Source organism: Kryptolebias marmoratus, linkage group LG4, assembly GCF_001649575.2.
Source record: "Kryptolebias marmoratus isolate JLee-2015 linkage group LG4, ASM164957v2, whole genome shotgun sequence".
NCBI lineage: Eukaryota > Metazoa > Chordata > Actinopteri > Cyprinodontiformes > Rivulidae > Kryptolebias > Kryptolebias marmoratus.
In genome coordinates this window covers 21,537,929-21,610,017 of record NC_051433.1, presented here as the reverse complement: position 1 = coordinate 21,610,017, position 72,089 = coordinate 21,537,929, and the positions used below count along the sequence as shown (strand labels likewise).

Here is a 72,089-nt window from a genome sequence, read left to right as displayed (position 1 = left end):
CTCTACTATCGGATGTTTGTGTTTGGAGAGCGATTCTGTGAGCCAGGCCAAAAAAGAAGGAGGGAGGCAAAAAGACAGACAGGCTGACTGTTTTTTTGTTCAACACAAACCTAAAAATACCCTGGGCTGCTTTTCAGGAAACCTGTGGAGTGCGTAGGAGGGAGGTGATGGAGTATGAAGTTCTTTTATAACAGTGGCTTTCTCCATCCCAGACCAGAAATCCCCAACTGTGCTACACCCACACAGAGACTCCCATTTCACGTAACCAGTCAGGAGATATCCCAGGGATTTCTCTGCCACCGTGATTATCACGGGCTGGTTTCCCTGTCCGAGTGACAAAGCTGGCAGCTAATTTTGCGAGCCAGTGCTGCTCTTCTTCTTCTTCGCGAACAAGTGAAGTGAAAAAATAATGTATTTCTTTGGAAAACATTAACAACACAAATAACTTCTATTTGTGAGGAAACAAGCTGCCACTGGAGGACAATTTGCTGCTGAAAAATGCATTTCAATCCGCGATGATTCCACATTTTCCTTTATTTCGATCCTCAGGCAACTCAAACTCCTCAAGAAAAATGATGTAAATATAGCAACACACATACATTGTGCATGTTTATGCAACCTAAAATACAAGCAAAATCCTAAATATTTTGCATCTCTTTGTACAAATGTTAAAAACATTAACTAATCAACAGAAACTGTTATAGCCCTCAGATCACATAGCCACACCTAACGTCAGCTGACCAGCGCAACGTGAAACATAAAACCAGCATGCTGACGTTTATTTACGGGGCAGCTGGTTCAGAGGATATCAGCTCCACAATCTGCCCTCAGACAAACACCAATGAGCTTGCTAAACTGTGGTTGTGAATTGCAAAAACAGGAGAAATGGACGCTGCTCTCAGGAGGCATTTCTGCCAGTAGAGGGCGATATTCAACAACACAGAGGGAGTCCATGTGCAACTGAGGCGAAAATAAGAAGGCGACTGGGCTACAGTGACCAGCTGCAGCAGTGAGAGACTATCTCCTTTCATGCACAGCACAGCTCCCTGGTGGTCTAGTGGTTAGGATTCGGCGCTCTCACCGCCGCGGCCCGGGTTCGATTCCCGGTCAGGGAATAAACTTTGTTTTTGTCTGGTAACACATATTATTTTTTAAATTAAACTGTTTGGCAGAACCCCCCTTTTTCTTTAATGACCCAATAAGCCAAAAGTAGAACCATTTAGAGTATTTCACAAAACAAATGAGCCTTTTTGTTGTTTGAATGAGGACATGTCCAGGTGGTAAAACCTGTGCAGTTAATGAGTTGTCTTTGATTTCATATTACTCCACATGTATTATTTATGTGTGACTGTGTGTGAGGTAATAACTGGTTGCATTAACGGTCTCAACTCTGTTAGCTTCAGGTTTAGAGTTTATCATATGTGTCATTACCTTTTTCAATTGCGTCACCGTTCTCCAGGTACAACTGCATATTGACTAGAATTTTCCCTGAAGGATGAAGATCCATCCAGAACTCAGAAGGGCCATGGCTTTTAGTCTTCTTGCAGCGCTCTGCGAGATCCAACACATCCAGAGTGACTTTGGCCAGCGGCTCCTCTGTGTTTTTCATAATGATCACTTCTATAACACGTCCCTCGTAGATGTGAGCATCAAAATGGGTCTTCCAAGGTGGATACATGGTGGGCTTCCTCTGGACCAGGGTTTTTCCTCGCTCTGTCAAATAAACAGGCCAATAAACTCTGATTATCTGGCTTCCTCATTAACTTTACTACTGCTTCATTGATCCAAAACTACAATTGCATGCATATACATTTGTACAAACCTGTGTTGACAGACTCCTTCATCCTGACGGCACAGGTGGGAACCGCTGTCATTTGCGGCAGAGTGCCCATTTCAAAACTGTTCAGGGAAATACGAAGAAAAGGCGCCATGGTGACCACTCACCTAGTCCTAGAAAAAAAAACCAACAGTCAGGACGTCGTCTTGTATTTGCATTACTCAAGTTCTGCACTTAAAACAAAGGGTAGGAGCTTCGGATGGCTCCCTCGGACCTACGGGGGAAGTTTCCAACTCAGCACACGAGTTTGGAAACTACCTGCTGCCACGAAGTGAAGAAGACTGAGCACAGATGACAGGATGACTGAAGAGAGAAATAAAATTACAAAGACCTCAACAGAAAAGTCATTTTTAAACACACAATTTGACATAGCCTTGCTCAGTTTTGTTCAGTATACTTTTGCACATGTTTTGCACCTTTGTAAATAACGCCTGAGGAGTTTGGTTTTTCCACTGTCACTCTTGTTCTGACAACAAACTGCAATCAGGTTCTTTTTAAAGACCTGAGAACAACAATGTCTACAATGCAGCTTCCATATAAATGTTCATGACTTTTCTCCATTCCAAAGATGTTATTGTAAATGCTTTTCATTTGTTTAATTTATTACAGGTGCTGCTGCTTGGAGGCAGATAACACCGCTGCTTCACAGAGCCTGCACAGGCATTTTTATCTTGAATCCTATCACGTTATGCTTTAAAAAACCTAATTTGTAAGAGTAAAATGTCTTCCCTAAAAAACAACAACAAAAAAAGCAGCAGCAGCGAGTTAACCATCATGTAAAAAATCTGTTCTAATGCTCAACAAATGTGGGGTGTTAACAGGGCTGTCACACAGTTGTTTTGCACACGAGCTTACATCCTAAATCCAAAGGCAGCAACTAAACCAAACAAAATTCCTCCAAGAATTTGTGAAAAATACTTTGTGTGCCCTTATTAAACCCATTCATTCTAAGGCTATGAAAGAATAAATGAATCTAAAAGCTGCAAAAACTTCAAACTGATCAGCAAAACCTTTTATTTCTCAGAATCTGGAAACCAAACAAACACCACTGGAGACGTTCAACCTTTGGCTGCTGTTGTTAAAGATTAGCCCATGCCCTCACGTTTCTAAATGTTTAAAAATGGCAATGAGTTTTAAAAGAATAAAGCACACATGTTAGAGTTGGTACACACTGTTTAAATCCGCTCAGAAGTCTCACGAGAGCATCAAACCATTGACTCGCATAATGATTAACACTTTGGCTTCACAGTAACGTCAAAGCGATAACCTTCCTGTGTTTTGGCCTTCTTTCTTATAAAGCCATCATAAATAAAAGGGTAGATTTTCTTTGTGCTTGTAGTAGTTTTACCATGCTGACCGTCATGCACCATGAGGCTCCAAGTGACTGAACCAGTGTGTGTACACACGCCACTCTGCAGACATGCAGGGTACCCAAATCATATTTTAAGCTCCAGTTGGAGGTAGTTTTAGTTTTAGTTGAACATTCTCTTATGGCATTTGAATATTTTTAAGGGGGCCTGAAAACTTCTTCCTCAACAGGTTCAACTATTAACTAAGACTGGAGTGTTAGGGGTGACAATGCAGCTACTGTCTGATTCCAGCACGCATCAACGTTCTTCTCTAAAGCCCAGTAATTTGGGACTTATTTTTGTAATAATCTAAGGTGGCAAGATGCCAACATTTCAATTTGCAAGAAGTGCAAAAAGAACAAAAATCAAAAGAAATGTTAAAGTGGCTCATGAGGGTCACCATGGTAACTATATGCCTGTGTCTGTTACTCCCTGACAGCTCTCCTCATGAGACAGGCAGACAGAAACAGTAGAAACTCAGCCATATTGAAATGATTTCTGAACCGTAACTGGCAGAAACATCTGGTCGCCACACACATCAGTTTTTATGTGCTTACCATGTTTCACGTAGGAGATATGAGAAGTAAAACAGGGCTTTCACTTCCAGTGTTGAAGAGAAAATTCTGAGCTCAGTGGAAGTCGGTGAGAGTTTGGATGTGCACACTCTGCACTGCAGAGAATTTGAGAGAAGACTGCAACAGAGCAGTGAGACATACACTGGGTAAGAGGAGACGACATGTCCTCCGTTTGATGTCTAAACTGAAAGAAGTGTAAAAACTATAAATAAGAAGACTTTTTTTTTTTTGCAAATGTTTTGGAAAGTCTAGGCAGCTCAAAGATTACTGTGTAACATAATTATGCTCTAAATTACAAATACTATTTAGACAGTAAACTCCAATTTTTCTTTTTAAATGTGACAAAAACAAAAGTTCAACATCAAACAGAAATAGGGGTGCTTTGATGCTTATGTACTGGCAACTATCAGAAGAAGAAGAAAAACCTTTAACCACATTGAACACATATTATGTCAAATAGGTGAAATTGCATGTGTTGCCCAAATAAACTGAGTTATTTAAGTAATTTGAAGCTTGTCTACTAAATAAGTAGACTTGTGAAATAGAAGTGAATAATAGTGATATGTTGTCTCCAAGGTGTTCCTTAACCCTAAGCTGCTTTAACTGTCAGCTTTATTCAGTAAACAACATGTTCGTTACTGCACAGATGTGTTAGACACCTTTAGATTTTTATTCATCATTTGATATTACCATAAAGACATTGATCTATAGGCTTCTAAACAAGTGTTGTTTTGTTTCTGACTACTCTAAAAAAACAATTCAAGTGGGCAATTATTGAGAAGTTACTGTAAAGTAAATTAGTGAGAAATTATTTCAGCTTTCCTAATACCTCCCATATGTGCACACATGCTGAAATCACCCATAAACAGCAATAAAGTCCAGGAAACAGCATGCACATTGTTAGAATTAATTTGGAGTTTCTGACATTTCATGCCTGCATACTCGTAGGTTCTTGAGTACACAATCGTGGAGTTCAGGTAGAAAAGAGAACCTTGTTTCCCCAGAGAAAGTGGAAAAAATGAGCACAAGTAATCAGGAAAAAGAGGTGGGCAGTGGAAAAGAGAGGAAAAAGGAAAAAAAAAAAATCAACTCCTACCCACTGGAGGGCAGGCCCGAGGACGCGGAGGGGGTCAGATTTACCTTCAATAAATTGAGCAACCATGAAATCAACTACCAGCAGGACAGAACGAGTTTATGTGCACATTTACTGAAAATTGCCTGTAAATGTGCAACAAATGGGGTCTTTTGTCTGTGCTGAAACTATCAAATCATACAGTACACTTTATATAATAAAAGGAGCCATAGTATGTGGAAAAACTGACATCATCTTTATAACCAGGGTATGCCAGTAAAACCAGCTTGCCTGGAGATAGAGAAAATCTTATCTGCCATGTGAGCAAAGGAGGTGTTTAAGGAGTGCCTGTTGCACTGGCAGTGGTCTGTGAACAATTCATCAGCCGTTTAATTAGTAAAAAAAAAAACTTCCCTGAAGTCACTGAACCTGTGATAAACAATGCTGTAAAATCCAACGTGTTAGTTAATAAATAATCTAGAAATCATTATTTCCATTTTACTATTACATTTGAAAATGCATGAAATGGACATGATCAACCTGGGACTTTCTTTTTTTTAAAAAAAAACAAAACAAACAGAATCTGTTTAAGTTTTATTTAAATAAAAAAATGAATAAAGGTTCAATCAATACAGGACAGTTTTTGTACATAGGAAACCTGTATTGAACTGTAGCTTTAGTAGGAAAATCAGTCAGTTTACATTAAGAACAGACAATTTTGCAACCAACCAGTCTTATTAAAATTTCTAGAAACTATAATTGATGAACAGTTTGTACCAGCATTCTTGGATGCAAGTTAAAACATTACTATGCAAAAAAAAAAAAAGAAGTGTAACACAACAACAAACAGCCTCTGAATGTGTTTGGACACAACCGTTTAGGATTCTTTATCTCAAAAATTACTCATATATTATTAAAACTAACAACACTGCTCAGTGTTACCATTTGGTGAGCTGAATGTTAAATAACTTGCAGATCCATGCTTTTTAGTTTTAAGTAGTTTCACTTTCCTTTTTGTTTTCTCGACTGGCAATGTACTTTTCCACGACAACAGCACTTTGATTAAAGATAATTGAAGAGTACAGCATGAAAGTTGTGATCACTGATGTACCAGAAATAAGTGACATTGTTTGTAGGCACTGATCTAGTTCCTTACAGGCAGAGGTGACCCAGCAGGTCTGGCAGGCTGGAGAGTTTCTATGAGTCAGAGTGTTACCTGCAGGTCAGCAGGGTGACGTATCGTTAAAGACAGGAGGGATTTAAGATGTTAAAGACAATACTCTTTGAGAGGGGGTTATTTAAAATCTGATATACGTTGTCAGACATCCTTGATAGTTATTGGTACTTAAATGTAAATTTAAGCTGTAATAAGTCATTTTTTTAGCTGTTCCTGTGTTTGATGCTTGGTATGAAAACGACTCATCTCTGGTAAACTCTGTGAGCCAGACAACTGCTGCCAGGAGTCTTTATTCATGTTCTTGTTGCACTTGTCTTACTGGAACAAAAATTCTTAAGGGTGAGCAGCATCCTGATTATTTTTGACAGCCCGTGAGTTTCCATGAGTCAGCATGAGCTAAATTAACACCTGAAAACTATCTCAGTTTAAAATAGACCGGGCATTCTCACGATTATCAGTTTCACCTGAGCTCTTTATTTAGTTACAAACAAAAAATGTGAGCAGACCCGGCATGGTCCAGTTTGTGGTTTCAACTCAATGATGTTAAAACGTCCCTGTATCAAAATCATACTACTCCTGCAGTTTAAACTATTAAAACGTTTAAGTGTTTTCTTTAGTCGACTTGCTGCTGCTGTGTGCTGTCAGTCAGCTGAGTATGATGGCTGAAAGAGATAAAATCCTTTAAATGTTTCCTCTTGTTTATAAAGGATTGGCGTTTGAAATGATTTTAGGTAGCAAAAACAAACAATAAAAGCTTGTCTACCAGAGGAGCAACACCCATCTCTCTTTTAAGATAATGCTGTTATAAAACAAAGATTTGCAACAAGCTACAAGAGTTAGCATGTGAAATGTACCGTAGGCTAATTACTTGCTAACTAACTGGCTAACATCAGATTATTCAGCGCTAAAAACAAAAAAAAGAAGTGATATTCTGTGTAATTAGCACATTTAGTTTAAAACAATAATTAAATTTAGCCGGTGTTTATTCTATTATTTTGTTTATGTCTTCCACTTTAAGTACATCTTTAAAAAAATAAAAAAATAGCATCATCATCTGCAAATGGCCTTGTGGCTTTCTGACATTTTAACCACCTTATTCTTAATAACTGTGGCTAGGGTTAGGGTTAGGGTTGAGGGTGCGGTAGATGGGTGGTCAGCGCTGCAGTCTTGTAATCCTGAGGCTGAGGGTTCGAGCCCAGGTTGCGTCAAACAATTGCCAAATCTTTCATGCGAGTTCACTCCCTGTGGCAACCCCGGCACAAGGGAGCAGCCAAAAAAACAACAACTTGTAACTAAATCTAGATTTGAACCATCATCTTCAAAGTGCTGACAGCTGATCAAGTCTAAATTAGAGCCACGAGTAAATACAATAACAGGCACTAGTTTGAAACAGAGTGACTGTTAACACTTGTGTTTTCTCACTCACCCTTTGATATGTGCATAAAAATGTAGCAATATGACATTATTTAATCAGTAGAATGGATATTTGCATATTTGCTTTCAAATTATAGTAATTAAATTAAACACAAAAGGACTCAACAATCAAAGAATGGTATTGTTGCTCAAGGTCATCATACCATCTGTATGTTACATAAGCCCATGCCTACTGCAGACAAAAGGTTCGTTTGGGTTCATCTCCAGATTTCATTCCTGTTGACTCAACACTAAGACACTTGAACATTTTGCAAATGGATAGAGAAAAAGAATAAAAGGTGTCCGAATGCAGTCTTAAATGCTTTCCTGTCAGGCCTTTGACGCTGCGATGGCTGGCCGATTGTGGTAGTTCATGTGTAACTCAAATAGGACAGAGCTGCAATTAACACGATTACCGACAAGGGCACATTTCCAAAATCAACGAGCTAAAAATATCTGTTGCGGAAAAAGCATGCGCATAGCTCATTAGCTCCACTTTGATAAGGACTGGTGACAAGTGCCTTTAAGATAAGCAGCTTTAGTGTTCTTTGAAGTAATTGCTCTGACATCTTTCAGCATCTTTCCAGCATAAGTAGGTTTGAGTATCTTTTGTCTAATAATGGGTAAGCTGTGGCTTTGACAGGGCGACATGCAACAGGACAACTTGAGCAACAAAACACAGCTTAACAGTGAGAACCAACCAAGATTTTGGCACTGGCTAAAAGTCTAACAAGTTTTTCAGCCATTTTTTTTTAAAAACGCCAATATTATGGTTAGAACATCAATGTGTCAAAAACACAACCACTTTGTTGAGAGATAAAATAAAAGAAGCAATACTGGCTACTTCAAACACATATCTATGCATTTATAATTTACTGGCTGATCTAAACAGTGCATTAAAAGTAGTGATCCTTCAACATTCATTCATTTCAAACTGCACCCTGGACTGCAGCTCACACGGTTTGTGAAAGTTCTTGTATTGTGGAAGTGTCGTGATGTCTGTGGGGACCGGTTGGTTCAGGAGGAAGTGAGAAGCTCCTGCAATGAAGAACGATCACTTCAAGCTCCCACAGAGGCACTTTTATTTCTGCTTGCCAATCTCACCTAAATGGAGACATGTATTTGATGAGTAAACTTGGTTTTAGATACCTACAACATTTTTTACAACAAATTTAGCCTGGATGTCCATGAAAGATTTAGAGCTGGTTTAGAAATCATTTTAACTTAAAATTGCTCAATGGGTTTGCACAAACTTATCTAAAGGTGGCCTTCTGAATTCTGAAAGGTACACCAAATCCACTTAAAAACTAATGAGACATTACTTAAGCACACTAAAATCCAATGGTTGGGTAATAACTGAACTATAATTTGGAACAGGTTTTACAGATGGCTGATTAATGCTTCATGGTAAAGAAGGACTTGATTCAAAAGGCAGAACTCTCGATTTACTGGTCTGTCTACGTTCCAACTCTCACCTATGGTCATGAGGTATGGGCTGCGACAAAGAACGAGATCTTAGATACAAGCACCTAAATCGAGCTTCCTTTATCGGGCAGCCAGGATCAGCCTTACAGATGAGGTAAGGAGTTCCATCATCTAGTGGAAGCTCGGAGTAGAGCCGATGCTCCTTCTCATCGAAAGGAGTCAGTTGAGGTGGGTTTGGGCATCTGGTTAGGATGCCTCCCTTTGGAGGTTTTCTGGGAAGTGGGGAGAGACCATTGGGCAGACCCAAAACTTGCTGGAGGGGATATCCTCTCTGGTCTGGGAACGCCTCGGGACCCTCCAGAAGGAGGTGGAAAGTGTCGCTGAATTATTTTCATAATTACACTTCCGGCAAACTTTTTCTTTTAAAAATGTGCTCAGTCTAATAAAACTTTAGGACACTGGGTCGTCAATAAACAAATACTGACAACGAAGGAGTCAGAATGAGTCGATAAATAAAACCAGAAGCCCAGGCAGAATTAGAACAGCATGGTTCAAGGAAATTGGGTCAGGTGGTTGCATCCGAAATTAAAACTGAACAAGACGTCTCACACATGTAATTTAAAGCTGAACAAATATGGTCCGACTCAGTTTAAAAGTTAACAATCTTGGCATGTGTGGTATTGGTGTGAAAACCTCTGTGGCATCATAAATCTATTTAAAAAGAGCTTGAAAATCTAAAAGAAACGAAGACCTCAAAAATTACAGCACATTTACTTGATTATCAAACGTCTGTGCGCATCAAAACACAAGAGGCTTTTTTTTTGTGTGTGTCAAGTGGAGGAAAAGTGAAAGCAGCGTGGGTGAACATTTGGACATGTGCAGATATATTGAGGAAGAGGAAGACCATGGATGTAGCGAAGGAGGATCTGCAGAGGGTTGGTGTGACAGAGGATGATAACAGGGGAAGGACCAGATGGAGGCAGATGACCAGCTGTGACAACCCCTAAAGGGGGCAGCCGAGAGAAGGGAAAAAGTTTTGGCTGAACATAAAAATAAATTCAATATACTGAGCTTAAAAACACACAGGTGACTGATACGAAGTTATTCTTTTTTCTTTTTTTTTAATTTACTTTACTAGATCAACTTATAAACCAAAAAACTAAAGCTAGTAATAGTGGCTGTACTAAAACAATACTGTAAATTTAAAACAAACTTTGAATAACAAAGACTGTTTATTAATAGTTAAAGCTGCATTTTGGTGTCTAACTGAACTGAACTTGGAGAACTGGTTAAAATGTTTCAATATGACCATTATTGAAAAACAAGTGGTTTTAGCAAATATGAACTTACAAAATCAAGTTTTATTTAAAGGTAATGACGGGAGATGGGGAAAGCTCTCTGTGAACCAATCACTCTTTTTTTCCCCCTTTCCCTCTCTGCTTTCTGTTTTGACAACTTTCCTCACATCAAACTAGTTCTTTTTTCTCCCTGAACTTCCCTAGTCAGGAAATCTTTGACCGTTTTTGCTGCATTGCCGCCGTCTTGAAAGCACATAGGTGTACTTCTGTGTGCACACACTAAAAACCTCGAACAAAGGAGTCTTTAATGAATTTCAGTGGGGACTGGCGTGAAGGAATTAAAGCCTGCCTTTTCTTTCACTGACCAAGGTTAATATCTAAACAGCACCAGCCCAAATGTTCCCTCACACACACACGGTGATCGGGTTATATTGGGATGCAGAAGGAAAGTGAGAAAGAGAGCAAGAGATGTGCTACTAGAAGGTCAGAGAAGTCACTGCTGAGATACATTTACACCAACAACACACACTCTGAACAGCCTGGAAATAAATGAATCAAATCAGCACAAGCTCCTCAGACTGACAGCACATTTAACTTCAGTGTGACCAATCATCTGAACAGTCTCTTGCTTCTTTCTGGGTGACACCGTGTTGTTTTTTTTGGCATGACGTCAAACCTGCTACACCAACATGGAAAGACACCTGCCTGTGTGCCTGTGTGTGTGTGTGTGTGTGCTTTCTCTGCATGCATTAAAAGCGGTGTCCATTTCTGCTACACTTACAGTTCACCGAGGCTTAGTTAAGCCAGACAGAAGAGCATCCGAGCAAGGACAGCCAAGGAGAAAAACAGGTTGAGAGGAGACAGAAAGATGAGCAGTGACAAGAGAACAAAGAAACGCGATGAGCCAAACCATCATCACCCCAAGCTGATTTTGCAAAGCCCTGCCAAACGCCTGTGTTGGAGCGCACGCGCATGGTTTGCCTTTGCGTGTAGTTTTGAGAAAGTGCTTTGCTAGGATGACTCGTGTCTAAAGCGTCAAGCACAAAAGGGATGCGCTTTACAGAACACTTTTTGGATAATAAAATGAGTCAAATTAAAATAACTTACAATTAAAGTCTCTCACCTAAAATTCTAAAACTTTACTAATTAAAAAGAGACAATGAAGGAGTTAAAAATAATCTGTGATAATTATCTAAAATCAACGCAGTTTTTCATGATAGACCGTCTTGATCATAGGCTGTACAGAGCATTTACTATGATATCACTGTGGCTCCATGTCCCTTTATACCCAACCTGGTACCCCAGAATTACTAATTTGTACCCATGCACTTACTATTTTGGTACATCTCCACTACCCATTTCCTTACCTAGTAATTAGCTCTAACACTAACCAGGATACAAACCTTATTAACTTTAAAATAAATGGTTTGCTATAACTTTGGATCCTCCATTGTCTACATCCTAAATTTTACTTGCCATTAAATTTAATTGTTCCTAACCAGTGATCCTAGCCCTATCCAAATTCTAACCAGACAAGTAGATAAATATACGTGAGTTTAAATCCTAGGCTGTCAAGCTGAATATAAGAAACCCATGACTGGTGGGTCCATTTTGTAGCCACAAAGGTTTGGATTGAAGCGATCAAACCTGCAAACATACAAAGTAACCAGCACCTATTATATTATTGCACTGTGGAGCCTATTTCTTGTGTCACTTTAATTTCTGTCCTTCTGCAGCATTAAATAAGCAAAACAGAACATGCTGGCTTAAACCTATAGGATGTAATATCTTATGGCATAAAGTTACACACATAAATTAAAAACTAGCTGTAACTTGTAGCAATCTATTTCATTTTCATTAAACCCATCTACATACACATCATTTGATTGCTCCTAAATTAGTTCAAACAAATGTTTTGGTTTTTTTTCTAATTTCACATAAATTATGAACGAGCCACTAGTGCCAACACAGTCCAGTACCAGTGTAAACACTAATAAAAAGGAGGCCGTATTGCGTGTGAGTGAATATTTCAGTATCTAAGGATCGGGACTGAATGGGCAGCTCTTCACTGAGCAGATGTCTCTGCTGCACCCTCCAAGCAAACCCTGACGCCACATACCAATATTGACACACCAGTAAACTGCAGGCAGATGGAAGATATATGCGGATGAGGTTACCTGTGCTCACAAACCTGCGCTGACTCCACAAAAAACAGACTCCCGGCACACCCGAGCGCAGAGGACCGTGGGAGTGTGTGTCACAATCCTCCTGACAGCAAGGGAAGGAGCGTTTCAAAAGCAAAGCGACGAGGCTGGCCTAACCTAACAGGTCAGCTGTGGTTTCAAAAGGGCCAAGGAAGCGCAGTGCAAGGAAACTCCCACATTTCCTTAAAGCAACGCACAACCATGGCGAGCTCCCTCATCGTCTTTCCCTTGCTTAGATATGGTTTGAGAAATATCACACGGCGTAAATGGAATGTAAAACACAAATGCTGCATGTGTGACAACAGAAGAAAGTTACACGATGACTGAATGCAGCTCCTGAGGCTAAAACCTGAGAAAAGGATCTTCAGTCTTTCACTCTTATGGACTTTGACCTCAGCTGGGAACAACAAAAAGCTGACCCCAGTCGAAGCTGAACCACAATGAGTTCTTTTGCTCATCTGTGGAACCTTGTGCTTTGGTCCTAGACAGTAAAATTACAGAACTAAAAATAATTTCATATCACAATTCATGGTTGCACATTTACATTAGACTGATTTGCAGTGCATAAGAAATATATTTGTTTGAAAGAAATATTTGCACAACGTGCTGACTGCCGGCCACACAACCTGCAGAACTTGTCCAGGCTGTTTAATGCACACTTTTTGATTCTGCTTATTTACCAAGAAACTACTGGGAGGGGGTGGGTGGGGGGTACAACACTGTTTACCTATTATAGACAACAAATAAATAAAATAAAAAAAATATATAAAGAATGTGAGTAATTTTGCTCTGTTTGTGTATCTTTTTACAGTGAATAAAACAACCTAAATCTGCCCATTTTAAAGTATTCAGTATTTATAGGCTGTTACCAGTAATGTAGTCTAGTTTTGAACCCAAGCAGTCCTGTTAAAAAATCGGCTTGCTTGACTACAGGGACGAAAATGATTCCGCCAGATTTGTCAGGTTAACTAGCACAGGACTTGTTCCACAGTTTAACTTGACTGAAAGAAGAAAATAAAAAAAGCAACAAAGAACGGGAAACTTTTCCCACCCACCTGACTCCCAGCAACTCATTGTCTCGAGTGCCAAAAAACAGCGAGCTCGAGTTTTTTTTTGTTTTTTCTTTAAAGCGACATATTGTAGTCTTTTTGCTCTAAAGCGTGACTCACCTCTTCGGTCTGAGCTGCAGAGACGTCTCCTCCGTCGGAGTTCGGAGCTGAAAGCACGGGTTTGCTCGACTTTGAAGTCCTAATTGTTTTGTTTTTTCTCTTTTTAAATCGAGGAAGTAAGTGCTGAAGCGACGCCGTTCATTCGGGCTCCTTCTGTTTCTGGCTGCCAGGTTGTGCCGCGCGGCGCTAAGAGCAGGCGGCGCGTGAACGCGTGACGTCAGACAGGTGAATTCCCAAGACATGGAAAGACATGATTAGATAGAAAAACATGGCGCTTTGTAGTGGAAAAATGAAGGTGTTTCTCTGTAACATTATTGTGTTCCCCGTGTCACACCTGAACCTGAACCTGAATCAGCAAACATATAAGTGTTGAAAGCTAAATAAAAACCAACTCCATCACCAGCCCGGAGTTCAAGAGTGAGCATTAAAGTCATATTCAGCCCTTTTGAAGTGAGGTTTTGAACCGTTACAGCTTACCTGTTACAGATGTCTCTTTCTTCAACCCGAGTTGAAGAGAAAAAGTTTAATTCTGACAGAACTGACAAGCTAAAGGTCTGTGAAATCTTTCAGATTAGAGGTGTTTTAAAATGGCAGCAGTCCACTTTGGTTTTGAATAGGCTGTTCAAAAAGCTAACAACAAAAAGTAAAATATTAAATGAATAGTCTAGTCACTTTTGAAGATGTTCTATCAAATAAATATCTATAGGACAAAGACTTTTGCCTCTTTTCTCCATACTACACACTCTATGACTGCTGTCACGGCTGATAAGGAACTAACTACTGATAACTATTTGACAGAACATAACTTCAGAAATGACCAAATTACCCCTTTAATTTAACTCATAACCTTTCCACAGAACCCTACTTCAGATTAGCCAAAATATCTCTTAAAGCACATAAAAGACTGGTTAAGATACAAATCAATTAAGATGTGGTTTCTTTTAATGAATCACTCCTGTGTTTTCCACGTTTCCATGTCACACCTTTACCCGAACACCATTTATGAGACAATAAATCAGTTCTGAAAGCAAAGCAAGAATCAGTGCGGCAGTTTCAGGCAGAGTATTTGTACCTTATTTTTATGCCTCAGGTGAAGAGGTTTATGGACCAGGCTAGAAATCAAAAACCAGGAAATGCACAGAAGTATACGTCTCAAATGAGGCATGTGTTTCCTTATTAGCCCAACACAAAGCACACTGATCATGTGGTGCTAAGTCATCAGACCCTGCACAACAGAGGGATGGTCAACCGGCAGCTTCTCTGTCAAGCCTCTAAAGAGCTATTTATAGTTTCAAAACAAGGGTAACGAATGACATACCGATGTGGTAATGATGGCTGAATGCTGACAGAGATTACTGAACAAAACCAAGGTGTTAGTCACCATATCATTACCGTGACAAACGTCAGATGCAAAGGAATAATGGAAAAAAAGGGCATTCCCATGCAATACACGCCTAAACAAAACTTTATTCATTTTATAACTAATTATGACAAAAAAAACTGCAGCTAAACACAAAATGAGTTAGAGCTTCTTTCAGTCGCAGCTTAAAATGAATCACACAAAGTTCCTGTGTCGGCCCAAAGCGCAAATTTGACTGAATTCTCTGTCAGTAAGAGGAACAAAAGCTGAAGTCCTTCAACAGGAAGTGCTGCTTTCATTTCTTTAAAAATGCTCATCTTAACCAATGACTTCATGCTGCACCAGTCACCATAAAAAGAAAGTTTCCACCCTATTAAAGTTTAAATTCAGATCATGATCATGATCAGTCATTCCTGTCCAACATCCCCCCCTTCCTGAGAGAACTTTGTACTTTGAAGAGGCTCCTCCCTGTGTTTTGTCACACTCTACATTCTGGTTTAACAGGATCTACACTGCTTAAGGTGGCAGGATTTATTTTTCTTTTCTTGACTCTCTTCATTACCTTCTGAAGGAGGAAGAAGTACAGGTTGTGCCCTGACATGTAATGGGGATCTTTGTTGCAATTGCCTGGGCTTACGGTAAAGAGAAATTACACCTTGCAGCTCTAGAGTTTAAACCAGAAACACTAATGCTGGCTGTAAAAATTCCACCTCGAAGTTTTACCGCTTTGTTGAAGAGGGATAAAAAGTATTTGGTGACAGCTGCGTGTCATGTAACTCCTCACTAGATGCTGAACACACAGACACAAGCAAAAATGAAACTGTCTTCACTTGGGGCGGAGGGTGATATTGAGAGAAGAAAAAAACCCAACATTTTTTATCAAGGGACTGCCGCAGAGTAAATTTGTCACTTTCTGTCCTCACTTCCTTCTTTTTTACGCTCCTAAGTCTTTGTCAATTGTCTAATCAGTCTCTTTCCTTTTTTTCATGTGCAGAAACTGTGAAGTCAGAGTCTCGTTTTGTAACGAACGTGGCAAAACAAAGTTGGTGAAACTCCCCTTTCAGAGCAAAGCAGTATTCGTTTCCTTTTTTTTTTTTAAAAAAAACAACTCATTGCCAAAATGACAGCACTACAATATAAACACACCAGCAAGCGTTTGTTCGTTTGATATGTATTCGTCTCCAAAACGCAGCTTCTGCAAAAGCACATCTTCTGTACATTGTGAGAGAAAGAGAGTGCTCAGCTGCTTATTCCATGCTCTCATTCATATTTGCCCTCTATTGTGTAATCAGTTCAGGCCTTTCTCGAGCGTGTGAGCATTAGACATGAGCAAAACTCACTTCCTCTTCAGAAATTCCTCAAACTTTTCTTTTCTGTCTGCAGCGTCGCATTCAAGCGAGATTTCGGGATAAGGGCGAGAAATGAACAAGGGATTTTAAAGCAAAGCATCTATAAATAGCTGTAGTGTTTCCCCTGCCTGATTCTGAATCATACTTAAGTCCTTGGTAAGTTTTTATGACTTTCTCCTTTTGCCTTTAACACTTTTCTCAGTTTGAGTTTAAAAACATTTACCTGTTTAAAACATTGAAGAATAAAACATCCCCTCATTCACATTTCAGACCCGTCATTGGCCTTGTTGATGAGGACCGGAAATTTCTGAATGTATAAAAAGATAAGGTCTTTTCCTGTTTTTAAAGGTCCTTTTTGGCAACGCGCTGAGAGAATGAAGTTGAAGGCTGCTGATCTCCTGCTTTTCTCAGTGCCTGTCAGAAATCGCAGGACCAAGTTGGAGCCTCAAGTGTGAAACAAGGTTTCTAAGAGCTTGAAGGAAATAAGTGGGGTTCCCTGCTGTCCGTGGTGTTCTCACTTCTGTCTTTCTTTTGTTACTTCAAGTATTGGGCCATTGAGACTCCTGGGATCATATATCCAGAGCAATTCCCATCTGCCTGTTTTCCCTTCTGCCTGCTTTCTAACAATGACTCAATTTGTCTTGGATGATCTGAAAAGAAATTATCTTTTGCTCTAACTCTAACTCTGTATGCAGCAACAGTATCAAAAGGAAATATTCTTCTGCTCAATTGTTTTCTTTCTATTTGCTGGGAGGGTCTTTAGGATTTAGTGATGAGCCACTTAGATGGCTGTTTTTACTCATAGGGCCTCTGCCGGGTGATAAAATGGATCGTTTTTGTTGTAAGTTTTACATCAGACCTCATCGGTTGTCATTAATTTTTGCGAATGTTGTAGAGCAGATAAGTAAAAATGTTATTGTGCTGTTTTCCTGTCTTTAAATATTCATGCTGCTTTCCTGCGGCCTGTGCTGCCGTCTGACTTCGAACTGTTGCAGTCGTGACTAATTAGCATTTCTGATCTGATACGGCTCGTGCTGCCCAGCAGCCCGAGTGAAGCTTGAGAAGAAAAAAAAAAACGAGTTCAAAAAAGAAGAAGAAGCTTGTTATCTCTACAGGCAGTCAGGTAGCCTTTCCACTTTTGGCCAAGTTACATCTGCGTCAAAGCAACAATTTTACACAAGTGGTGTGTATTTCCTACATCCTATAAAAGAAATGACACAATTTTTTGCCCCCAAATTTGCATTTATCTGTAAGGTTAATTAATCTGGCAATAAATTAAAGAGCATATGAAGTGAAGCCATTTTCTTTCATCCAATTTATGACACCCCCCCCCCCCCCCCCCCCCAAAAAAAAAAAAAAAAAAAAAAGATAGCACAGTTTGACAGATATTAAATTGTATTTAGGACCAACAACATGATTCACAGCTGAAAACTTGACATATAGTAGATGATTAATTAAAAGACAATGAATCTCTCAGGTCCGGTGTTAGGTTTTTGATGGATTTGTTGCTATTCCTTTTTTGTTTTGTAGACCTGACACATTTTATTCCCTCCAATTGCTCACTTTATTTTTTTTGGCACACTGCACAATAGAAATCAGTCGAAGTTCCGAGAAAAAACTTTGAGAGCTCCTCAGAAGGTTTTCTGAACTTTTAATGAAGAGATTTCAACAATGTCTGTGTACTTGGAATCAATTTATTTTGAAATTAGAGGTGGTTTAAAACGTTTACACAGTTCTTGCATTAAATTTGCTTTAAATCAATGGTTCTCAAAATACAGCACAGGTGCCACAAGTGCTTCCTTTAATGGTACACACAATAAAATATTGAAATCATTTTCCAAACAACATGGTTTCAGTGTTCTTTTTTGAAAAATTTACACCCAGAAAGCTGAATATTTTCTAATAATAAAAAAAAAAACCTCCTGTGTTAAGTCTTCAATTCAATATTTATTTACACAGCAAATAACCAAAACTCAGTCCCCCAGGTCCTTAAAAGGTAAAAGTAACAAGACTTTAATACAAAAACAACAAAAATAAAAATGTATGTGTGCTTAAGAGGCTCATTAAAAATCTTTTACAAAAAGCCAGAGGTTACCTGATAACACGCTTCATACATAAAAAATTACTCTGCTGTTTGTTAGTTTACTTCAAGTATAAAAGCTTGTCCTCATGCAAAAGTTTTTTTTTTTCTAACTGTGGCATAAAGCGCAGTACCCTTTTTTCTTTTAACTCAAGTTAACTCTATTTTCTACATCGACTGTGGAGGAGGACCTTCAGTTTATGGTTGGTGTGAAAAGTTCATCTTAAATGTGGATGAAGCGACGTCCTGCTGCGCCCTGCTGGATGAAGACTTACCTAACCTGTGGTTGCCAATTCCAGACAAGATAAAAAACAAAGACGTAGCGTGTGTTCATATCTGCCTCCGTCTGGTTTTTATCACCACAGGAAAAATTATTGCTGATTCTGCAAGAGAGCCGTGGCCTTTTTTGCATTGCTGTCATATCAGAGAGCATATTTTAACCATCCTAATCTGTGCTGCAGTAAAAATACAGGTACTTTATGTGTCCATTATCAGGATAATGGTGATAATGGTTTTGCCTGTGTCTCTGTGTGTTTGTCTGTTACCAAAATATCTCATCAACTATGGGACAAACTTTAATGAAGCAGTCTAAAACTCTGGCATGAAAAGCAGCGGGTGATATGCATTCCTTCAAGGAATATTAGGCCTTTAATTAATACAGCTTCTCATAAATAAAACATTTTTATGTAAGAACAAATCTGCAATACAGCTGTAAATCGTTAATGCCTGTTATGTAAACTTTTAAAGGGTCTTCATGTTTTAATATGCTTCTGTATACAAAGACATTTACAATGCACCGTGGGATAGAAATGCAATCCATTATTAATAACACTGTAGGTGTGAGGACACAGACAAACTGAACAGACTTTTCTGAAAACGTGTGCTTTAATGCTGCATGATGGGTGAAGGAATATGTGAAAAACAGCTGCATTCAGAGTGAAACAGATAATGCCTTTAGGTGTGTTTTTTCAGGAAAAAAAACAAAATGAGCATTTCTGCTAGAACAGTAAATGTAATAAATTCCAGTGTTTTTCCTTCAGCTGAAGACACAAGCGGGTCAAATCTCTCCATCAATATTTTATCCAGCAGCTTACATAGAATATAATGTTAGAAAATCCTTTTTATAAAAATGTCACAACACTATATTCTTATGTTTCTGGATAGTGACTAAGCTGTTCAAAAATAATGGAAGGGTTCAGCATGTAAAAAGGAATAATAATAATAAAAAACCTCACAAGATATGTCCATACAGTACTGTGATAGTATAAAGGAGGAGGAGTAGAGTTTAATTTCAGGCACATTCATCATCAAATGCAAATCAGACTGCATTCAACTGCAAGAAAGCAATTTGGCACTTCAGAACTGTGTGACAAAAAACATGTAAAAACCCACAGATGATAAGTTTTTTTTCTTTTCTTTGATAATGTTCATTGCTGAGCAAATGCCATGCTGAGGAGGGTGGATTTTGGACAATGAAATCAAGAGTAACACTGTATGAAAACTCCACGGGTAGCATAATGTTCACATACAGCAAAGCTTAAAATGAACCCTTACTCAGATTATTATATAACACCATTTTTTTAATACAAATAGATCAAATGTTTCACTTCAATATCTGCAGTGTATACTTCACAATATATATCTATATAAAAAAAAACAGATATTTGTAAAATGACGGTACACATTTCGCCTTTTACAAAGATATGCATATCGATGAGGAGCTGCTTTAAATGTTGCTGCGAAGTGACGCTACAACGAGCGACAGTTCTACGCCTCACTTGAAGGCATGATTCAGTGTGTTAAAAACCAGAGGTGTTTAGTCTCCAAATGTCACAAACGTCTCGATAAAATCAGCAAATGAAAAATAGGAAGACCAGTGTTTGCTATAATTCTTGTTGGCTGTGTATGGCAGAGTAGAGTTAGTGAAATGACCTCGCAGGAAGAAGATCCTGGGTTCAAATCTCAGATGGGGCCTTTTTGAGTGGATTTTCTCTGGGTACTTCTGTTTCCTTCCACAGTCCAAAAAAATGCATGTTAATTGACCGGGTGTCTGTGTGTGTGCATGCATGATTATTTGTGTTTGTGTTGTCCCTGTGACAGACTGGTGTTGTGTCCAGAGTGTACCCCGTCACTGGAGAGCTCTTTGAACTGGATCAAGCAGGTACAGAAAATAGATGAATGCAGTTCTTACTGAGACTGAAGCAATCTGAACATGAGCAAAACAGCAGAATAAATTCACATATAACCTTAAAGGAAAAGGTCACACTTTTTTGTTGAAGTTGGGTTCTATGGAAAGGATATGAACATTAATTATTTTACCTGTTGCAGATAAATCTTTGAACAATGTCAGTTTGGAGAAATAGGGTTTAATTCTGACGTGTTGATGAGCTAATGGCTAGTCCGAGCGAGTCCAAGACCAAAGTGGATTGCTGCTGCCTTAAAGAACACCTTCCATCTCAAACATTTTCACAGCAGTTCACACAAATACTATTTTGTAACCACCAAAGGCTGTATAATATAAAACTGGACCCAGTATGAGATCCTAGGAGTTGAAGCTGAAAGGGGACAAGTGTCCCCATAGGCTGGTCCCAATGCAAGGTTAGAGTTAAGCCTCTCCATGTAAATGAACAGGACTTAGCCCGTTAAAAAACAAACAAACAAACCAAAATAAAAAATGACTCTTGTTGATTCACACAGTTTTTAGCTTACTGTATATTCAAATATTTGTTTTTTGAAAACTTTTAGCTGTAATTAGTAATTTTATGCTTAAAAGAAAAGGACGTGGGACATTATAACTGTCTGTGGAGGAGAAGGCGGGACTTAAAGTCGGAAATTTTTAGTGCACAGACTCTGGTTCCAGAAAATACAACATCAGTCCTGCTGGCTTCAGTTCCCAAGGAGAGACGGTAGAAATATTTGTTCTAGTATTATAATACTTGCTGATGGTAACCTTTTTCTTCACATTTTACACAATTAATTGCATATCACCATAAAATTCTATATAGATGCAGACAGTGACAGAAGCAGCTAGTTATAGCACTTCTAACATGAATGGAGTAATGCAAATTGATGAAAAAACAGTTTTTAAAAGGTTGTCAGTAATCCAATTTGGTCTTGGCACTTGGACCAGTTGTCAACTCGTCAGTCCAGTTACAATAAAACTCTGAGGTTGTTCAAAGAGCTATCTACAAGATAGTAATCATTTATACCCTTTCCACAGAACCTCTCTTCAAAAGATCTAAACTATCACATTAATTTGGATATAATCATCAATATTCTATAAATCTTTTCCTTTTCTTGTTCAAATAACTTCATGTACATGCACAAATCTGCACAAGTCTGCGTGTGCACATTTGTTCTACCGTATTTTTCATTTGCTGATCATGTGAACACACATTTGGGGTCATTTTGAGCAAAAATCTCTCACGTAAAAAATACAATAAAGTTCAAACAGCTGTACAGTAGACTCTTGTAGGATGATCATTGAAGAACAAGGAGAAACAGAACAACAAAACAAACTTCTTGTTTAGGCTCATGGATGTTTAATGTCTCCAAGCTGCCCCTGAAAAGTGAAGGCTCCTGTGAACTTTAGTGTGTGTAGTTCAACCTTTCAGTGTGATATTTTCTGTTATCTTCCTGCCTCAGGGTGGCAGTGTTGTCTAAAATCCATTGGTGATTTTAATGCCTTTTATTATTCCCTAACAGGACGGATGTGGTGGATCTTTCCTGTGTTCAGTTGGAGCAGGTAGTTTTGTTGTGCTCCACAGAGGAGTTCTAGCAGCCACAGACACCACGGCTTATTCACAGAACCAAGCAGGTGCTATAAAACTGTAGCCTCTTCCATGGCGTTCACCCATCTGAAACACAGAAACGCAACATCAAAGCACTACTAGTAGTAGTAGCAGTGGGATGCAGATGCTGTTTCGATCTGTCGTGGTGAGGCTCATTTTAACCAGCTGATCTATGTTCTGACCCTCATCTATGATTCTGAGCTACAGGTTATGAGCGAAAGAATGAAGAGCTACTACCACATCAAATTTAGCCTAATATCTGCAAAACTGACTGAACTTTAGTCCTTTTTATGTTTCCTACAGTCAGTTATATGTGGCAGACATCTTCAATTGGGTTGACTCAAATGTTATTCAGGTTTAGCATACCCACTTATTACTTTCTGAAAGTTTCATTAAAATCCATGCAGTGGTTCATGTAATATTTTGCGCACAGTCACTGACAATGACACAGGCAAACCCCGAAAACTAGCAGACAAACATTTAACAGGTATGATTGTTTAGAGCCTAAAGGCCAAGTTTGACATTTACACGACATGAACCTTATTGGCCTGTGGCACAAAACACAAGAGGAGACATCGTAACATCTGTATATTAAAGAATATATAGGAATATCTTTCAGAGTCACACATTTTTATCAGTAGAGAGACAAAGACTGTGTCCTTCCTGTTTGTTGTCTTGTTTAATAGAAAACGGTATCCCTGTTGGTCTAACACTTAGGATTTGGGGCTCTCGTTGAGATGACTTGATCTGAATTCTACTTCAGGGAACCACCTTTTCCAAATGGACCTCCAGCTCCTCCAGAGATAAAGTCTGTATATCTCACTATGCCCCTAAAAATGCTGGCGCTGACCTGCGTGCAGTGTGCTGATCATCCGCTCTGAAGGTGTAGTAGAGTGTTTTCTTGTGGTACAAATGAAACACGTTACTGCTCTCCTCTCCCTCCGGCCTCTCGGTCAGCTTCACAGTGAAGCCCTGCAGAGGCAGGCTCTCTGAAGCCACTTTATCCTGAAGAAAACAGAGCGAGAACATCAAACACAGCATGAATTACGAACGCCGGCATTGCTGTGAGGATCAACAAGAAAACAGTGTGTATTTTGCGCTTCGAGAGGAGCAAAGCAGTGCAACTCACAGCTGTACACTTGTCAGAAGAAAGAAAAGAAGAAAGAGAGCACAGAGATTCCCTTTATTAGTCGTTCAGCGATTTGCCCACGAGGCTGAGAAAGCTTGAAGAATGTAGTTTAAGTAGTGGCAATGAGCTGGCTAAACACGAGGAGGAATAAAAGCTGGGGTTAAATGCCTTTTTGCTTGAATCAGAGACAGGTGTGGGTGTTTTGGGGCGGGTGCGGGAGACTCTGTGCCCCCTCACCTCACGGGCTGTAAAGGTGTAGAGCACCTTGTCTTTGAGGAGGAACCACAATCGCTTCCACTTCCTTTTGCTCTTCTTCCGGCGCTGCAGGCTTCCGCTCATGGTGGAGCCCTCCACACCGAGTGACACCTGATGGCGTTTGGAAAGCATTCGAAAGTCAGACAGGTAAAAAAAAAAAAAAGAAAGAAAGAAAGAAAGAAAGAAAGAAAGAAAGAAAGAAAGAAAGAAAGAAAGAAAAGGAAACAGGACTTTAAACTCTGAAAAAAACTTTGTTTCATTTTCAAAAGGTCCTTATTTAGTTGTTATTAGAATGGGAAAGTGGCGGGGCAAACTCTGCTTGCAGCTGTTACAAATTCCAACCATAGCACAGGACTGACTTGACACCAAAGACAGCTCTCCCTGGTGGTCTAGTGGTTAGGATTCGGCGCTCTCACCGCCGCGGCCCGGGTTCGATTCCCGGTCAGGGAACATTTTATTATGCACTCAGCTGCACCGCAAAAGAAACTAACTCTACAGTGCAGAAGTTCCCAGTTTGTTGATTTGTTGACAACAGGCAGTTGCTGAAATGTGCATATAACAAACAAACTTGTGCCTTCATGGGATGACTAGTAGCCCCAGATTTATGGTACAAAGCAGTGAGAGTAAAAAGTGATCTAAACAGTGGCTGAAAAATGCCTTTCTGAAAATTAAGCATGCATGTTGGAGGTTAAACAGAGGAGCAGCTGCCAGATGAGTATCCCACCTGGCTGAGATTGGAGGAGCTCTTTCTGGACTTCCACAGACTGGGGGGCTGCAGGCTCTGGAAGACAGCAGAGAGGGGACGATTGGCCCGGTGAGACCGAGGGCTGGAGTTGCCACATGCTCCTGATATGCTGCCACCTGCAGACAGACAGACAGAAAGTTATCATTTCACCGTGGCAATAAAATGAAACAGCCTCTTTTTTTCCCTGAGCAACACTGGTTTTTAATAGAACACAAGTTTTTACATATGAAAAAAAAATAAAAGCTTTCACCTCTTTTCCTGAGCTCAGCATAGCAGTGATCACACACTTTAGCCACTCTGTCTTTGAGGTACTTCAAAGGGTATCTGTTCCTGGAGCAAGCTCGACACACCACCTGCTCAGAGAGATAAAATTCATTTAAGACCGCAGATCCATAGCCAGGTTTGATCCATGACAACAGTGAAAGGTCCCACAAAATACTTAAGGAGAAGCGGATCAAAGTACACTACGATAATGTTAGTAACATCTTGAATATTTCAAACACAAACTAAACTAGCCTCGAGACTGCTGAGTTTCTGACCTTTCCGCAGGCATTACAGTGGTGTCGTCTGAGCGTGAGGCTGAAGTCAGAGGTACAGTTCATGCACATCATCACGTGAGAAACTGGCACCAGTACAGGCGCAGCTTCACCCAGGGCCATCCATAGCTTCTCTCGGGCCTGATAGGACAATATTGGCAGGATGTTAAAATGTCACAGACAGAATAGCAAGGACGGGTGTCAGAACTAACTATTTCTGTAATGTTACTGATATATGTAGATATAAGGATCAATTATGGTTTGTTTTTGGTGTTGAGGTGATCAGATGAAGTAATGTAGGCAGACCTAATTAGAGTATTGTTTTTTAAAAAACTTTTAAACCTTTTTTTCCACCTTACCTCACTGCTGGGTCCACCAAATGTGCAGAGACCGGCAGCGTGGTCCGCGATGGCTCGACTTAAAGTGTGGAACCAGTCCTCCCGTTCTCCAACCGAACTGAGGAGAAACACAAACATCAGTACAACTAATCCCTTTGAAACGTAGGAAGGCAGGTTCTGGTTCCAGTGTTTGTTTAGTTTCCCACCTGGCAGATAGAGTAATCGTGATGTCAGACACCTCGATCTTGAGACAGTTTAGAACGTTGTCCAGGACCGGTTTGCTCACCTGTGTGGGCGGTACAAAAAGACACAACAGACTCAGTCAGAAAGTCAACAAGTCAATAGTTAAACTGTTCAAAATAAAGTTTAAAAGTTGCCGGGTAATACTTAAGATTATTTTAAATTGTCAGAGGAGTCACGCACCTTCATCCCTGACAAAGACAGTGTGTTCTTCAGCCTGTACTTCCCATCCTGCTGAGGGTACGTGTACAGCATAATGTCATTCATCTAATGAAGAACACAGAAAGACAAAAAGGAGTTATAAAGTTTGCAAATGATTCATTTGGAATAATTGTATACACTGGAAAAAACAACATTTATAGGTAATGGGAAAACCGAAGCAGTTCTGCATGTTATACACCCTCATTACCACCAGGTGGCAGTGTTAACCTGAGATATTTGTTCAGCACTGCAGAAATCAGTATTCAGGGCTCAACTGCTTAATGGGTTTGTTTGGAGAACTTAAATTGAGAAGCCATTGTGCACGATATTAGTTATAGCAGCATCAATGTTGTTTACTTCAGAAAATAGTGATGAACTGATTGATGCAAAAATAACAAATCAAAATTGTATTTAGCTGCTGTGTAAAAGCTGCAGAGGTTTGAGTTCAGAAAGTGACATTTCACTCTAATTTTGCCCCTGCTCTGAATAGTTGTTAGTTTTGATCCCCCACAAAACCTTCTTTGATTGTCAAAACTGAAACTGTTTTCTGCTTTTTAGGGGGATAGGAAAGAAAGTGCCTCATTAAATGTTTTGCTTCTTTTCAAAGCACTCTCCATAACTGTACTTTTTGCACAATTATGTTTTTGTTTTTTGTTTTGCATGTGTGAATATTGCAATCCTTTGAACAAACTGTGAACTCATTGTGTTTCAAAAGGTATTTCATAACATTGACAAAAGACATGACATCATTGGTCACACCTAATGTGTGCTCTAAACATCCGCTGGGGCCCTTCATGCAGCATCCAGGAATTCTCCACCCTGCTTCGGACTCCAGACCTCCCCCTCACCCTCAAAACCTTCTCAAGCTTCACTAAGAATCAACCAGGACTGGGTGGGACCAGCCACCTTCACCACCACCACAACAACAACAAGGCAAGCGGTGCCTGTAAACTGTTCTTTGGGCCAAGTTGCAAAACAGTGTGTGATAGCCAAGCCTGAGCCCTGACTGCGACCTTTGGGCTGCAGCCACCGCAGTCCGTCTGCTCCACCCAAAGATTCTTTCCACAGAAAAACCCAAAAGAGACTTCATGGGTTTACCCAGACGGGAGTCGTCCATGCAACCCCTTTGTACCTGCGACTTTAACATTTTCAGCTCAGTCTGTAAACATCCTTCCTTTTCACCTGCCTCTCACTCACTGCTGCTGTCTTCTTTCCTCTCTCAGCTGTCTCCATCATTTTTTAAAAATTTAAATTCCTTTCCTTGCTCATTCAGCTGGCTTTTATTTTGTTCTCTGAGCCCTGGATTGTGACATGGTGGCAGTTTCTCTCTGTCTCTGCAGCTTTTCATCCTCACTGTTTGGATTCTCTGTTCCTAAAAGCCCATAAATAACACCTGATGCGCCAAAGCTGCTGACTTCAAGGGAGAAAACAGCTTTATTGTCCAAATGGATGGGATTCAACTACACTTAGTCTAGCTGCAGTTTAGAAAAACAACAGAGACTGATGGAACAGAGCAAACTAAAAAACATAAATCAATCCACAGGGCATCTTTATGTTATATTTTATTTGGATTCAGCTACAACCTTAAATGCTGCTGCTGGGGATATCAGGCTCAAGCATAATTCATACCGCGAGACAGCACTGATTGCACTTGGAACAATAGAGTGGGCTTCTCTATTTCACGTTATGTGTTTGTGTAACACCCCCACCCCTCCGTTGCCACCTCCTCCCCACATTCTACAGGGTGTCTGGCCTTCACTTGGCTGTCAGCCCCCTCCCAATACACAGGAAGCCAGCATCCAGTGACCCACACCAAACATCCTGTAAGGAAGTGGGGCCCTTGAAAACAAGTCCTGAGAGGGGAGGAGAGGAGAAGAGTGGAGAGGCAGGCCCTCCCTGGATGGGTGTGGTGCTTAGTGGAGGTCTCACAGCCCTGGCCTCGATTCCCTCCACCCCTTAACCTCACCTACCTCCACCCAGCATTCTTTAGTGAAGTATTTTCTAGATATGAAGCCAGCTTTGATTTCACTTTTGCCTAAAAAGTATGACAGGTGCATTCTCCTGTAGTGCAGGTACTGGGTAGGCCACTGAAGTAAGGCCTAATCATTATGGCAAATATGAATGAAATATTGCATAATACTTTAAATCCCTGATAAATATTCTCCATGAAATAATTCTTGCTGTTTTGTTGGTTCCATGATAATCAGTAATCTGTCTTCAAAGATGGTCAAAACAGTGCATTAGGACAGTGATTCCCAACCCTGGTCCTGCCTGTTTTAGTTCTTTGAATGACTGATTGATTAACAGGCTTCTGCAGAACTTGAAGACCTGCTGAAGAGCAGGGAAACAATGAAAACATGCAGGATATTGCTGCTCAAGGACCGCTGTTGGGAACTTATTTTGGCCTTCAAGAAAACAGCTCTCTTTTTAGTTTCGAATCAGTTTTGTTTTGTTTTGTTTTTGTTTTTGATTGAGAAGTTCAGAACAAACTTGTGGGTGTCTAAAACTCGACTGAAGCCCTCCTCCGTTTAGTTTCTGTAAAGTCTACAGTGCATGAGAGCGGGTGATGCTTGTCCTTCCAGCTCTCCTATGACAGAAAACATCTGAGCCTACACCTCTGAATGTCCAATTCTGACACTCATGTAGATTAAAAACAACAGTTAGTAAAAAAATAAAAGGTTCAAATCCGCCTATCTTCATTTAAAAAATGTACAATAGTAGACTAAATGATCAATGTAGCTGCGGCTGCAAAGCTGGGTACAAAGCAGGCTGAAGAGATGAGCAGCATAATAATGTACGTGGCCTTCAATTAATTTTTGACATCTCCACTCACAAAGTAGGAAAAAAATCTTCAAAAATTGGCTGCTTAAAACACAGGTGCACAGCTTGCTGGCTGCAAAAACTCAGAATTCAGTGAGACTGCACCAATAAATACAAATATTCTCTTGCAATTTTGAGTCACCAACTAGCTTCCAACACTTGCAGCCAACTTCAATACTACTCTTAGAGCTCAGAGTGCTTGTTATTAACGACTCTCAGCTACTACCACATCAACTATTAACTCAATACCTGTAAAACTGAACGAGTTAAATGTCGTCAATTAGCTTTGGCAGACATCTTGATCTGGGCTGTCTCCAATAGTTAATCAGTTGTAGATGTACACACACTGATTATTTTCTGAAAGTTTCATTAAAATCTCTCCCGCGGTTCATGAGATGTTTTGCTGAATTGACAGACAAACACATACATTATCGCCTGCCTTTTGCTTTTTAGCGGCAGGTGATAATGATAAATACGAGTCATATACTGTGCTTGATCTGAAGTAGTGACAAGGAAAGAAGTATTACCAGAAACAGGTGTCTCGGCTGCCTACTCTTCCTCGAGACCTTCATCAGGGTGCCCTCTTTGACAAATATCTGCCAAAAGAAACAACAGGAAAGCTTTCTAAAAGTCATGTTAAACTACTGTAATAAATACACCGACTGCATTACAATACTACAAGTCCATTTTAAAAAATATTTATACCAAACTGAAAGTGTTTCAAGAGTGTTTAGATGTCGAGAACATTGTGTTGCTGTTCCTCATGGATGAAATAGTAGAATCGTCCTTGATGCTTACCCTTCCAGGCTTCAGAACGTCCCTCTTCCCCTTTATGCTGTACTCTATGTGGACCAGACGCAACAAGTTCTCCTGCGGGAGAAGAGGAAGCAGAGAGATGAGGGGAGATTACCTGATGATGGATGGAAGGAGCAGACAGAGGATTAAACCTTCTCTGTTTGTGAATGAAAAGTGTGTGAGGCAGGAAAGGGTTGTAATGCTGTAAAACTGAACGGGGAGGAAGAGACAGAAGGACTCTGTGTTTCCACTGTCTGTCAGATTGTGTGTGTCTGCGTTAGTGGACGGGCACAGAAAAGTGTGATAAACAAAGGAGGCGAGCCAAAGAGACACAGGGGAGCTTGACTGTGAAAGACGTGAAAGACATGAGAGTGGAGGGGGGAGGGGGGGTTTATAAATTATCTCCGTGAACAGCTCGTGTTTGAGGAGGAGCGTAAGTCATGTCCACCCGTACACTGCTCCCTTTGTAACGACACACTCGGGACCCTCTGATGACACAAACCTTCCTCGCCTCTTGTGTTTATCACCAAATAGGGTTCAACCTCTCCGTCATTCCAGATAATCGCTTTAAAGACAAATTCACACAGAGGCTTTTTCAAGCTGGGAAACTGCTATTTCAAGCAGGATGTAAAGACAGCAACACTGAGAGGGGGGTGGGTTTCAAAATAAGCAGGAGATAAATTAAAGGCCTAGCATTCCTTGAGGAAATGCATATTGCCCACTGCCTTTCATGCCGTCAGGAGAAATGAAGCAGTTGTAGCAGGAAAATGTGTGAGCACTCAGAAAACCTGTTGGGGATGACTCTCAGCAAGTGCCAGACCAAATTTCATCCAATAACTGTACAATTGACTGAGTTATTGCTATTTTTGGCAAATTTTGATTAGTTGTGGTGAACATCTTGAATTTGATTGAATTGCAGATGTAGTGTGCATTCAATGATTACTTTCTTTGTGATTCATGAGATTTTTGTTTTGTTGTTGTTGTTAAAAAAAAACAGACAGAGTTGACGCAAACAGTTAATGCCAAAGTTTTAAGAAAAAAAAAAAAACGCCTAAGCTGTAGTGATCAGACTGTATTGGGGATAATGCTCTGACACTATGACAACAACATCTGTAAGCTGACTGAGTTATAGCCATTTTTATGTTAATAATGTTGCTTAGCTGTGGCAGCCATCTTGAATTGGGTTGACTCCAATAGTTTTTCAGTTGTAGATGTTTATCCAGTGATTAGTTTTATGGAAAACCATCCAGTGGTTCATTAGATATTTGGCTAATGCTACAGACAAAGAAACACACGCAGAGACGAGCAAAAACATCATTGCCCTTTGCCTTCGGTGGCGGGTGATAGTCAGATTTGACATGCGGGATGTACGCGGAGTTAGAAACTCACCCCTTGCTTCAGGTTGTCGTTGGCCTGGTCTGCCACCTCGGACACGATCACCTGCGCAGCTGCACACAGAACCAGAGAGAGACTGAATCAGTTAAAGCTCGTTTACTGTAACACCACATGTTGGTGCCGACACAGGTCGAGCAGCTGTGTAAATGGTACAAAACGTCACATTTATAGTTTACCCTGAGTGTCCTCGTATTCTTTGGAATCAGGAGACAGGTTGTTCAGGTAATCTGGGGAATGCAGAATCAAAACATTTTAAACAAAAAAAGAACACCAAACAGGACTTTCACAGAATAAGTTTCACTTGCGAATGACCACAAAATGTTTTGTAAAAATCGGTGTAACGTGAAACTGTTGATAATATAAATGTTTACAAAATAGTATGTTATAAAACTTTTGAGATTGGAGATTGCAAGACTAGCCATTAGTTTATCCATTTGATGAGAACTAAACTATATTTCTTCAATCTGTTGTTTAAAAGGGCTATGTACAACAGGTAAGCTAACCTTTCTGTTGAACCGCAAACCAAAAGATCTGAACTATCACCTTAAAGCAAACGAAGCGGCTGATTTCCAAGAATAACAAGCTAGATGTAAATATGCGTGTTCACCTGTGAGCAGCATTCGATACTGAAGAACTCTCACAATAACCTGCAGCAGCTGATGGGCCATTGGAACTTCTTCAGGCTCTTTTTCCTGCACAAAGATAAACATCCTAGTTATACTTATAACACAGAGTTGTTTTCTTAAAAGGATTTGCGTGAAAAGGATTTAATTCCTGTTTTACATTGAATTATTTAACTGCATGCACCACAGATATCTGATTAGATCGGTTTCATCAAATTTGACTAAATTCTGTATCTCCAAGTATCTATGAGGTACACAAAGAGATTCATTGCTCTTTTGTCTTCTCAACGTGGGTTACTGCTTTAATTCCATGGTGCAAGTCAAGGTCAACAGTGACCAAGGGATTTCTGTCTTTCAGGATGACCTTCATGCGCACACACACACACAAAACAGCAGAATACACTATTCTTCTGCTCAGCGCAGCCATTTGCAGGTGGAAAAAGGACCAAGAGTGGCATTATCAAAGAGCACATTGGAAAATCAATCAGGATCTAATTGCCTCTGACAGGTATTTATGCCCTGAGAGGTACAGGACCAACGGGGGTCATACACACACACACACACGTCATCTTTTCTAATCCAATGAAGTCCTATCCTTCATTAGAGAGACACAGATAGCACCCTGTGGGAAAACAGCATGTTCATCTTTATTTACGCCACACACTCACACTTTTCACACAGACACACACACACACACTTGGAAAAAATGTGTAAATGACAGATCTCTTCACACCCAGACACAAATACACACTCACACTAGCTAGGGCTGAGACATAACACAGAACAGTCCTGTAAAGAGAAGAGATATAATTAGAACCAAGATCACATTTCATTCTTTATTATCAGGATTCCAAAGCAAAACCCCCAAAACATCATTTTTATCCTTTTCTTTTAGTCTCTGTGTCTTTCATTTTTATTTTTGACACGACAAGCAGAGTACAACAGCTCCACAACCCCGCTTGTTTGCAGAACATCCGCTCTCTTCAAGTGTCACTTGTAAATTGTCATCCAATTGACACTTGTTCAGAGGAAGTGTCTTTCCAGAGATGGTAATTAGCTTGTGGTTTGTTTGGGTGAGCAAACCAAACCAAGGAGAGAATAAGGAGCGCAACGGACACACGCGTGCAGATGAACAAACACCTCAGACTCTTTCACGGCCAGACGATCTGCTGCTCACACACACACACACACACACACACACATAACTGATCTAATTGGAGAGTTGTAAAGGAGGCTGCTTCTCTAATTAGCTTCTGTCTGCCTCATTGCCCAGCTGCCTTTACAAGAAATTCACTCCATCGCTCTCTCCCTCTATCACTCTCTGTCCACCTGCTGCACAGCCTCCTGCTCTCCTCCTGGGCTTCTCACACATAAATAAACACACACACAAGCTATGGGGCATGAATATAAATCCAAACAGAAGTGGTCCCCTTATATTAGAGAATCCACACATTTTGTGTATGGTTGCACACAAATAGAAGACACACACACAACCATCAGTGTTCTGCCCAGTGTTTATAGATTGTGCAGTAAACAGGCTGTTGAGGGGAGGCTGTAATCCTGTAAGGGTTGAGCTCTGATCTGATCAGGGACTGAAGCTACTTCATCACTGTCATCACCACATTCACAATGAAATTACTACCTTTTATACTACAGGGCTTTGGCTTGTAGCGGCGAAAGGTAAACGCGGGCAGGAAGAGGTGTTGAGGGACGTAAGGAAGGAAGGCCACGTTTTTTTTTAATTACACCAAAATAACACCACGTTGCATGTGGGATTGCTCGCTCGAGCACTCGCGGGACTTGTGAGCGTGCGCCTCGGAAACAACAGATAAATGACCACCGTCCCTTCTGGTGGAAGGCACGGTGTGTTTCGTGACTTATACGGTTGTCTTTGCTCTCCCTCAGCCCCCTTTCCCGCTCATTACTGAGGGGTCACACACTCCATGCAACTCCCAAAGCAACACTTTGATACAGCAGGGCATCCATCAAACTCACATAACTCCCTGATGTTGGAAAGTAGAAAGATTACAATTCCTAGATGCAATCTAAGAAACCTAAACACAACATTAAAAAACCTATATATATCTAGTTGATGAATCACAAACACACCAAATGAGAAAAACTGAATTCTTTAGACCTTTATTGGTACAATTTTATGAAATAAAGTATTCCATAATTGATGTAGGAACATATTAATAGTTTTTCATGCAGTTAAAAGTGAACTAATTAAGAGCCAAATGTTTTCATCAGTGAAACAAGCTACAGAGAACCAAAGGCCAGGGTTTAGTCCAAAGTCAGACGGGAGCGACGTTTTTCTGGAAGGACACAGCTGCTGCTGAATATTTATGAGCTCAGACAGTTGGCGTCTTGTCTGTTTGCTTTTTATATCAAACTAGAGATGCCTGAATCAATTATGTCAGCTATTCACAACCAATCAGCAGACAGCATGGAACTAGCGAATTTGCATACACTTTAGTTGAGAAGGGAAGAGGTGAACTGGTCGCTTTAAAGCACAAACAGTAATGGAAACAGCACAGGAGCTCTGGTTGGGCTTAAAAAACAAGACAAGAAACAAAATTTGCTTCCAGCTGTGACGATAGGAAGCTGAGCCTTTCTCTCATGAAGTCCACCTCCCTGTTGTCAGTGAAAAAGAGATCCACACCAGAAAAAGATGAAGCATTTGTTGTGGCCTGGTTACAGAATATGCAAGCAGGTCAGTTGAAAGGTCAGGTCTATGAAGAGGACAGAGGGAGATTTGAAAGGCCATCAACTCCCAGTGGCTGCTGGGTGACAAACATATCATTTGTTGTTGCTGAGTGTAAAGTTTGACCCCTGCTCTGAGGGTCCTTCCATAAAAACAAGCGTGAAAACAGAACCTGAGATTTAAACTTGCGAGTGTAGAAATGCTTCTTCTAGTTCCTCCTGAGGAAGAACCTCAGAGTCCTACAACACTTCCATTTTTCCTACTTTTGGCACCGTAAAATGATATCGACAGAACAACTCAAAGAAAAGAGAACTTTTTCCAGTAAGGTACAAGTTTCTCTGTTGAGTGTTTTACCTCAAATTTCTTGACAATGCTGGCAAAAGTCGGGTTGTTTCTGCAGCTCTCCTCCAGTAGCGACATGCTGCGATCGTACTCGGAGATGTAAGTATCAAACACCCGAAAATCCTCCCGACGGCTTAAGATCACATCCACTATCTTCTGGTTCTCCTCCCTTTTTAGCAGAAAAATACACGATCAGCTTCATTGTCTATGACTTTTGAGTACATAATTATCTTAAGAGAAAATCTCAATTTTCAAAATCTGAAATTTGAGATGTGGAATAAACTTAACTTAAACTAAACTAGAATGTTTCATTTTAAAAATATTTTTTCTGTAAATATCCATAAATCCTTACTAAAGAATGTAATGCTGTATTTTTTGTAAATATAATATAACAGTGTATGAAAAGGACTTTAATTTGTAGTGAATGTTTTTATCAGGTGAGAACCTTACTTACATTTGTACCATTCTTTTTTTCCCCCTCAATGACAAAATGTACTTATTTAAGACCAATAAATTAGATTTTACTTTTGTCAAAATTGTAAAAAAAAAAGAGACAATTTCTGATTAAGTCATCCAAAGAAACAGAAGCATATTTGTTCATGACTATAGCTCCTGTATGTCTCATACGTTTGGTTTAACCTATTTTAAAAACCATTTTAGTCTCAACAAAAAAGCATTTTCTAAGATTTTTCACTTTTCCACCTAGAAGTCAGCGCAGTTTAGTGGGTTTTACTAAAAATGAATTAGTTTTTGAAGTGTCATCAGTAAAACAAATTGCTAAAATAAAGGCAGTTTAGTTCAGTGAGGCCAAGCTGCTTTGCGAGACTTATTTTGGTTCCAGTGTTTCAAATCAGCATTGTGCAGAGTAATTATTTAATTGACATCCATCCTCCACGGATCTTTATTAAATTCTATAAGATAAGGATCAAGTTTATTTTGCAGGTTTTCCCCTGAGCAGAGATAATATTAAGATTACCAGTGGCTAATTCGCTCCTCCAGCTCAGCTAAGATGCTGCTGTGAAGGCTGTAGACCTGCGGGAGCACACCCAGTATCTCGCCCAGCCTCTGCTCATCCAGCACCGGCTCCCCTTCCTCCTCCTCCACCGCCTCCGTCACCGCTGACCTAAAGTCCTGCGCAAGAGGGGAGCAAACAAGATTACAGAGGGAAGATTTTCAAGAAGACAAAGGTGTGGAAGAGAGAGAGAGAGAGAGAGAGAGAGAGAGAGAAAACAAACAAGGAATGAAGGAAATAGTTGTGAGGATGGAAGGAGGAAGGGAGGGCAGGAGGAATGAAAAGGCGCAGAGGAATGAGAAAAATGGAAGGAAGGTCAGATCCTCCTAAACATCCTTCCTGCTGCCCTCCCCTCATATTATCTCAGTACTTTGGGCTCTGTCCAAGCATTCAGGAAAGGTGGCCCTGCTTGCACACCAGGTGTTGCTACATAATAACTTTACTCAATGATACAATGATGTTTTGTACTAAGATCCAACTTTTCATGTCATCGCAGACAGGAAGCCTAAAAATTCATTGATATAGCACTTATTTGGCTCCTCTAAAGTGCATGCAGAGCACATAAAGTGTGAGGAATGGGCATTAATAGCTGAGGTATCAGTGACTAATAAGATATTTATGGCACTTTGGAGGGAAAGATCAGGGTAAAGCTTATTTATGCTCTCAGCGAATGGACTCAAAAAGAAACTGAAAATGGATGAATCATTAGGAGACTTCAGTATTCAGTATTAGTTTTCTCTCTGACCAAAGCTGCTGTATGTCACACAGTCTGCAGATCCATGATTTCTAAAGAGCAAGTGTCCCTTTTGTCTCGAGCACAGGCATAAAACAAACAGACATGTCCCAGCCGGGCATGAGATAATGTCATGAAACTGCTGCACATAAAATTTATCCCGAGCAATCAATCAGGTCTGAGTTATCGTTAGTCACGTCTGCTGAAAAAAAAAAAAAGAGCAGGCAAGTTTCAAATCTTCAGAGAGAAGCTTTATCCTCATGTTCACCCATTCGATCGCCACCTGATCATCATTTTCCTCGAGTAAAATAAATCAAAAGTTCAAGATTTAGGACTCGCTTGAGCAGACATGCTAAGTCATAACTCAGCAGAGGGGTCAGGGGTCACCAACGAGAAAAGAAAGAGTGTGAGCCTCACATGTTGGAGCCGTTGTTGGGAAAGTCGTTTTGAAGAGGAGCACGGCCTCCCTTCCTATGTGGAGACAGGGCCTGGAAATTCTTTGTATTCTTGTTATTCCTTATCAAACAATGGAACAATAGCTCATGTGCGCCTCTCACTTAACGCTGCTCCTTGTTTTTTTCCCAGACTGTGTTGGTACATGCTGTGCCGCTGCTGACTCCCGGCTGAATCACTCACTTTCTCTACAACTGTGACATCGACCTGCATTAAAGTCCAATAACTCAGAAGATCCCAGTTTGAAGAATTATAACATCACAGTGATCTGCATTATGCAACAGCATGATGAAAAAAATTATTAAAAGAGGTGACAAAAAGATTCATTATAGTGGTTTTATGATTTTAATACAATAAAGGAGACAGAAAAGCAGCACCAAGTTTCAAGCCAGTCGAAATTTTATTATGTTTTGCTTAGAAAGAGCCAGAATATTTAAAATGGTTTTGAGAAATATTTTTCCAAGGCTTTCTGATGATTCTTCTAAAATGTTATTTTATCTTTTGTTTTAGGGCTGCTCCTTTTTGTGCTTGACAAATTTTAGAATAACGTGTGGTTTTTGTGTTGTTTCAGGCAAGGTTGTGTCATGTTTCAGTTTATCACTGCACCAATTTGTTGATTTTTTTTTTAGACAATAAATTGAAGGAATGAATATTGCCCACCTCCTTTTATGAGTTGTAGTCTGAGATCATCTTGTGCTGAGAAATGACAGAGCTATCGACATTTTGGTCAAACTTTAAACAAAACGTAAGGCGCGACCTCGTGCAATTTTGTCAGATGTCATTCCCCGGAGCATGTGCTGTGGATGACTTTCACCTACCCCCACAATAAATTTTAACTCAGTATCTCTAACATTCACTGAGTTATAGCCATTTTAGAATTGGATCATTGAAATCAGCTGTGGCAGCCATCTTGAAGTGCTTTGACTGCAAAAGCTAATCTGTTATAGATATACATCCAATGACTAATTTCTTCAAGTTTCATTACAATTTTTCCCAGTAGTTTGAGAGATATTTTAGTAACAGATGCATGTACACACACACAAACACGAGCATTATGTCCACTTTCACCTTTCGGAGACAGGCGATAATGAACAAGGGCAGAATTTAGTACATTTCACATAATAAATGGAAAAAAGGTCAATCTCGTGCACTAATGTTTATATGGAGTTACAATATGTGATTTTGTCTTTGGCTGGCAGCAGCTAATGAGTATAAATGAGTATCGTGGTGACACTGCAGGTTTCTGATCATAGAGGAGCCCGCTGTCTCAAATTTACATTAATTACTGTTTAAGGGCATCAAATCACATTAAACAGCTGTTTCGGACTTCCAGCAGGTTTTTATAGATCCTGATATGAAGACACACATCAGAATTCAGATCACTTTCAAGGTCAGAGGGTACATGCTGACTGATGGGCTTCTGTGACTGCAGTGATTGTCTGATCTGTTCTGACAGCCATCACCCTTTATTTTAACAGCTCCTGCACACTTTATAATGTGTCTGTCTCACTTCTTTACACAATCACAGTTAACGTTTTGTGATGTTTGAAGATTTTAACACAAAATGTTAAACTTGGAGTGCACTGATGTCATGTGTCATAACTTTTGAGCTGTCTGAACGTTCGCAAACTCCTTCTACTCCCTGAGACTTTACACTTCCTATACAGTTTATACATCAAAACGTTGGCATTTTTGTCTTCTCTTGTCCAGTGTGTCTCAGAGTGACTTATGGTTTTCTCTTAAATACTCACAGAGTGCACACAGTTAAACTCTTATTGACTTCCATTGTAATTGAGCTCAGACTATTCTCTTCAAAACAGCAACACAAAAATTACTAACTCAGCCAGTTCGCCAGATAATGAACTAAAATTTGGTATGATAGTAGCTTAGAGTTATATTATCAGAACATACTTGAAGTGCTAACTATTCGAATCAACACTGTCTGTCTATCAACACAATATCTCACAAATCACTGGACAGATTTTAATGAAACTCTCAGAAAGTAATCACTGAATGTTCATCTAAAACTCATTAACATTTGGAGTCAACCAAATTCAAGTTGGCCGCCTGAGCTAATCAAACTTAGACAACAGAAAATGGCTATAATTTAGTCAGATTTTCAGATATTGAGCTAAAGTCTGATGTGGTAGTCGCTGTGAGTCAGCCTCAACACATACTCCAAGCACTAACACATTTTAGGAGATCCCAAAATATTAGTCACATGTAACATAAATCACAAGGTTTGATTTTAGCTAAAAAATCTTCAGACGAGACAGTGGGCAATATGCATTCCTTTAAGCACTGCTAGGCATTTAATTTTACTCTGAATTTCTGTATGTCTGTCTCATGAAGAGTGCTGGGAGTGAGAGACACAGGTGTGCAGTTACCAGGGTGACTGGCAGCAGCTTTTACGTTTCTTTTAATCTAGGTTCTCTTTATACTTCTTGTATAGTTTATACATGAAACTGTTGGCATTTTGACAGATTATCACAAAAGTCCCAAACGAATACCGGTTCTTTAAAGAAGAAAGTTGATGGGTGTTTGAATTTTTTCGTTGCTGTATTTGCAGTAACTCCCCTAGATGTGAGTAAGTGTGTGAGTGGTTGTTTGTCTCTTTGTGTCCCTGTGATGGACTTGAAACCTGTCCCCCGCCAGTGACCCCACGACCCAGAAGGATGGATGCATTTGCAGTATAAAAGGTTATTTTACATGTTAAACATTATTTGTTTTTAACCCCATACATATTTGAGGTTTTTTCATTTGACATGTTTCGAACAGCTGTGTGTCGAAAACAATGGAAAAGACCCTCTCCTATGGATCTGCTGCACTTGTTTCTCCACTGAGAGGCAAATTCTCTGCTTTGTAGCCAACATGGTTATAAGAAGCAGGTCTATCTGTGCATCTATCTAAGAGCACATTAAAGCCCCAAGTGTCTTTTTTGTTACAGTTATATGTAAGTTTTTAAAGCAGTCAAGGTGTGCAAGATGAAGCTTGGGGGAGGAGGACTTCTTAGAACAAACCACTCCAGAATACAACACGGCAACTTTGTCAAGACCAGGAAGTAAATGTTGCTGCAACAACACTGATAAACGTACAGGGAACATAACAAAGGGAGAAGAGGGAGGAGGAGGAGGAGGAGGAGGAGGAGGAGACAGAGACTGGGAAGCAGACATGTACGTTATGATCATATTAACGGTTTGTTAAGAAATCTTTAATTCTTTAATCCTCCTTTAAATCTTTAGGAGAGATTTTTAGGAGAGGCTGTGGTGTGACGGAAATCGTTCTCTTACCTCCTGAATGTGCTTGAGGGCACTGACGTGTCTGTAAAGACAAGAAAAGATTTACATTAAACTGTGGAAAGAAACTTACAACCCTCCGAACAACTCAGTCTATTCGTCTTTGAGACTCATTAAATTATTTAGGTGATGCGTGATGAAGAAACCACATCCGAGGAATAGTTAAGTGTGCGGCAGGACACTTGTGTAATTGGCTGCCTACTGCTTGATGGATTGGCAATGCAGCAGAGAAGGTACAGTTGAGAGGAACTGAACCGCAGCATTAAAGGGACAGCAATAATATTCATATTACAAAATTCAGGTTTTGTTTCAGCGTGGTGTTCGTGATTGCATCCAGGAGGATGGACCGCTGCGGAGTAATCCACAAGCACAGGTACTCACAGTCTCTCAGAGTCGACGAGCTCCTTGGCAATGTAGAACGCTCGAGATCGGCCATCAATCTGCGTGACAAGAAGGGAAAGTGGTAAGAGATGAATGAACACAGTTAATGTTAAAGGCTCTCTGTGGGCACTCAGTCCTCTCAAACATTAATAGCAACAACTACACAGGAGCTAAAGAGGCTGACGAAACAACAAATTTTCCATCTCATTTATTATTATTTTTTTTGCATTTCAGTTGTCAAAGGAAGACAGATTATTTCATTACTGCGAAGCTCAGACATGAAATTTTCTCAAGTAGGAAACGTTTAAATTCGGATGCATTATTTATGAGTGGCTGTAGGTGTAGTGGTGGCAACAACGCTGCTCATTAATTTATAGGCTAATCACTGGGACTCAAAACACGGGAGTGAAAGCGTTACGTTGAGGCCTTTTACTGGCCCCTGTCCTTATTCAGTGTTAAACTTTATTTTAAAGGGACTTAAAAAAAAAGTTTCTGGACTGACTTAAGTCTCTCCAGTCCCCTTCCTTCTTGAGTTTTCTTTGTTCGATTTACTGTATTTTTTTTTTGAGGATAAAGAAAACAAGGAAGTTCATGTCACATGACAAGAACAGAGGGTTGTTATTATTGTGACAGCAGCAGGATGGGTGAGGTCCATCTAAGAACTGCTATAAAGTATCTGATTTTTATAGTACGAGTACATGGGAAATTCAGCCTAAATGCAGGATTCATACTGCCAAAGAAAGGGCCAGTCATTTGGTTCTCCTATTGTTTATTAATCAGTCAGTGCTTTGTTTTTCTGTATCTCATCACACACCTGTCGGTCATAACTTTGCTCCATGATGCCGTCTTCCTCCTCTGAGGTTCGTCCGTGGTCTTCATCGGCTGACAGCCTGGCAGAGACTGTGCTCATTGGGAAAGGCTCTGTGTAGGCACTGTCAAGAGACAAAAAGACAGCATAATAACAGCGAAACCCCTGCCATGAAATATGACACAACATACTTTAAGAGGCACTGAACTGATAATGAACAAGAAACCCTGTGTATTTTCGTTTGGGAATACAAAGCAGCAAGGGGGGAACAAATTCCCAAATGCACATTTTAGAGTAAAAAGCCACCATATTCACGCGGGACATGTTCAAACCCGATTTGAAACCTCCAGTCCTCTGTGGATGTATGTTTTTGTACTTCCTGTGTGTGTCTCTGAGCATTTCAGCTCATATAAAGAGCTTCAGAGGTTCACTGTAATCCCTTTACAGATTAGCTCCTGAAGAGGTGCAACGCTTGTTCCTTTAATCCTTCTGTATGTTGTTATACCTGAAGGGATTCACCGTAGACCATTTTACATGTAATCCCTTTTAAATGCAACCTGCACTAATTACTTATACCCTCTGGCCCATTATGACACAGTGAGTATGTTTGACAGCAATCACATCAGCAGGAAATTATAAAAAATAACAGAACTATAAATGTGGCAATGTGACACTGGTAATTTTTTTTTTTTCATGACATACATAGAAATTGCAAAACCACAACGGTCACAAAATTAGAGGTAGCCTAATGATCTACAATCACACAATTACAGATTAATTATCCCCCGCTGCTGAAAGGCAAAGGGGTTTTGACTTGTATTTGTTTGTGTGACAAAATATGTTATGAAACCAGTGGTCAAACTTTAACAAAACCAGCAGAAAGTAATCAGTGGATGTACATCTACAGCTGATCAATTTAACAACCCAATTCAGGATGGCTGCCACAGCTGATGGATCTAAAATGGGTGCTGTCGTAGCTGAGACTGACCACCCAACACATACTCTGAGCATTTCCAGTAAGATCTTTGTTTAAAATGTTGCCATTAACTATTTGGAGTAAAGTTTGTCTGTTAGCAAAATATCTCATGAACCACTTAATAGATTTAAATGAAGGTTTCAATAAACAATAACTGGATGTACCTTTTATAAGTGAATAACCATTGGAGCCAATCCAACACAATATGGCCACACACACACACAAAAAAAGGCTCCAATTCAATCAATTCTACAGATATTGTGATCAAATTTGTCGTGCTTGTAGTGGAGAGTTATTCACAACACATGCTCCAAGTGCCACTAATTATGTGACATCTTTGCTTAAGACCTCAGCATTAAATGTTGGAGTCAACCTTGTCTGTCTGTTAGCAAAATACCCCATAAACCACTGGATAGATTTTAATTTCACTTCAAGAAAGTAAACACCGGATGCACAAGTAACATTGATTACACTTTTGAGTAAACCTGATTTAATAGCTGCCACAGCTGACTGACCTTAAAAAACAAAAATGGCCATACCTCAGTCACTTTTACTGATATTGCGCTAAAATCTGACGTGGTAGTAGCTGAGAGTTATTCACAATACATACTCTGGGTGTGAGGTCCTGTATAGATTCTCCCAACACAAGATGATCTTAGTTTAAAACTTTGGCATGAAAGGCAACAGGCGATGGGCAATCCTTTAAGGAATGCTAGGCTTTTTATTTGTTATTAATTTTTACTTTATCGAGGAGTATTGAGAAACCTGCTTTTGCTGTAATGGAACATAGAATATTGATACTATTCATCAGTGTGAACGGGGTATAAACTACTTTCCGAAGGCTAAAGGTTAACAGAGTTATCCACTGGACTTCATCTTCATTCAGACATCTTTCACACGGCTCACTCTGCACCCCAAGCTTTCATTTTCACACGCACAAGCAGGACCTCTAACAGCCTTTTGTGGGTGGGCTTGTGAAAGCACCTACGGCCCATTACTCATAGTTGACCTCAGACCAGCCGGGTCAGCCTGTAGCCTGGGCTCCTGGGTGTTGCTGTGAAGGAAAGAGAACTGGAGGGGATTGTTCTTCTCTGAACTCATTCTTCAGCTCTGATTTATCATACAATCCATCAAATGACCAAGAGCAACTCTTGTGAGGAGGTTCACCTTCACCTTTTTCTTCTTCCACCACCACAGTCCTCAATTATTTATAGGACTGTTCCACAGAAATCGTAACAGGCATACAAATTGTTCTATACGTAAGACTTTACTGTTTCAAAGTGGCACGATTTAAGGAAAAGAAGAAAAAAAGCCAAGTTTACACAGAACTGACAGTTTTACTACAGTTAAACAACTATGAACTATATAAGGATCCGCCATGGTAATAATATAGAAGACTTTTCCAAAGATTATTAAGACAATGCCATTATAGCAGATAACATGACAAAGTTAAATCTACTGTGTCAAATTTAGAGGAGGACACAATGACTCCATGGTAAAAATACAAACTCATTCCACTAGTCTTCAGTGAATTTGATGGAGCTTGTAATATGTAAATCAATTGAGCTAAACACTGCCTATTAAAATATATATTAGAGCAGGTCTTTTCCCACTTGTAATGGCACCATTATAGGAAACAAGACCAACAGAATGGGTTCATTAGCTTGCTAACTATAGAAGACAGTGATACTAATGGAGGGATTAAAAATAGAGGCACTTTTAAAGTGTTTGCTGCTTTTAGTGAGGAGGACTATTTGTAGGCTGTCTGTTGTGTCTCCTATGGAAAATAATTGACGACGATGAATATATGACTTCTGTGGCCTTGCAGTGATGTGACTGAGTCAGGATATTAATTCTACACTGTGATGTTTGTGAGTCAGGTGGTATGTGGTAAAATCTCTGATATTACTTTAAATGTGACTGAGAGTTAACTGAGTTCCCACAGAGGGCAAAGAGACAGAAACTTCTCAATGTAGGCTTTTCATTTTACATGGAGAAGCACATCACTCTCGATGGGTTTTGCACATTTATGCTGAAATTGATTTTAATCTTTCAAGTCAATTTTTGCACTCACGGCGTCATTAATCACTCAGAGGATTTTTTGTGCTGAATAGATGACGGAAAATTGACTACTGTCACCAGTTAAAAGACCTCCACAATTAGTTTAGCCATAAACAAGTATTTGAAAATGAGGACGAAGATTATTTATAAACTTGTCTCATGTTTGTATATCTTTCATAATTTATATGGTGTATTAAGATACATGATTGAAAGAAAAACACAACATCGCCTCTTTATAGGTCTGATACTTTAGCATACATAGTGTGATCTCCAGCAGCACCAGTGTAATTTGGATTGCTATTGTTTGTCTTTCTTGTTCTTGGCATATGTACCACATAAATACAATGTTGTCCACAATGTTGTGTGGTAGCTACTGCATATATTTTCAGTATATGTGTTGTTGTAAGAGTACCAATAACGTGTATGTATGTATTTGAGATCAACAACACTGGTATAAGATCAATGTTTTTTACTTGTCATTCGTTTCACAAACATAGACCAAGAACAAATTGATCTCCAAGTTGCTGTTGTGGGTTTGGTTTGGACTTTACTTGAAGATGAGGAGAACAGAAGACCAGCTGTCAGAGATCAATCTTTTACCCGTTTCTTTGACCCTCTCAGATCTGTCAAAGTACAGCAACAGAGAGGACTAGCAAGAAGACCCAGATGAAGCTAAGTGAGAGCATGTCTAGATGCTGATAGAAGACTGACATTCAGACATCACAAGCTCATAAAAAACTGCTACAAGAAGATGTTGATGAGCAACACAGATGCTTCGGTCCATCACACATAAGACCAAAATGCCATGCCAACAAAAACAACAAGATGGTTACACTACAGCAACGTAGTATGCACCATGCTTACACTGTGACTTTCCCACCCTTCAACCCATCTTTCCATTTTCTTTTACCCAATTTTCCTTTCTGGGTTGAGGAGGAGCTGGTGCCTATCTCCAGCAGTCACTATGGGAGAGGGACATTCTTAAAAGGCTGCTTAACAGGAACACTAGAGACTAACAACCATTCACGCTCACACTCTCATAATTTAGAGTTGCCAATGAATGTAACATGTATGTTTTTGGTAATGGGAGAAAACTGGAATAACCTACGCATGCACAGGGAGAACATGCAAACTCCACACAAAGGTTGCATGCCAGGAAGTGATCCTGTGACCTTCTCTCCGGGGGGGTGACAGCTCTTACCACTGTGCTGCCATGCTGCCCACCCTTCAGCCCAATACACACAAACTTTCCACGATTAGAAGGCATCATAAATGTTACACAGGCATCATGTATGTCACAAGACCTAACGTTTTACAACATGTTTCATTTTTTCACATTATGACCCACATAAAAACATTCTAAATATGCCATCATATGTAGGAATACACAAAACAGTGTGGCAGTAGCGTTACAGCACACATCTGCAAAACTGAACTAAGGAATTAATACGTATGTATGTGAAACGATGTGATGCCATGCACATATATGTATCCTGCTCAGATAGTCAGGATGCTCATGTTTCAGTATTTCACAACACTACAGAGGATAAAATGATTCATTAGAGCTCGTAAAAGGTTAGAGAGTAAAATGAACTAGTTCAGACTAAGTTCAGGATTTCAAATGTTGAAATATGGCCATCATCGTACTTTGAACTACAATGCATAGTTATTGGCCACTGCCATGAAATGTGGGTGATAATGTATTAGTCTGTGTGTGTTCGTTTGTTTGACTGTTAAAAAAAATATCTCATGAACTAGTTGCCATATTTTACAAAAAATGCTCATTGTATGTACATTTACAGCTTATTAAATTTTGGAGTCAACTCAATTTAATTTGGCCACAGCTAATCAACCTTATCAAACCCAGAAATGAGGCTAAAATCTGTTGATTTTTACAGAAAATGAGCTTTGACATGCAAGGACGAAAGGTGATATACATTCCTCCAAGAGATGCTATAATCATCCTTACCATACTTTTATAAATTTTAATCACTTATCATTCTAATCTGCAAGTTGATTTTTAAAGATTTTTCTTGTATCTTTTTTACCAAATGCTATTAAGCAAAAAGTAAGAAACAAGAAAAATAGTTGCTGTTAAATTCAGCAGGCAAGTTTAGTTCGAAGTGAAAGTGCCAGCCAAGTTTAATTTGCAGAACTGAAGAATGTAGATGATTTATTTGCTTTTAAAGAATGACTTAAGGTTTGCATAAGAAAAACAAAAATAATTTTCTTTCTTTACAGCCTGACATATCTGTCCCTACCTTTGATCATATTGTTATTGGCTGCCTCTATTGCACAGTTACAGACACAGATAAATTTGTTTGTTCACTTTCATTAAAGAAAAACAAACCCCACAGGGTACGATTAAATCTCAAGAGTATCAAGGCATTCTGGAGCTAATTGTGTGCTTCAAAAAATGGTACAATATAACGTAATATAACGTTTCCATCAATGAAACCATCAAGGTCGGTTTTGTTAGCTTGTTTGTTTTTTTAATCATTTTGTTGAATCAAATTTCAAAAGCGATGTTTGATATTCATTGGTTCCTTTTTGTTTTGTTTTTTTTTAGTTTTTTTTATTCTTACTTTTGTCAGTTTCAGGTTATTTCAGTGACCATTGAGGGTTTTTCTTTCTTTAACTAAAGGCTACAAACAAATGTATCCACATCCATAAAAATCAGAGAAGAGGACTGTTGGTACAGATCTCACCTAGTTATTCTTATCAGTAGTGTAAGCACAACAAACTATAGTAAAAAGCTCACTTCAACGTCTTTAAATTGTTTCATACGAGACCCAGTTTAACTGCTGTGTGTTTGAGGAGAGACTGCAGACATTCTTGGCAAACGGAGGCAACAACAACAGCAGACTTGACATTCCTGATGAGACCACACCTCGTTTTGTTGTTCAAGGGAAAGTCCAAACCTTCACCCCGCCACAGTGAGCCCCTTCCTCCCACTTCATCCTACCTGTCATCTCTTTTCTCCACCTCCCATACCTCCCACCACAGCTCCACCCCTGTGTTCTGCATTTCCTGTAAACAGGCTGGTGGGAAGCTCCTGGGCTGGAAACTTCCTCCCTTGGGATGACCTGTTCATGACCTCAGTGCGTCTGGCAACGGGCCTTGGCGAGCCAGCGACACGCCCTGTCCACCGCCTTGCTGCACAGCACACCACCCAGTGCAACAATGAACTTAAGGTGGCTCCCTCATCACTACTAACACAACAGTGGGTGGAAGTACTGTTTTAAAGGCCATGACAGGGCTTTTTCATCACTCTGAAGAGGTTTATGCTGAACTGTATAAAGCAAAAATGATGCCAAAGGGTATGGCAAAGATGCATACTCATGCAATATAGGAGTACAACTTGTAGTCCGCTCAATGCTTAAGAGACTGAAGTTTACTTGGTGGACACGAAATGGCCTCTAAAATGAGCAAAAATAAAAATCCTGAACTTTCTTTTTTAAAACAGCTTTTCCTGCTCACATTTGTTGCTGCATGGAGGAGACAGTTCTGCTGAGACAGCATCCTCAGCAGCAGCATCACCTTTTATAAAACAGCAGGGAGCTGTAGCTTAGTTTGCCTGCACATATATGCATACATACACACACCTACAAACAAATACCTTGGTTGAACTGGAGATAAATCATTGGGCCTTTTGTTTGTCTTTTGCACACTATGGTCCATTGCTAATTAAGACGTTTTTTTTTCCCCAGTTAGTCTGAATGTATGCGTTAACATGGCGTCTGAATGCCGGTGCACATTAATCACAACTAGAAACTAGGCAAACCTGCAGTTCAGCAGCATTCTCTTTAAAATGCATATGTGTGACTGCAGGCACTGAGCTTTTGTGTGCAGTTCTTTGAAGCCATTTGGTTATTTTCTTCTCTACAAAGAAAACTTGGTCCTCTGTGGGTCTCCAGCCCAGCTGTGCTGAATGCGTTCTTAATAAATCACTGTCACCTTCATCTAGGTAGCCTGGGACAGCAATAGTGTCAAGATTTGAAAAGAATTCAGTGCAATACGTACTCAGAAAGGCAGACAACAACCGCACAGAGACTATACAGGAGGACGTTATGCCCACATACATACAGTCCTCGAATAAAAACATAAGCCAGGCTTGTGTGGCTCAGCTCACCAAAGAGAGGCTCTGGTAACAGGAGCTTCTCCGGTGGGAATGTGGTAAAGGCAAAGTGAAAAGATGGGTAGGCTCTTTGCATCTTTCTGATCTGTGTGGGATCTCAAGCACACAATGAGACGCAGCGATAGCATCAGGAGAACATAAAGAGCTTGCACCAAGTCAGCATTGTGTGTGAAGGGGAAAGGTTTCAAATGCAAAGACATGCAAAGTATAGCTACTGCCTCACAAAAAAGAGACTATAAAGGATTAATTATATTGTATGTAAGAATGACTGTGTTCATTTTTTCTAAAATATATAAACTAAAGATTGAAATATTGCCTCCCAGACCAGTTGTAATAAAACATTCTCCGCTTCTACTATATCAATTTTAAGCTCAATAATATTAAATTTATTAAGCTCTTGAGTTGGCTAAGGTTGGTTAGCTGTGGCAGCCATCTTGAATTGACTCAAAACATTAATCAATTGTAGATGAACTTTGTAGATGATTACTTTCTGACAGTTTCATTAAAAGCTGTCCAATGGTTCATGAGATATTTTTCTAACAGACAGTGTTGACTCGAGCAATTAATGCCAAAGTTTTAAGCAAGGAAGTTGCACAACATCTAACACTTGCAGTATGTGTTGTAAATTAGTCTCAGCTCAAACTAAACCAAATATTAGGTCAGTATCTGTAAAACTGACTGTGCTATAGTCATTTGTTGTGTTTTCTAAAATCAGTTGATTTGGGTTCACTCCAAAAATGAATTAGTTGTGGATGTACATCCTATGATTACAGCCAATTACAGCAAATCTATCAAGTGTCTTAGGAGACATTTTGCTTACAGACAGAGTTCAATCTTTTGGTTAATGCCAGAGTTTTAAAAACAGCTCTTGAGTGATGAGTTAACGCTCAGAGTATAAGCTGGGGATGAGTCTCAGCCACCAACACACCTAAATTTAGCTCAATATCTTTGGAATTGACAAAGTTAAAGCTATTTCTTGTGTTTGCTAAGGCTCGTTCACCTATTACTTTCTGAGATTTTTATTAAAATCTGTTAAAACCTTCAAATTTATTATAATGAGATATTTTGCAAACAGACAAACAAATGAACCTGCACACAAACATGGGCAAAAAAACATCACTTTCGGTTGCGTGCGATAATAAATCACTGCACTGTCAACGCTTGCAGGAACAAAATCACAAAAGACTGCTTGGACTGTAATAAATTGTAGGCCATGAAATTATCATGCATGTCAGTAATATATTTGGCCAATCGGATAGAACGTAACTGATCCCAAGATGCCCACACGTGATGTAGATGATAATGACTGAGATATTAAAGCAAGCAGATTGTTGAGAGTCCTATTATTACAAAATAGAAAAAGAGAAGTGAGGAAAATGTTTTTGGTTTTGTTTTTATATCGCAAGCATATCACATTTTTTTTATTTTTTTTTTAAATATCATGCATAATTACAAAAATAGATGCAAGTTATATCAAAGGCATTTTCTTCCAACCATATATCAAGAGGTTATGTCCCAACCTTTTGACAGAGTTCAACAAACACAACATTTTATTTTTCAGACTGAAAGGAAGAGACTGCGATCGGGAATGACTGAAGCTGTGGTAAAGGCTGGAATAATTTTGTAAAGTCTTATCACTGTAACTCCTCACTTCATCACACACTGCAGCAAATCCTGCAGACCCTCGAGAGTCCAGTGAAAGAGAAGCACTCAGGAGAGAGCTACTTTAATAAAAGCCCTCCTAAACATCTGTGTCAGGTACAGGAGAGCAATTACACCCGAACTGCTCTTGCTTTCTTCCTCCCGTTCTTACAAAACGACCCACTGGTCTACTTCATCGTTATAATTCTTGTTTTTTTCTATTGATCAGCTTCCTTCTATTAACACTTCCCCACCGCTGGTTTCTCACTTTTTCTTTTATCCTCCTCCACTTCGATGTGTGAAAGAAGCCCCTCACCCATTTTGTCACTTTTAATTGCATCCATAATGACTTTCTCTAATGTGTACAAGCTGCAGTCAATGAGCTACCTCATTGCCTTTACCTGTTCTATTACCTCAGACTTGCATAGGAAGCAGCAGCACCAGATGTGACCTTTACATCCAAGTAACAAAAAAACTGAACTAAGCTCTCCCACAAGCATTGTCCATCTTCCCAAAGCCAGTGAAGCCTGACACAACAGGCTGCTCATTTCTCACACACAACACTTTCCAATAAGAGGAACCCGATTGTACTCAGCCAGGTGATTTTTGCTCACCTGCGATGCAGTTAGAGAATATCTGCAGCCTTACAAGGGTCTAGATTGGAGTCATGAGTGGATAAGTGTGCACCTAGCAACTCAGTCGACTAGTTCACAAGTGATTTCCTGATATCAGAGAAAAACATTCTCACTTCTTTTGTCACCAACCAAGAGCACACAGTTTAAATATATCTATCTATTTATCTATATATATAGGACAGCGTTAAGGCAATTGAAGATGAAGTAATATGTAAAACAGAACCTGTAAACTTTTATTACTGGCTAATCTGCATTTTATTTTACTTTTTTTTTCTCAGTTAATTCAAGATTAGTTCTGAAGTCTTCAGATATGTTTGCTCTGAAAATATGATCAAATCCAGAGCCCAGAGACATCTCTGTGGATGTGGTTTGACATCTCTTTACAGCTCCATGGTGAGGATTTACTATGTGCCCTGGGATTTAAAGTAAAGTAAAGTATATGGTACAAAAGGGACAAAAGTTAAATTATCTGACTATTTCTCAAAAACAAAGCAGGCAAAAATAATATATCACCAGATGTCACCAGAGATAAGGTTTGCGCTATGGTAATCTTCATTTTCTTGTGAAAATGCCTCTAACTTACCTTTCATTGTCTGTTTTTGATATCACTGTCTGAGGTTTGCTGTCAATCCCAGGGAAGCTGTTCATATCCACATAGCCATCATTTTCATTACAGGTTATTGTTGTGCGGGTTGGATTCTCAAAAAACTCTGTAACAGTGTGAGATCTGGTCGCCCTTCCTGGAATCTGGATGTTCTCATAGTCTGAGCTCATGGCTGGGATGTTTTCATAGTCTGAGGTGTCTGCACTGGGGAAGGAGATGGAGCGAGGTTTGGTCAAAGGCAACGGCCTGACAGAGCGGCGGGAGCGCTCCTCGAAGGACTCCACTCTGGAGACACTCCTGCCATCAGATTTAGGGTCCCCTTTCCTCCTGGGGCGGTCTTTGTAGAGGACAAAAGCGGATGTTAGGTCTGATGGATGCTGTTTGGGGTTAACAAGGCGGGACTGAAGCTGAGAAGAGCTGCCGGTGCTTATACGATCGAGCTCTACAACTCTTGCACCATGATGGCTGGACTCAGAGGAAGACCGTGAAGAGCGAACACTTCCATCACTGAAGCCCTTTGAATCTGTCTTCTTCTTAAACTTGAGTGCCAGAAAGCGCTTGAATGAGGACTTCTTTTTAGGTATTTCAGTAGGGTCATGATGGATTAGGAGGGATGGTGAACTCTTGGTGACTGGTCTCTTTGTGATGTATGCTAGGTCAAAAGGTGGTGGTATGTCCACCATAGACGTTGGTGTAGAAATACCACTCGATGACTGATGGCTTCGCTGGGAAAAACTTCCAGAGGATGTTATGACACATGGAAGGGAAAGAGTGTCGTCCTTCCTTTTTATCCTGATCTCATTCTTAAGAGATTGGTCATTCTCTGACAGCGTGGTCAAGAATTCTGGACCTTCTGCAGACCGAGAGTTCAGCAAGAAGCGACGAGACTTCATAGATGGAGTCACACTATTGACTCCTGGCTGTGGTGAGTGACTCATAGGTTCACCATTCTTATCTACTGGTACAGTGCAGTAATCATGAGTTTGGTACTCCGTCCCCGTTTCCTCCGGTACAGTTTCTGGAACATAACCTGAAACCTTCCCCGAATAAGATCGTGATCGTGTGACAATAGTTTTACGATCCATCGTCACAAAGTTCTCGCCTTCTGAGTCAAACCCAACCTCCTCATATACGTGCTCTTTGCTATCCGAGTCTGTGTCTTCAAAGTAAGGCACGATGTGGCAGTCCAGTTCTTCAATGTCTTCTTCAAAGGCCTCGGTGGTGTGAGCAAACACCACCCTGTTGGTGAGCTCCGGGGTGCGGCCCAGGTCTAGGTCTGCTGGCACTGTGATGGTGCACAACCTGAGGCGAGGCTGGCAGCTTCTCCTCTGGCTGTGGAAAGCCTGCTCTCGCTTAGCAGTCCTCTCTTTTGCACTTTTCCCTCTGATGTGTTTCTTTTCTATCTCCTCCTCCTCCTCATCCTCATCACCTATCTCAACATAATCTTCTGATGAGACATATTCAGACTGCTCAAAGTTATCTGCCTTCAAGCAGACTGAATCGTCAATATCTGCATACTCATCTGCAGACTCGCTGTCCTTTGCTTTGTCTTTATGTTGATCGGACTGTTCAGAGCCCTCCTCATTATGATGCTGGTCTGAGTCCACTTGTTTGTCTTCAAGCTTGTCCACATCATCTGATGAAACATAATAGGGTTCCTGGCCAGAGACATCTTGGGTATGAACTTCATTTGCAGTTGAGGACGGATCTTCGTCATCTTCACCTGGGATCCACTCAGGATCAGCAGTGCTGTTTACATCTCTCGGAACAGCCTCAATGACAGAATAAGGTCCAAACACATCCTCTGTGCTGGATGTGAATCGAAAACAACCAGAGAGATCTTTGGTGGCTCGTTCTGGTTGCCAGACTTCAGCATCCCCTGTTTCAGCTGTTTCACATGACTCACACGTATCACTAGCATCATCTGTAGCACCAATCACATCGTAGGGATACTCCTCTGTTACAGTCGGAAGCACGCTGAACCCAAATGCAAATCTGCCAGCCTCCAACTCTGTCTCATTTGTGAGTAAACTGAAATGAAAACAGTCTTCACTTTGCTCTGAGTTTGTTTCATTGAGATCAGGGTCACTGTTCTCTCCTGCATAACTAAATGAGTGTGTTTGGTCATGGTTTTGTTCCTCTTCGTGTTCATCTGAATGTTCTGCAGGGCGACAACATTCCTCCTGATCTGCTTCATACTCTGGTTCAGATGAAGACTGTAACTGTACTGACGTATTCTCATCGTCAGTGTGATTTCCACCTTCAGGCTGGATCAAGTCATTTTCATCCTCAGTAACGCCAATCAAATCATCAGCCTTGACGGTGTCCTCAGAGCCTATACTGTCTAAATCACCATCATTATCCAATATCTCTGCTTCTTTTTCTGTTCCCACCACTGGTTCTCCCCCTGCTGTGTCCTCTTTGTCATTCCCTCCTGTGCCGCTGTCACTAACCCCACCCTGTTCTTCTTTTTTCTCCTCTTTGTTATGATTTTCCTCAGCCATTTCAAGGAGATCACCTGTCTCCTCGTCAGAGTGAGACAGTTCTCCGTTACTCAGCCTCTGTTGATGGCAGGACTCTTCCTGCGGGTCAGGCTGAGACAGAGGTTTGGGCTTGGGGTCGACAAGAGGTTGTGAGCCATGGACAGTGGGGCCAGATTTTGACATCAGTTTTGACTGCACTCTGATGGTGAGATGACTCCGGACTGTTGATCGAGGGACTTGCAGCGGATTTGGAAAATCTGTATATAGAGAGCAGAAGACAAGGAAAAGTTATTGTCATACAAACCATATTTTTACTATGTAAGATTACACAAGGCAAAGATTATGACCCATGGTTCTCTACTGATCGCTAAGAGAAAGCCGTGTCCAGTGGTCAGCGACAAATAGAAAGCTACGGGGGACATTATCAGCAGGAAAAACAACAGAGCCACTGGGTACTTAGAGGAGAAACAATAACATCGCTGTCTGGGAAATGACACATGCGGACTGAACTTTTATGTTACGGTTATAGAAAAGATTATTAACAACTGATCACAATCAAAACTTTTAAAATCATATTTTATGTCTTCAACAAAAGTTATTATGTGCTTTGATGCAACATTGGACCGGACTTTGTTTCAGTTTAAAAAAAATGTTTAGTTAGTACATAACACTGCTTCTGAAATCTAGACTTGTCATAAAACACACCCACTCTTAACAAAGTGTGTACACCCCTGGTGTCTTCCTGTTATTTAGTACCTGCCTGACGCACATCCTATTAAACCCTGTGTGCACTCTGGCTATCTCTTACTGTTTTCTTGTTCCCTCTTTCTGTCTGTATTTCTGTCCTTTACTCTTTCTGTATAGCTCTCCAGACATCAATTTAATAAGAATGTTATCACTTTATACCCATCTATCACTTCCCTCTAAAACATTTACCTAATTATTTTCAAACTCAGTCACATAATTCTTGCTTTCAGTCATTCTAGGTTCATTAATCAGTCCAGCTGAGCCTTTGTGGAGAAATCCACACAGGATGTCCATGGGATGGGGGGAGGACTCCATGAGCGAAGCCCCCTCCTCAATACTCCACCATGAACCTCTCTAGGAGTATGCATTTTTGAAACACAAATGGACTTCCTTCTCCTCATTCTTCCATAATTCTCACGCACATAACCACACAACTACACATATAAAAGCATGGATTTTTTTTTTCTGGGGATAAACAGCCCTTTGAGCGTTCCATAGAACAATAAAAGAGAAACAAGAATCCCAGTCTGACAAAGCACCCAACTGCAAACAACAGGATATGAATTATGCAACAAGAATTCAATTAAAACAAATGTTTGGTGAAACAAAGGAAGAGATAGACACTGGGACCTTGACTGTGCCAGAGTTACAGGATATAATTTCACACTGTGTTCTCATCATGAATGTCACCCATCAAAACACAACAACCTGCGTGGAACCAGAAGTGGTAAAACGTCAGATCGAAGTGGAAAGACCTCCAAGAAGTAAAAAAAAAAGATTCAGTTGGAGAAATATAATTTAAAAGAAAGTGTTTGTAACTTCTCAGAGAGGCAGAACCACAGACCGCTGACAAGAGTCCTCACAAATCAGAGAAACCTTTCATTTAAAGTAGTTTCTGCAATTTCAAAGACATGAATTAACTATTTTAACCCGGACTTAAATCCTGTCCATCCTTGACTTTTAATCCCGAGCTTCCACAAAGAGATACTCAATTGGGTCTCATTCCAATGTTTTGCTCAGTTATGGATTTTAATTACTTAAGTGAATTATCCTAAAACAATTAGAAAACAAACACATCTGCAGCAACATCAAGAGAGTTTTTAAAAAAAATCAAACTCTAATTGCCATTTTTCTTTTATAGGGAGCAATTCGTTGCCCCACAACTCGTTTCATTTCAAATAAGAAACTGGTCAAATACTAATTACTATGAGCAATGAACAGTTTTAAACCACAAAAAAAGTGTTTTTGCTCCAAACTCGGATCTAAAAGCATTCAGAGTTTGCTTTCTGAACTATTTTGACAGTAAACATTTTATTTTTCCAACCAACCTGAGCTCATTGTGGGACATCATCATCCACGGTAAGCGACACTTGTCCTCATCTCTCCCCCCCTCTCCTCACGCTGAGGCTGCGTTCCTCCAAATCCCGCTGAAACTTAATCCATAAGCGTCGTAGGCATCGCGTCGAATGGAAGCTGTGCCGGAGGAGTCATCCTCATCGCCTTCTCCGATGGTTGGAGACTTTTTGTAAGCTGCTTGCAGTCTCGCAGCGGTGGGCTCAGCTCTCGCAGCCAGCAGCGAGCAGCATCTCCGCTCCTTGTGATCCTGTTCCAGCGCGCGCGGCTGCGCTCCTCTGTGGAAACGGGAGGTGCTGCTGGGCTCTTCCTGAGGCTGGACTTCAGTACTGCGCACACATGGAGCTCCAACCACTCAATGTGTTTCTGTCTTTTTTTTCCTTTCTCACAGTCCACTCCATTACCTTTCAGATACTCTGGAACTACGCGCTCGGCACAGATGGACAAAATACGGCCCGAGGGCCCGAAGCGGACCTTAGACCTTGTGAATCTGGTCTCTGATGTCTCAAACAAAGCAAAAAAACAACTTCAAAAAAGAATGAAAACTAGGGAAGACTCTTCAGCAAAATTATAGCAATGTCTATACTGCTTTTATGCCACTGTACAGCATAAGGAACAGTTCATGTCTTTAACTAAAGTAGGTCTAAACTTAGCTGAGCAGGTCTTACAAGATCAACATTTGTACTGACAGAAATGCGCGCACACGTTTGTGTTTATACTTGTCTTAATTCAGCCACACCACAGCGTTCCACCTACAGCTTTCACTGCAGCCTATCGGTGGAGATAATGCAATGATTTGTCAACTGCCTATTTGAAAAAAAAAAAAAAAACAAGAAGTAAATAAGCCTTTTCCAGAGTAAATTTAGACATCCAATTAGAACCAGGAAGTTGAAGCTAGAATGGGACCAGCTTCCCTGTTCACTGGTTCCAGTATATTAATTTTTTGGTCCTGTCTCCTCCAGTAAATGACCAAAACATTGTTCTTTATCCTCATTTTCTTTACCCACTTTTCTATGCAGGGTCGTAGTGGAGCTGGTGCCTAACTCCAGCGGTCATTGTGCCAGAGGTGGGGGAGCAAGTCATTGTCTTTGGTCAAAAAAAAAAAAAGAAAGAAAAGAAAACAAAAATTAAACCTCAGATAATTATTTGCACGTGTTGACTGTGTTGACTCATATAGTTCTTACTTTGGTGCTGTGTGTTCAAATATTTAGTTATTTTATGCTTTAAAAAGAGCTCATACGACACCATGATTATGTGCGGGGGAGTAGGCGGGACTTAAAGACCCACACTCCCACTACTCAGACTCTGGTTCCAAGAATCCAATATGGCAGCACCAGTAAAACTGTATACAATATTTACACACACTGTCCACACAGTATTGTGGTTTAACTTGCAGTATATTTTGTCTGTTGTATATATGGCGTCACCATTTTAGATACAGCTCACACACAGTGGTCCCAAAACTCATGGTGGACCAAGACAACAGGTAAGATGATGAAATTAATGTCACATTCAGAACAGTTGCAGAAAGCCTGAACTGCTGTGTTTGCATCTTTAAAATTAAGTGTGTTTTTTAAAAAAAATATGACTTTAAATTTTTCTTTTTTTTGATCAGAACTGAACTGATCATATTAATATTCACAACTGTTAGTTCACAGGCAGTATGTTCAATATACTAAAGGGTGGTTGTTGTGTTTTTTTTACCTCTGACCCAGAGGATATGATTTTGGTAGTTTTGGTTGGTTTGCTGTCCGTCCGTCTGTTAGCAAGTTAAATTAAAAACGGAAAAACAGATTTTGACAAAAATTTCAGGAAATGTTGGGGTTGTCACAAAAAACAAGCGACTAAAACTTGGTGATGATCTTGATCACAGTCTGGATCCTACGATTCTTTATTTGACCCTGTAGCCTTGGCAGTGGTTTGTTCTCTCTGAGTACTTCTACTTCAAACATAATGTATGCTGCAAACTTGTCCTCATTGGAAAAACAAAAGAAAAACACCCTGACAATGTTGTCGGGCATTTCTACCTGAAGGAATCCATTTACAAAGCAATTAATGATTAACAAAGATGCAACAAATGTTAGCTTCAGGAAACAGTTTGTTCATTGTGTATTTTTTGCAAATGATATGATGTTATATATAATAGATGCAAGCAATGCACTAGGCCTATCAATTTATTGTGTGGCAATTTAGTATTTTTAATTAAACAAAAATGGCCTTCTGTCATCTTATGTGTGCAAAAAGGTCACAATATTAGCAACAACAGGATCAAAAAAGAGCATCAAATCACATAAGTATGAATAATTTGAACAATATGTTTATAGCTCAAAGACACTATTCATGTCTAGTTTATTGTCTGATGAAGCCATAATGGTTTTGCACAAACATTTTTCTCCTTAATGAGAGATCTCCTTGTTTAGCTGGCTGGTATGTCTTTTCACTAACATACAAAGTGTTGTAAATTTAAAACCCATACAGATCCATAAACTGCTCAGCTGACTGCTAACACTCAATAGAACTGAACAGCTTTGCATTTTACATGATATGTGACACAATAAGAACTGAAGCAGGCTTTTTTTCCTCACAGCTGTCCCCAGCATGTTTTGCTTGGACTATATATTTCCTGATCCAGAAGAGAGCATAGAAAGGTTCCTAAAAGCAGTTTCCAAAAACAGTTTTTCCAGGACACCTTAAGCTTTTTGCTTCTGGCTTCACTTCCTGAGCAAGCATCTGTTATAGGATTAAATGAATGCAGCTCTTGAAAAACCTCTCTCCATAACAGGAAACTGCTCTCCCTGTTTCCTGCACAACAGGCAACACTTCCCTAGCAACAAATGGGAACGGTTGCTGATGTTAACCCTTCATATAGCCTTAAACACAACTGAATTAAAGGCCTAGCACTCCTTGAAGGAATGCATATGACCAGTCTTTCATAGTAGAGTTTTAGACTAAGATCATCTTATGTTGCAAAATTTTGGAGTTGTTGTCGTTTTGGTCAAACCTTAAAAATACCATTATGTGCGATCTCATGCAATATTGCAAGATGTCACAGTCAGAGTAAATGTTGTGATTGACCCTTAGCTACTATGACATCTAGTTTTAGCTCAATAACAGTAAAATTAACTCAACTGTAGCCATTTTGTGTTGGCTAATATTGATTAGCTGTGGCAGCCATCTTTGAACTGGATTGACTCGAGACAATAATCAGTTGTAGTTGAACTTCCAGTGTTTATGTTTTGAAAGGTTTATTAAAATCGATCTTGTGGTTCATTAGATATTTTGCTAACAGACAAACAGGGTTGACTCTTAACAGTTAATACTATAATTTTGAGCAAAAGATTTTCACAATGATTAGCACTTGGAGTATTTTTGTGAATGACTTTCAGCTACAACCACACCAAATTTTAGCTTGATATCTGTAAAACTGACTGAATTATAGCCATTTTTGTGGTTTTACAGGTCAGTAGGCTTTGGGGACAGACTTGAATTAGGTTTGCTTTAAAAGTTATTCAGTTGTAGAGGTTTATCCAGTGATTATTTCCTGAATGTTTCATTAAAATGTGTGCAGTGGTTCGTAAGATATTTTGGTAACAGACAGACACAAGCACATACATAAGACACATGGGCAAAAACATTATCGCCCATCTTCACCTTTTTGGCTGCAGGTGATAACGACAGATGCTGCCCATGCGTTTGATAGTTTGAGCCATTGCGCTTTAAACAACTTAACTCTGGAGCCCATAGAAGAACTTGAAGGTCAGAGAGATTACTGGAAACATAACGAAGTCTGGGATTTCAGTCCAATTGGGTTTTTCGGTTTGACAGCCCCTAACCCTGTTCAGACGCCCACATGTTGGGATGAGACTATCACACTTCTTCCTCCTCCTCCTCCTCCTCCTCCTCTGCACACCTGAAGGTCAAACAATGCAGCACACACAGCAGAGATGAAGTGGATAGTGGTAGGAAGGAGAAGCACAATAAAAGAGTCGGCTGTAGTGAATCGCCACGGGGCTCTGGTCCTGACTGCTGCAGTGGCATATAGACCCATTCATTACACTCAGCCAAATTCCCCTTCCAGATGGTTTGGTGCAGGAAGGATTGGGGCTTTGCTGCACGTGCAAAGTGCTATCATACTTTAAGAGGTGATTAGAGAGTGTTCATGTCATGATCAGGCCATATTATCTTTGCTCTTGCATAAGGATCATCTCATTAAAGAGTAAATGCGTCGGTGCGTGTAATTACAGAGTTTCTGAATTATTTAGTTTGTCACTAAAAAGAGTATTAAATGTGAAACCACTTTTGTTAAAGATGTGATCTTTGTGCTTTAGGCACTTAAACCTTTTAAAGGCTGCTGCGTAAGCTATGTTATATTATGCTACAACAAAATGATTTAATCACTGTGCTGTTTTGCCACTGCTTGTCACATTGTGAAGTGTGGAAGCCAAACATTTTTTTTTTACGTGTCAGTAGTAGCACATTTATAGCTGCCATAAAGTAACCTTTTGTTTTTTGAAATGGATTACCAAACATAGCTCTGCTCTAGTGTTTTAGCAGTGCCAAATGACCACCCTCGAGAGCTTAATTGGTACATGTGACCTTTTTTATGCTTTCATTTGAGCAAAATATGTTTTGCTTTTTTTTGCAGGGAGTGCAAATACAACCTGTCAAGAGCATTGTGTCATGTTGCCGGAGGAGTGAATGGCTTTCGGAGTAAATATCCCTCCAGATGTGGCACAGACGGTCAAAACATGTTTTTTTGGACACAGGACACGGGTTTCCTGGACAGCCTGTGGCTGCGAGCTGTGCTCTGTCACCCCCACCTGGAACGCAGCTTGACTGGAAGAGAAAGGCGGACTGGAGATATAGAAGAAAACATGCCGTAGTGGCACGGAACGAAGCAGCTTTATCTCCCCTATGCTCGGCTGCATGAACAACACAAAACAGGAAAGGGGATCGGGAAAGCGGTCAGCAACTTATTCCCAGAGCTGAGAAAATCCATAACACCTGCTTTAGCGTTTGATTGACACTGTCTGCAATGAATCTGCTGAATATATACGAGTTTTTAAGAATAAAGTAACCTGAAATCACTCTTAAACATTGCTGATTACTAGATAGCTTATGTTTAATACGATGTACCAGAATGTACTGTAGGTTTAACCAAAGAACTGAATCATACAGTTGCAGTATATCAAACTCACATATTGATTTTTGTGAATCTCGTGAAGCATCAGGCCTTTCACTGTTTAAAGTGACCTAAAACACCTTTGTAATTGGATGGCAAAGCATTTGACTTCTGCGATGGATCGATTCAGTATTGATATGTTTTATTGATTCCCAGCTGTGCATGGCCTGTAGCAACAGCAGTGTCCCACCTCTGAGACAAACATAGTCCCTCCAATCTTTAGATTCTTATTAAAAGGCTATAGAGCCGACGAGATATATATGACAGGACAACAGACTTTATTAAAACGTCAGAGAACTGTGGAGTGTGGAGATTATTTTAGGATTAATAGGGTTTGGATGTTTTCAACAAAGAACTGTGACAATATAGATAATACATTATTAAACGCATCAACCACTTGCCTAATAAAGTCTGGGGCCTTAATGTGTAACATCAATTTTCTAGAGCAAAAAGGAAAATAAAACCTTACTGTCAGCAGGACCCCATCCAAAAATCCCCCAGTGACTGGCTCTGCATGTGACAGAGCTTTACAGTAAACAGGTGGACTGTGGAAGTCAGCAGTTTATCAAAAAAGCCGCAAATAGGGATTAAATTCCCCAAAGAGCCTTTAGAACTCCACAGCAAATCAGTCAAACTGTACAGCCATGCATCATTGTCATCCGCTGAATACAAATGTGCATTATATCGAATATAAAAGATATTAAACGCATGCTACTGTTTTTGTGCTTGTCACAAGCGCTCTTTAAGAAATGACTGTATTGCAAAGTTTCAGAAGTTTGTGTTGTTCTGACCTCTTCTAGTGGCAGCACTTCTTCATTTCCAGGAAAAACAGAGCATTGTTGCTCTGTAGCTAAATTCACTGGCTGTGGCACAGTGGCTGTCAGCGTTGCCGTTAATTAGCCTAAAACCTAGAAAGTAGGCCAGACACCGATAACAGAGGAGTTGTTATTCTTTTTTCACATGTAGCAGACAGAACCATCCATACTGCTATGTGCATCTATTGAATTTTAAAAAATCCCAAGTAAAAAACAAAACAAAAAACTGTCTTTGTCAGAGACTGGTGAGTTTCTATGGTCTGTATCTCTGCAGACCTTTACTTCGTTTTTTTAATTAATCAAACTGTGCAGAACGCCTTTGTTTATCACTTTACATACACTGTGTGTAAAAAAAACTAGACACAGTAAGTGTGTGTTCAATCCACAACCACCACTCAGAGTGTGTGTATCACTAAAAGATCTGGAGTGAAAAAAACAGGATTTGGGTTTAAAAAAAAAGAGCAAATCCCCAAGTCAGAATTTTCTCTTCCTGTAAGTGTTTTCACATTTTTCAGTCAAAGACAAAACTGGAAACAGTCTAAAAGTTGAAATGCAAGATTTTAGCAGTCATATTAAAGTTTGGTTGGAGATGATGACTCATGGAGCAATAAAAATAAGTGCGCAATATAAACTGAGAACTGAGACAATAACTGCAAAATTGAACAGATGTTTTTTTTTCATTTATTTTTTTATGTCAGAGCTGCAGAATAAAATATAGCCTGGGAAGGTTTGTATTCTGGAAAATAATTAATAAAAACATGACATTCAACACAATATGAACAGAAAGCATAAGTCAAAAGTCTGATATTATTCTTTGCAGCAAGTACAGCAGGTACATAAATTGTGTTGTGAAAACAATGACACTTGGCACGCAAATTACAAGTGGGATAACATATCAGGGGACTTTCCAATCTCTTCTGGCAATACATTTTTCGTGAAATTCCCATCATCTGCAGATTGGAGTGAACGATGGGATATCTGAGTGCGTGTGCTCGCTTACTCTTGTGTTTAGACAGTGGCACCGCCGAGTGTGGAAAACACAGATGGCTGTTGCTTTTGCATCTTCCGTCAGACCTGTGTGACCTTTTACACAAAGATAACAGGGCGGTCTCTTATCCCCAGGACGCCCCCCTGTCCAAAGAACAGCCAGGCCTGGCAGCTCAGACAGAGGACTTCCTCTCTTCGAGTTGTCTGATGGAACAATATCAACAGCAAGCGCCACAGCCTTCCCTCTGTGTCTCCAGTGGGCTTTTGTTTTGGAAATTATTAAGGTCTTTCTAATCACGATGGGTCCCTGGCAGACAGGAAATGAGAGATCTATATTACCATAAAATTAGGCTTGTGGTAGATTAATTTAAAAATAACTTTTAAGTATATGTGCGTTGTGCACTTCCAGAAAATACACCATTATCATGTTTTTTATTGTATTTGATCCACATGACCCTGTTTGTTTGTTTTTAATGTAATAATATACTGTATCTTTAAATGAATGGTCAGATTTGGTAATTTTCTTTGTCAAACATTCAAAGTGACTTTCTGTAGAAGGAGGATATTAAAATTGTGTGTCTCTTATCTACGGTCGATGGTATACATTTCTCGATTCACTGAAAACAGTCTGATACATTAGAGATACAGCAACAGCAAAAACCTATTCAAAAAGATATGATTCACCCCCACATCACAATGACTTAACACACGGTGATTTAATGAGATGCAGTATGACAAGTAAAGGAATGATGCAATTTACTGACACTAATTATACAAATAAAAAAACCTTTCACAAACAGACTTTGTCTCATAAATCCAGTACACTTTCCTGAGGGCTGGCTCACAATTTACAAAACAATGAGGCCGAGCACAACATTTAACAAAAACACTTTGGCAGTAACTCAGCTGTAAGCAGCCAAATTCCTTTATTTATACTACAAAAAAGAGAAAACTTTTACATAACTGCAAAAATATGTAAAAGATGTAACCACTGACATTTAAGTGTTGCCATAAACAAGCAGGAACAATCTCTTTGTCATTGTGAGTAATTTAAAAAGAGCTTTGGTGGAGTGATGGAAAATGAAAAGACTAAAATAATTTCAAAATCTGTTTTTTTTTTGAGTGGATGCAACTTTTATTCTATTAATTGAGTAAGTTGTATTTTATTACCTCAACGACCTCAAAGAAGACAGGTAGGTGATTGTGAAGCAGGGATAGACCAGGAGAATCTGAATTCAATTTTCTTACTTGTGATGTCCTTTCTTATTGGCAACGTATGAGGTTTGGGAATCCGAGTAGACAACAAGGAGAGCTTGGTGGAGAGTGGGCAGGCAGGTGAGTCTTCAGGTAAGTTACAGTGATTTTGCTGAGCTTGTAGTAGGGTGTGAGCAACAAGTGAATCTTTGTCATCAGAGAGATCACAGATCAGTTCACTGAAGGTGAAGGGAGCTGTCACAGCAACTCAGATAAGTCTGTGAGGGAGAAATACAAAAAAAAAAGATCACAAGGAACACGAGGATAGAAGTGAGACCAAAGCGATCGTCACTGTGGCTACAACGATCTGGCGTCAAACAGTTGTCCCAGCTCAGCATAAATAGTAGCTGATTATTGAGGATTCATCTGTTTCAGATGGCAGTATTATTAGCAGAAACAGCAGCAGGAACAGAAGATGAAACGCAGAACTGCCCACAACTCCACCTAAAAAACACAAGATGTGAAGAAAAAAAAGGAGGGGTTAGAGTTACTCAGGATTGCCTAGAATCTTGATACACAATACTGAAATATTCTCTGGATATTATCTTATTTCAGCTCTACCTTCAGGCAACTTGTTTTGTCCTCTGTAAAGATTTTTTTAATGTTATTGTGTCATCTCCGTTTGCTGTGCCGACTGATGCTCAACTTCTCTTCAGGTTATTGACTTTTGCTTTGGCAGGACGATCATTTCTCTGGAGAGCATTGATGAACCGTTCTGTCAGCCATCTCCAGTTTCTCTTTTTATCTCTTTCTCATGACGCACACCCAAGAGACACGAATGGCCTAGCTGCCCTGTCTGTGGTCAGAGATTTTTGCTGAGGTTTTTTCAGGCAAGGGCTCTTGCGTATTCTCATGAGCCTCGGGGAATGTGGGGTCTGGCGGGGTGTGAGATGCTCTATGTACTAACTAGTAGGTTTCCTACGACATCAGCACAAGCAAAGCCAAGTCAATTTTCATTTATGGAAAGTGCAAAACCACCAAACTGTGTAATATGCTTTGCTGTGTAAGCTTGATCATGTGGAAAATAAGGATAACAATGCAAATGAAAACACTACAGAACACTGTGGTAGTGGGGTTAAATGGCATTAATGAAGAAAACACTGACCTGTGAAGACCCCGTCTTCTAAAACCTATCATTTGCATCTGGAAATTCATTGTAAAGAAGACAGAAAAAAACCTGCAGTCAGATACTTTAGTTCACTGGAAGTATCTTCTAAAGTTGTGCATTTTATATGGTAAAAGTGGATGCTTCAGGCTGTGCTGCTTAGCACTGATTTTGAGAAACCACAGTAAAATAAAACCATTTAATGTTTAAGATTTAACAAAGATCAAGGTCTAGTTTATTAGAAGTCCTCAGTGACTCAAAAACCCAACATGCATTTGTTGGTAAAACTAACAAAAATGAATGAAATGTCACCTAGAAAACATTTTTGTGATGTCAGTGGCATTGCCAAAGCATTTTATTGTACAAGAACAGCTTTTCGGTGAGACAGGGTTGCTCTCAGGGGTGAATACATCATGCAGAGAACACTTACAAATAATAATAATAATATATATATGTAATACCAGCCCCAGGTGATGGATGTAATTGTTAACACTGTGTCAGCTGCTGTCAGTCATTGGCCATCACTGAGAGAGATGATGTGTATCCATGGCAACACGGCAGTCAAAAGGGTCAGCTTTGATACAATGAACCTCAATCAATCGTTACTGTCATTGCAACACATTGGCCAAGTGATATTGTGCTGTCTTTATTTGGTGCAATGAAAATCTCTCTTTCTCCCTCTCTTGGGACGCGCTTCTCTGCTCCCCCCTCATTGACCCAGTGGCCATTGTCTGTAATGCCCAAACTCATTTCTTGCGCTGTTGCTGCTCCTCTGTGTCATCAGGTTTATGAATTCAGCTCTCCAGCACCAGTGCAATAACCAAGATTTAACTGTCAGGTGATGGAGCCCCTTTAGGTTTAAGTAGATAATAAAGATCTATTGCTGTGGCTAAAGGGTCTTTTTAAGTGGCGAGTGTGCAAAAGGTTGAAACATCTGTTTATATTTTATGAGTGTGTGTGGGTGTGCATCTGTTGTGTGTTTCTCAAAATAGGTTAAGTGGGAGCTGTTGAGGTCATACCCAGACTACCAAACAAAATCCTCTAGGGCGTTCATTTCCACCTATTTTTAAATGAGCTGAGCCAAATTAAATAGCGATTACTGCGACCTCATTCAGACCTGGCATTAACATCTGTCCTGGGTGTTCTGATCATACTTTTGGTCAGCATCAAATGTGAGACAGTTCTATTCAGACCACCTTCCCAGAAGGCTCAAAGTACTTTTTTCTTCATTTATTAAGTAGTCTGAACACAAACCGTCTTGAGCCACAGGCAGAACTTTTGACCTGATGTGACTCCATGAAAGGGATCAAGTTATTAACTTGATGTCTCACAGTTTAAATTAAATTAAAAACCAGCACTAAAATCAGCGCTGGCTGGGGAATAATCTGAAGATATTGTTATTCTTATAAAAATGTTAATGAACTGATGGTCAGAATCTTTGTCAATAAAGTTACTGATTGAATTATATCAATCTGTGGTTTACCAGGAATTTTTACAGGTGAGTTTTCTCTGTATTATAATATATTTTTTTTATTTTGGAGCTTACTCTACTCACCATGGTCACCATATTGTAAAATATACTGTGTCAAAATCTGAGCAGTGTTACGTCTCATGTTCACCTGCAGAAAACAGCTGGTGACTCCTTGTGTATTTTTACTGTGGTGGAGTATATGGGCTAAAATGTTCAGTGTCTTTGAAGTGACACTGTATGGAAGCCAAGAACGGTCATATCTTCTGTTAATAATTTTGATGTCATTTTCCTAAGATCACAAGTTAATTATTCTTCATTATTCAATCTGGTTTTAGCTCATTATCTGTTATATGTCATTATTATTTGCACATAGACCATAGATTTGATCACTCTGGATGGATTTTCCAGCCAGGTGTGAACACTTGCACTCAAAGCTGCCCACGAGTGACCTATTCAGACAGGACATATGTTAACGTAAGACCTATAGGTCATGATTGAACATATCTCATTGAAGATATCACTGAGAAACGCATGCTGCAATAGAAGTACCAGCTCACAGTCAAACAAAGATCTATGATTGATTATAATAACCAGATGCACTGAAATGGGAGTGGAGAGCCTGAAATGAGTTAGTCCTGCAGGTCATCATTCATAACTGTCATTATAGCCTCTTCAGCTCTGTTTGTGTAAGTGCATCCTACGTTATCATTTAACCTTTGAATGAGTTGTAATGGATGTTTCTGTTGGACCTCTAAGTTTGATAAAATCATTTCCAATTGTGCCAATAGTAAACAAATGTTGTTGCACATTCTAAATGTTAGGATGAAATAAGTAAAATTAACATTCAGACAGTACAGACATCACTGTATCATTTACTACTGTGAAACAAATCTTTATCTTCAAGCAGTATGCACATTTTATGAGCTCCATTACAAAGTTTGTGCTAACACAGACATAAAGAGGCTATAAAATATCTTCCTCGGGGCAAATCTCACTATTGGATTTCTGATCGCTTCACAATGGACACATCTTTATTTTGCTAAACAAATAACTGCTCCGGTAAACACCAGTCAGCACTTTCTTTTTCCTCCTCAAAGATATGTGTTTGTGTGTGTGTGTGTGTGTAATCTTTATTGCTCTCAAAGGGTGAAAGTGAGGCCTGCTCACGTTTTGCAGCTTACTGTCACCGACATGAGAGGCACCATGTGGCAGTATGGCTTTTATAAACAGTGCGTCCTTGCTGCAGACAATAAGCGAAGTGAATGGTGACAGGCAGGGAAATGAAGCTTTACGTGGCAGCTGAGATGAAACATGAAATGTCTCAGTTCAGATGGATTACAGCAAAACGCCACAACGCCAGAGCCGCAGAGCTCCCTGCAGGGACTGTCAGCAGAGAGCAACAAAAGTCTTAAGATGGTAAAGATATGCCCTCACAAATCAAGTCTTCAGCAGTTTTGTTCAATAGGGCAACACAAAAACAGAAGATTTAATCAGGCAGGTGTTTGAAATATCAAATTTGATTATCTTAAAGTGCATTTAAACAGATTTGGTTTATGTATACCTGTAAAATGTGTCCTTACCTGCAGAGGACAAGGCTGTCACGGACGCATCTATGATGTGCATCTATTAGTTTGTGGAATTTCAATGGGACAGAGTCACCACAAGGGCAGAGACAAATACTAACATGATTATGGTAATGACTGCCAACAACTACTCCTCTAAGCACAATGGAGAAGGCACTGAAAAGGTGATTTCTAGCAATTAATCAAAATGCACAAGCAGACATAATGTTATTGATTTTCTGTCTTGGCAGACAAGTGATTAGTGAATAGAGTTAATACCTTTAAAGCTACTAAATCATTGTAGTTGATGGGACTGCAGCCTGTAAACATTGTTTGGTTACATCAGGCAAACGTGTTCTTTATAATTTGTGAACAAATGTAATTAGTTAGAATCACATGTTGTTTCTGGTATCTAACCAGTGAAATGACTGCTGGATTAAAGGTTGGACAAACTGGTTTAAGTAAAACTACAATTTTCTGCCATGATATGGAAATTTATTTAAAATATTGCATTACATTTTCTTTGGATGGAGACCAGGGAGAGCTTTGCGAAAAACTGTAATTAAACCAGAGTTTCCAGCCTGCAGCTCTGTGATCATGCACTGTAAAATATACATAAATGTATATATATATAGTCTATGTGCTGTGGAAAACAGCAGAGCTTTGAGTGAAATGCTAATGTTAGTGTGCACACATTCTAGGTAGACCTATAATTATGCTAATCTGATTGAACACAGGACCATGTTCTTTAACCTGTACGATAAATACATTCAATCCTGTGAAAGTTTCAAGCAGAAAAAATAGGTGAAACAAGAAAAAGAAATCAAATTAGCTGACATCTGACAGCATCTGTAGAGGCTGAAAATTACAAATGAAACTAAAGTGTTATGATTGTAACACTTTGCTTCATCCAAGGCCACAGTGGTTCAGAGAAGGCCTCGCTTGGAGTCGGACTGTCTATCAATGTGATGAAAAGATGCTTTTTTGTGAAGACAATGTTATTTTTGAGTGTAATGTTGTTTTATGACCAGCATAAAGATCACTGGGGAAATGTAAGTAAGCAAGTTTAGATTTTTTAAAGTGCGTTCTGTGGAGTCGTTATCACTAGTCAGTATCTTACTTGCAGTATAAATCTCTGAGCATTATCAGTTTGGAATATCAGACAGAAAGTCTAGTCTGAGTGGACTGCTACCTTCTTAAAACTACTCCAATCCCAACTTCCACAGTGGTTCATGTGAAAGCTGTTTCATAAACCTTTATAGTGTTGTCACTTTTGCACTAGACAGCTGAAGACCGAGTCAATCGGTGGTCCGTTACAAGTAATGTGGAAATTATGTTGCTAAACCAAACATGTGAAACATAATCTGGTAGAGAAACTATTTGATGCAACAGTAATGTGGAATAAAAATCTATGAAATTGTGTTTGACTGAACCACAATATATGTTTTGTTTTTACACCACATAACTTTTCCATCACATAGTTACTCTGCCCAGTTACACTTGATGCATTTCATTTTGCACCATAAATTTCACATAAACCAGACTGCAGACCGCCACAGTCTTCATTAAAAGTTATCATGAATTTCTATGTAAATAACCATCTAATTTAAAAGTGACAACAATGTAAAAGTTTACAAAATAGCAAGAACCAGTATGATTTTTTTTTATTTATTAATGCTTTATTTGAGTTGTTATAAAATGGTAGATATCCACTCTGGTCTTGGCATCAGACTAGCTTTTAGCTTGTTTCCCTTGAGACAGTTTCTGCCTGATATTCCAAATTAATAATGCTCTGAGAGATTTCTATTATTGGTAGCGACAGCACTATTAAAAAAAAAAAAACTCCAAATGATTCTCTTTAAGAGGACATTAAAAAGTTTCTGCCTAATCCATCTAATTGTGTGATGTGTTACCAAAATGTCGATCACTATTCTTTGATTGAGCCACAGCTGACTAAAAAAAAACCCATAAATACGGCAGCCACACATGTAAAATAAATAAATAAGCAAGTGGTATAGACATTTCTGTAACCTGTGTAGTTTAAAGCTGTACAAATGCTCAACTTGCCTGTAAACTTTCGGAAAGGATCCACTTCTGCTCAGGGGACAAACACCCACCAACACCTGAAGCAGAGCTTCTCACATAAATATTCCACCTCAGCACTCAGGCCTAATGATGTAGTTCAAGTGTGATCACTGGAGCATGTGCTTTAACACAAGTGCTTCGTACTTTTTTTTTGTCCACAGATGTTGCCCCCTCCCTCTTCTGACACCTTCCCCTCCCCTCTTTTAGAATAGATTATACACGGCTTTGATTTATTTCATTTATTAGCAGCTTTTTTCTTTATTATTTATCTTTTTTTCTTTTAATTACTTCAGATTTTTTTAAGTGTCTCTCACCTCTTCTTCCTCACAAAGGTTTTTTTTTTGGAAAGAATTCGATATGAAAAGCTGCTGTTTATTTATAGGCAGTAAAGCTGTAATTATACGTGACTGCAATGATTTATATTCTTGGGCACACAGTTAACTGGAGAGAGGAAAAAAAAACAAGTTTCCTTCTTGTTTTTTAATTTTTTAATTTTTATATTTTTAGGGGTTTCACCCTTCATCTGAAGACATCAACTCTGACCCAAAGAAGCCTTTGGACATAAATGTGAATGAAGAGAGAAAAACTATCATCTGTGATCTATCTGAGGCTGATCTCATGCTCCCAGTTGGCCTCCTCTCTTGAAGAAGACCTTATATTTGTTTTGTATAAGCATCAGAAATTGAAGGGATATCAGTGTTAATATAACTGGTTTAGGCTGAATGAGTCTAAAACCATAATATGATGCCCCTCCACCCCCAACTGTGCTTTTATTGCTTTCCCTGTAACACATGGTGAGATTTTTGAACATCAGCGCTATCATGGGAACAATATAACCAAGGTGATATAGCTCTTCTGAAAAAATTGCTCAAAGATCCCTGTAGCAAGGACTTGCACGTATACACATACCCTGCTGATTTCACGGCACTGGAAGATCTGCTATTATTAGATTTGTCATCATTCATATACGCTGTAGACATGCACAATATGTTGTTGTTCTCACACGGAGGCAGAGGCTGCATTACTTAAACATGCGCTGATTTCCAAATGAATTCAAAAAATCTAAAAAAAAAAATGCTAGGTAAATTTTTGAGGCAGAAAACTAGATAAGCAAATGTGACGTGCATACAAGTCCTGAATACGCAACTTTGTGTGTATTATTGGGGGTGTTGGATTTTAATTTGTGCCTGGTGACCATAAAGTGGAAAATTGTTTGCTTTTATTAAGAAGTGAGAGGAGAGAGAATGGTTTAGTTCTGAATGAGTTGCATTGATTTTCCATCAACTTCCTACACACCAAATCCTCATCTTGACAGCTGTGATTGAACACTTTACACGTACCTGCCTCCAGCGTGTGTGCAACAATTCAAAGTGTGTTATACTGGTGTACTGGTGCACCTTCTATTTTTAGTTTCCTTGGGAGATGGGTTTCTTTTTTGTTTCTTTTTGTAAGCTGTTGGCTGATAGCAGTTGTTGTATGCTGTGCTGATGTAAAGCTGGTTGTTACAAGCTGCAATAGTAAAATGGTACATTGTCTCCTAATCCGTTTATGTGTGTGTTCACCTTCTTGTCACTGTCATGATTTGAAGTTAAGCATGGAAAACATAAATACCCATCCATCCATCCTTCCATTTTCTTTACCAGCTTCTCCATTCCGGGTCACAGGGAGCTGGTGCCTATCCCCAGCAGTCACTGTGCGGGAGGTGGGGGACACCCTGGACAAGTTGCAAGATAAAGACCGTTTTTTTTTTGTTGTTGTTTAAGGAGGAGTTTTTATTATGAGTTGTAGAGTTTGTCTTAGCTAACCCCCCCTCACCGTAGGAGATGACTTCTCTACTTGACCCACACAACCTATTAGAAAATTCCCACATTTACACACAATTAGGCCACACCCCGGCCTCACCCTGGTACCACTCCTTCAGACCACGTTTGCATTAGTAGCTCGTATCACAAAGCAACAGCTATGGGTATTACTTCTGCACTGTTGTTTCCGTGACCTTTTCAGGATCTGCATAATCATAGGAAGTTTCTGGGCCTCAGAGATCCATTTCAGCTTTGCTGCTGTGGAGGAAACAACTTTCTTGCT

The 72,089-nt window shown here is 39.7% G+C and overlaps 2 protein-coding genes, 1 long non-coding RNA gene and 2 other non-coding genes across 7 annotated transcripts in view; 3 read left to right on the top strand and 2 right to left on the bottom strand.

Moving 5' to 3' along the window:
* LOC108241222 (protein kinase C delta type) overlaps positions 1-13,704 on the bottom strand; it is a 19,495-nt gene extending 5,791 nt beyond the window's left edge. The window contains exons 1-4 of one of the 2 annotated variants that reach the window (XM_017425242.3): positions 13,520-13,704; positions 3,744-3,878; positions 1,823-1,950; positions 1,432-1,713 (exon numbers count right to left, since the gene is read on the bottom strand). In XM_017425242.3, the coding sequence (XP_017280731.1) occupies positions 1,432-1,713; positions 1,823-1,931 (391 nt within the window). In that variant the 5' untranslated portion in view covers positions 1,932-1,950; positions 3,744-3,878; positions 13,520-13,704. The remainder of the gene's footprint in view (positions 1-1,431; positions 1,714-1,822; positions 1,951-3,743; positions 3,879-13,519) is intronic. The other variant, XM_017425241.3, reaches the window with a different exon arrangement.
* Positions 1,044-1,115, top strand: trnae-cuc. The gene has a single exon. It is a non-coding gene; the product is annotated as a tRNA-Glu (tRNA).
* Positions 13,705-15,386: 1,682 nt separating the features above from the next.
* On the top strand, positions 15,387-18,087 carry LOC112450800. Its single transcript, XR_003039507.2, has 3 exons — positions 15,387-15,517; positions 16,263-16,384; positions 16,577-18,087. It is a non-coding gene; the product is annotated as an uncharacterized LOC112450800 (long non-coding RNA).
* Positions 18,088-19,352: 1,265 nt separating this feature from the next.
* LOC108241215 (FYVE, RhoGEF and PH domain-containing protein 5) lies at positions 19,353-56,332 on the bottom strand. 2 transcript variants are annotated; one of them, XM_017425228.3, is made up of 21 exons: positions 55,519-56,332; positions 50,940-53,700; positions 40,912-41,029; positions 40,098-40,156; positions 39,711-39,741; positions 35,199-35,353; positions 34,235-34,391; positions 31,161-31,245; positions 30,730-30,780; positions 30,548-30,606; positions 29,162-29,233; positions 28,891-28,959; positions 25,526-25,609; positions 25,309-25,388; positions 25,124-25,220; positions 24,768-24,905; positions 24,479-24,581; positions 24,208-24,344; positions 23,466-23,594; positions 22,950-23,104; positions 19,353-22,165 (listed from the first exon to the last, which is right to left on the bottom strand). In XM_017425228.3, the coding sequence occupies exons 1-21, from the start codon at positions 55,526-55,528 to the stop codon at positions 22,129-22,131; spliced, it is 4,587 nt and encodes a 1,528-aa protein (XP_017280717.1). In that variant the 5' UTR covers positions 55,529-56,332; the 3' UTR covers positions 19,353-22,128. The 2 variants fall into 2 exon arrangements, with proteins under 2 accessions (XP_017280717.1, XP_017280718.1); XM_017425229.3 differs by having other exon boundaries at positions 23,493-23,594.
* On the top strand, positions 23,862-23,933 carry trnae-cuc. The gene has a single exon. It is a non-coding gene; the product is annotated as a tRNA-Glu (tRNA).
* Positions 56,333-72,089: the final 15,757 nt, after the last annotated feature.

What these genes read in the sequence shown, in the direction of transcription:
- LOC108241215 (XM_017425228.3), bottom strand. An exon ending in TCAAAAACAGACAATGAAAG is followed by an intron (nt 41,030 to 50,939) that starts GTAAGTTAGAGG and finishes GTCTCTTGACAG; the next exon opens with TGCCTACACAGAGCCTTTCC. An exon ending in TGCTGAGCTCAGGAAAAGAG is followed by an intron (nt 24,345 to 24,478) that starts GTGAAAGCTTTT and finishes GTCTGTCTGCAG; the next exon opens with GTGGCAGCATATCAGGAGCA.